Raw genomic sequence first — 72,089 nt, forward strand, 5'->3', positions numbered from 1 at the left:
TATCAAACTGACGGTGATCACTGGAGATAGATGTGGCTAAGCAAGTGTGGGGACCGTTGTACCTCTTAACCTCCCAAGTGCCCTTTCGTGCACGGAGCGAAATCCAAATCAACCAACTACAACTTTTGCCGAAATCCTTGCACTTTCCATGATACTTCAGATGGTCTGATTCCAACACACGGTACTCAACACTTCGACGGATGCTATAGTCCTTCACACTCAGAACAGCTTCATCTTTACTCTAGAAGGATTGCCCAATCTGAAATTCTGTAGATGAACCCCCAACTATAGCAACTCCCACTGGGTGTTCACCCAGAGCCTCCAAGTTTAGAGTGGAGAAGTGTGGAGGGTACTGCTGTGTGCCAGAACTTGAAGGCGCTTGTTGTGCATGTGGATTAGCACCGGTGTCATCATCGCTGTCTCCAAAGATATTTACAGGCTCCTGGTCAGAGTCATCATCCCGCATTGCATTCTCTACTCGATCAGGTTCCCCGAAGCCTTGAACTTCATCAACTATGGCACGACCTGACTCCCCCTCAAATGGCTGCTGCCGAACCCCTTGAGTAGGGAAAGGTACAGAATGAATTGCCTCCGTTCGTACCAAATCAGCCCCGAAGGAAGGTGATGCAACCTGCGGAACAGATGGCCGGATCGTAGGCACCGAACATGACGCACCGCCTGCGGCAGTCGAGCTATGAACAGGAGCCGATGCCCCAGAACTATCGACAGCAACCTCCAACTTTGCATACAGCTCGTGTATTCTGACCTCCGGAAAACTCCTTACGCAATGAAACAGAACCCTAATATCTTCGTCAGCCGCTAACACAAACGTATCATACTGAACACCGCTCGAGACTACATCGATGGGAATCTTGTAGAAAATTTCTTCACCAACTTGCTCCCAAATACCCCAAGCTTCTGCAAGATGCTGTTCTTCACATCCGACAAAGTGCTTGATGAACTAACGAATACACTCAATGGTTCCCTGCCAGTGAACTTCACACCATATTTTTTGCTTTTTTTTTTTATTTTCCCATAGCAATGCACTAAGACAAGAACACTCTCTTCCTCACTTGACATTGTGATAATGATCTCTTCACCAGCTTGAATCTCACTCACCATATATATAGATTTTCCATCTGCATAAACCATGATAGATTACAAGGGTTTATGCCCATTGGAGGTCCTTCATAAACCATTGCTACCAGCCACGGTTCATGCATTTCTTTCTTCATAAACCGTGGCTACTTCCAACGGTTTCTATCTTTCACCCATAAAGTGTAAACCGTGGCTACCTACCACGGTTTACGTTGAGCTTTTCTTCAATGTAAAACCTGCCTGCCAGCCACGGTTTATGTGTAGCTAAAAACCGTGGTTGGCTCCCACGGTTTATATAGATAATGAAACAAGACATTCAGGTATCAACTTTTCCATTGTTGTAATCTGGTAACGTTTCTGTTATTTATTTTAATTTGGTCATTTGCCCATAAAAAAATATTTTATCCTGGAAAAGATAGGGTAATTCACACAAATAAATTAAGTGGCCCTCAATATTACACCAATGTCTGAGATTGCTTACGTGCATGTCCGAAATGGTTTTTATGTAAATCGAATGAATGAAACTCGATTTAAACCAACTCTATGTATATCGAATTCAATTTAACTGGAGCAGTAGTAAATCGAAATTAGCAAATTCGATTAACTAAAGGAGAATCATACACCACGTCATTCGAAATAAGCTATTTCGATTTACTGAATGTATTGCCCCCTAATTCGTTCATTGATTTTGTATTCATATATTGTTATAATTTTTAATTATACAAATAAAATAACACGATTTAGTTAATATGTTCTTAATTACTCGCATTATTTGATAGAAAATGAGTCTATAAAAAATACATTGCATTTTTATAAAGTTTAAAAAATTTTCATAGTTTAAATGAGTTTATAAAAAAATTTTGTTACGTATCTATTACATAATAAAATTTTTAAACTTTATAAAAATGCAATGTATTTTTTATAGACTCATATTTTCCAACAAATGATGCAAGTCATTAAGAACATAGGTTAATTAAATCATGTTTTTTAATTGTATAATTAAAAATTATAACAATATATGAATACAAAATGAATGAATGAATTAGGTAAATCGAATCATACACCTGATTTATATAGGGGCAAATCCTTTTTTTATTTCTCACGGTATCTCCCAACCCGACAAGTCAAAGACTAATCCGTCGCGATATTGAACTCCATTTAAAGGTTTGCCGTTAGCCAATGAATTGCTGCATGCACAAGATGTGATTCAAACTCCCGACACTTACTTAAGCGGACTAGTGAGTTAACTACTAGACCAATTCAATTTGGTCTAGGAGACAAATCTTCTCTTTTTTTTTTGTCAGATGAATTAGACGGCCCCTAATCCTAGGCATTGCTCATGTATTACACACTCACACACACTACATGAGTTCATTTAAGGGTTCATTTTTCCTCTCAGGACTTCTTGTGAGGCAGCAGATTAGATTCTGCTACTAGCTCCAAGCCTCTTATTTCAAGACATTGGTGTAATATTTGAAGGTTATTTAATTTGTTTGTGTTACTTACCCAAAAAGATATGGTAATTACTATGGTGCCTACAAATATTTGCCTAACTTTCTAAAAGGGTTAAAAATTAATATTTAATTTTAAAAGTATAAAAATAAAAAATTATTAAATATTCAAAACTTACCATATCAAGTAAATTAAGCAAAAGTTAAGCACCATACTATAAGCATAATAGAATTCATCAAAAGATATACCAAAAATTTGACACACCAAAAAAAGGAACTGCTCGGCAAACACTATGCAAAGGAAGAGAAAAACAAAATACCAACTTGTAGACCAAATATTCAATGAAACAAGGACAATATCAAATATACTGAAACATCTAGAATTGAATCACCCATTAAAGTACATATCAATACAAAAAGTATGTGAAACAACAATAGTTTCATTTATATTGAATATAACAAATTAGTGTTTTCCATTCAGATAAAGCAAGGGCTCAAGAAAATTCCCTCACATTCAAGGCCTTCCGTGGACAAAAGAATTAAGAACTAAAATACAGAGAGATTATGGTTATTATAAAACAATCATTTTTTCCCCTATAATAGTTATTTTGTCTTTGAACTACAATAGTGAGATGCTAATCTTCTGTGTTGCCACTACTACTTCCTCACTCTCGGAAACATCTACACATCGGTAGTAGCTTCATATGGAGTAGGCAGATTCGAGGAAGAACAACACAATCAAAAGATTCACATTCGCCGCATGTCCTCAAATTCATCGGACCACTCGTTATGTTGGTCAAGTTGGATTAGTCATTCTGGTTGCCGAATTCCAAATCTAATTTTCTTTTTAAATGCGATCTGTCAGCGCTGCGTAGCAAAATCAAGAACTAAATTAACATGATTTACAAACAGAATTAATATTAGGTAAGGTTATCAACATGCAAACTTGTATATTTTATTGTCAAATCGGCCATCATTGGAAACTGTGGCTATATGAAAAGATGAGTTAGTTCAATATCCTCATTTTACCTTGTAATTGTAGGTCTATTAGGAGGTTTTAATCCGAAGAGAGAAAAATCTAGTGACATCGGTGCTGGCCCATTCTTTCCTGTATTATCAGCTACTGTTTGCCGGAAATTACCGGCATTGTCATCAAACTTATCTTCCTGCAAAGAATTTCCTTCAAATCCATCACGCCCCGGCATAATTCTCCTCGACTTTCTTGGAGGTGATAACACAGTAGGACCATCCTGTGAATCGACATCTGAAGCTTTAGATTCCTTCTTAGGGGCAGGTCTTGGAAGCTTCTCTGGAACTGTAGGCAGAGGTGCGGAAGAGAAATACCTGAAGAGGAATAGCAGAGATTCAATGCGGGAGAAAGGAATAACAAATAGCATCCCCCCCTTCTGAATGGAATGCCGAAGCAACATACCTATGTTCTAATGCCTGCTGAGCTGAAATTCTAGCATTCGGATCATATGTAAACATCTTTGACAACAAATCTAAAGCATCATCACTTGCCATTGGAAATAAAGAACGCAAAGGTGGAGCAGGAACATGTTGGTATTCAACATAGTCAGGAAGATATACCATATCAGGCCACTGAGCAGGTGATGGGGTTCCAAATGCTGCAAAAATCTTCCCTAATTGATCAATATCACTTGAACCCTACAAAATGTGAACAACAGTCAATAAAACACCAGAAGAATAAAGTCTCAGCACTCAAACAAATGAATAACCAATGCAATAGATAGCATCTAAACTGCTAGAAATTATAAAACAAATACAGCTACACAAAAACATATCAGGGCCAGGGCAGGTTTAATATGGAAGAGGAAAAAAAAATCGATGGCTAATAATGTCAACACCTCTTAAGTGTTCATCTGGCTCTATAAACAGATTTGAAGGGTGGATTAGATAAATGAAATAAATGGTTTCATTCACAAAGTCAACAAAGAAAAGGAGTTTGGGGGGATTAAATGGTTTATATCCATGTGTAACTTAGTCACCATGACAATCTTGATTACCTGGAGGAAGGGACGACGAAGAAGTAGTTCAGCAAAAATACAAGCTGCAGCCCAAACATCTACCCCTGCCCCGTACTGCTTGGTACCAAATAATAACTCAGGTGCTCTGTACCACCGAGCAAATACCTACTCATGTATTAGCAAGTGTCAACGGTGTAGATCAACTAACAGTGCAAAATGCAAAACACAAAGATTAAACATTCGTGTTCAGTAATATGCAGAAGCCAACTTCTAGAAGAGACTATTCAACTGAAAGGGAGGAAAGACTTCTAAGTCCTAAGTAAGCTGCAAGTGGTTCAACAGATTGTAATATACTCCCGAGTCATTATAATACGTGGTTATCATAGAGAGCCACAGTCCACACACACTCAAGCTCGGCGAAGTTCTATTTCAATCTCAAGTATGTACTACAAAATTTTCTTTTCTTCCTTGTTCTCATTAGGTTTGGCACAAGATCAGGAAACAACAACAAATATTTGAAGCTAAAACCTAGTAAGTCAACAAAAACCACCAAGCCTTGTACCAAGTGTGTGGCTTAGGCAATACCATAATATCCTCTTGTAAGCCATGTCTACATGGAACCATTAAAATTTAATTCTTTATAATGGTTTTCCAGCATTTCCCTCTGCCTCTAACTATTAGGCTACCATTCACCTGATCTAGTTTCCTTACTGGGAGTTTTATAGACCTTCTTTACACATTAGACATTACCAAACCATTTAATGCAAGATACATTACGCTTTCCACAATAGGGAGTAGGGACATTTACAATTTTCTCACAATGTTTTCATTCCTAATCATATCTTGTCTAATGTGTCCACTTATCCGATGCAACATCATCATTATCCGCAACATTGAGCTAACATTTTTATTGGCCTTTTATCACTACCATCTGGTCTTTAGACAAATTGTTGGTCTTACAGCCATGCAATAAAGATTTCTCTTAAGCTTAAATGGTATTCTTTTAGCACAAATAACACCGGAGGCACTCTCCATTTCATCCACTTAGTTTGTTAGACATCCATTGTGTGAGAAAAACTGACAATTAAAGAATTTAGGATACCATGGTACATCCATGGTTGGTCTTTCAGACTGGAATCCAACAATCAAACTTGTAGGAAAGTTTGCTCACTTTATTGGAAAGGAACCTAATGAGCACTCGCAGCCTAATCCGAATGCTTATCAAAATAAATGAGTTCATTTCTGGACGCCCTCTAAATCAAAGCGCTAGCTCCCACATACCTAGAAGAATTCTACAGAACAAAGCAAACCTGATGTGTGAACCTGCGATCTGGGCTTCCAAATATCCGTGCTAAACCAAAATCTGCAAGTTTTAGCTGTCCATTAGACCCTATCAACAAGTTATTTGGTTTCATATCCCTGAAAGCATAGAAGTAAACTTACTCAGCAGTCAGAACATAATGCAAATAACAAAGGGATATTGATAATTTCAGCAACTCTACCTATGCAAAACCCATTTCTTGTGGCAAACTGCAAGACCTTTTAGTGTCATCTGAAGGTAAGATTTTATATCCCCCGGCGAAAGAAAAATATTTCTGTCCCGTATCACAGCTTCAAGGTCAGTCTCCATGAACTCAAACACAAGATGCAAGTTCCCTTTGTGTGGGAATGCATCAATCAACTCAATAATATTTGGATCTTTGAGCTCTTTGAGCAATTTTATTTCTCGAAGTGCTGTAAAATTCACCCCTTCTTTCTGCTTACCAAGCCGAATCTTCTTAATCGCAACCGTCTGTCCCGTCTGTCCAAGCAAAGAACACATCTTTATTACAACCACTAGAGCAATATCATCAAGGCATATACTCAAGCATGAAAATTATGAAGCTAAATTTATATCCTATAACTTACTTTCTTTAACATTGAAACTAGTCTTCCAAGTTTCATATTTTAGTTACAGACTCAATTCTCAAAAACCCAGAAAATATACCCAAAAAAAGAAGAAGCATTTTTTCACAAGATTCTGTTGACAATTGAAATACACACATGTAGAAACCAGAACAAATATACAGTATTATCAGAAAAAGTTGGGGGCACCTACCTGTGTATCAATGGCTTTGTAAACGACTCCATAGGTACCTTCACCAAGAACCTCACGCTTGAGATACCTATCAGCTACTTTCTTGGATGGATCCAGCTCTGCCATTTTCTTCCGAAATTTTGATCCTGTGATGTTACCAATCAAATATTAACTGCTGAAATTCAGCTCAAAGAATTGGGAAATTTACCATTTTTTCATGTGAAAAAAAATGGTTAGGGTTTAGTCTTTCAACAGAAAGATTGAGACTTCACGCAAGTGGAGTATTACGGAACCAATTAGGGTTTATAAAAGGGGTTGGGATTTGGAATGCTTAATCGAAAAAGAGAGATTTGTGCTCTAATCTAAGTGTGAGGGTAGAGAGAGAAAGCGGAACAGGGAGCGTATGTTCCTATGAGAGAGAGAGAGAGAGAGAGAGAGAGAGAGAGAGAGAGAGAAACGCAACGGCTAGAACCATAGAAGCCCACAACCTTAATAACACTGTTTTTCTCTTTTCCTTTTTCTGGGTTCACAAAATTGTTTTTGGTGTTATTATTTTTTGTATTTTTTATTACAAATTTAAGTAGGTCTAACACTAATCACAGTATCAAGGTTGGAGTATGTTTATTATTCACAATATGAGTCAAACTTAATTAGTCAATTAAGTCTCAATGTAATTAAGAATTTAAGATTTTTGAAAAGGAAGATTGAAAAACTAAATAATAATGGTGAATAATTGTAGAGTATGGATATTTGATTTGGGTGTTTATTCTAAGAATCTAATCCTCCATATTCTATTAGTATTAGATTAAATGTTGTTTGATCAATAATGTTAATGTTGACCACTGAAAATTGTGGTCCATGGCATGAGTTACTTTTTTGTTATCATGAGGTTGGGTTCGGTCCTTTTATTATTAGCCATTAATTGATGTGATCCACTTGGGTTTTCCACATGCATTATTTTGGTTTCGGCTTTTTGTTATTAATTACAGACTTTTATTTTCCCCGAAAATCATCAAATTTGCCTTCACTTCTCAGCTTTCGTGATGTTCGCCATAACCATCGATATGCATGTGGTGAATAAAATAATTTTATAGTAAACACCCCACACTATGGCATATAACTTTGCTATGTGTGGATGATACAGGTTGTATAAATTTTCAAAAGAATCACGCTAATTTTAGAAAAGTAATATCTAATATTTAATTAATTAAGAATATAATCTTATCCGTTAATAGGGCATATATGTTTAAACTTTAAAACAATTCACTTTTCAAGTAAGCTCCTCTTCCACTTTAACAACGCTCCGCGGCTTGAATCTACGTTTTTTTTTTTTCTTGAATCTACGTTTTATATTTGATTGATGCAACTCAAAGCCCAATTTTTAATTTGTACCAGGCCCACTAAAGGGGTATTAATCCATTCGTTAGGATTTAAAATTATAACGAGAATATGAAGGGTTGTAAATTGTAATACAAGCAATACCTTCCTTTGTTATGACATTATAAAATTGGAATTGTGAAGAAAATTATGTGCTCAAATGGTTAAATTTTGGTGGGACTCACCAAGGAGAGATAATAGGATACTTTAGGGGAAAAAAAAGAAAGTTCTTATATAAAAGTAAAATGATGGAAGAGTTGGACTTTAAGAATTTGTATTATTAAAACATAACACATCTGACTGAAGAGGCGTTGAGAATTTATGCAATGCACAAATTCAATGGATAAACTATATAGGATATTCACTTTTCAAACAATTCATTTTAGAATAAAGAATAAAAAAAATCATTGACATAATTTTTTTTTAGGTCAAATTACGTTAGGAAATACTTAAATTCAAAATCTTTTATTCAAAAAGAGGAATATATGATATTTGAATTATAATTTATTAGTAAGTATAACTAAGTTTGGTCTAGAAAAAGAAATTTTTAAGGAGGAATAGGTCATAGAGCATAAACAGTAAAAGAAAATTAAGGTATGACAAGATAATTAGTTTGCTAGAGAAGTCAACGTAAGCAATTAGAATGTATATCAAGGTCCGAGAGTTCCTAAAATCATGAATGAGGATAAATCTTAGAATTTAAACAAATTGAGATGCTATTTTATTCTCAATAATTTATAAAAGTTTTGCAAACACAAACTAAAAGGTCAGACGAGAGTATTTTAATATGGCAACATAGATGGTAAAGACACAATCAAGATATACTATCATCCAGAAAGGATTTTAGGACGAGAATTTAGGAATTGGTAGCTCCACAATAAATTAAAATATTCCTTTGGAAAACTATACATAATATAGTTTCATCAAGAGCGAATTTGTATAAAAGAAATGTGATTTATTTATACAACTAAAATCAAAATTTGCTCTCCCTTTTATTATTTTATTTTTATAATATTTCTTACTTCCTATTAATGAAAATATATATTTTATGCATAATTATCATAATCAAATTGATAATCGAATAGATCAGGCTATTGGATCACTAGGTTATTAGTTCAACTGATAAATTATGGGTTAAATTGATTGACTCGATCTCATATAAATAAACAATTCATAGTTTATCCAACCATTGTATATTCCAATCAAGTAAGATATAAATTAATATCTCTAAAAAAAAAATCAATCAATAGTCAACAATTTTACAAGGCCACAAAACAGCAACTACTTAAAATAAATCAACCCTAAACAACATCAATCAACCCTAAACAATAACAATAAAAAAAAATCAAAATCATGAGATAACAAACTGAAATAGATAAAAAAATATTACAATTAGTAGCAATCTGATCACAAATAAATGAACAAATTAAGCTTTCAAACCCTAAAATAATTTATTCTCCAGTCTCAAATGGTTCTATTTATGATGATTTCTTTATAACATAGCAATCAGAAGCATGCCTCAAACTTCAATTGAATAAAGAAGGGAAACTGACTTGAAAAACAGAAGTCAAGGCCATCGACTTCATGCTCCTCCTTTTCGTTTTTGCTTGCTTGGCCATCTTCTTATTCCATCTTGAATCGCTTCTAGATATGGTTGCAGTGAAGGCACGAGAGCTGGCAGACGTAGTGAAGGCACAAGAACAATGCGACGCAAATAGAGGTACAGACGATGCGATATCAGTAAAGCTGAAGGCGCGGGAGCTGGCTGAAACAAACGAGTCGACGACGAGACGGCAACTGTGCGGTGAGAGGGAGAAGGTTGAGGTGCCGCATTTTCCCCTTTACCCATTTCGAGGGTTGGCAGTGGGGTCGGTAAGGCGATTTTTTGCCCAACCCGACCCCTGCTTCGCCCTCATTCATCTTCTTTACTACCCACCCCACTCCTGCCCTCGAGTAGTAGAATACTCTATCCCTACCCTCCCATATTAAATTAAATAACTCATTTTGCATATTGATACATAAATTAAGATAAACATGTAAAATTCATATATAATTTAAGATACAAACATAAAATCCATACAATGTCAAATAACATGAAATTACAATAAAAATTAATGTCTCATCACTAGAAATTTAACACCATAATAAAAAAATACAACATCAGATATAAATAAGTCTTCAATCCTTGTTCTTAGCTTTCCAACTCTTAGTCATCACTAAAAGTTAAAGAGTCAAAATTTAAACTTGAAAATCAAAAGAAATAACAATTTAAAATATTGTGTAAAAAGTTAACATAAATGAAGATGAAATAATATATCCGTTGCTTGTGGAAATTCTGAAGTTGGATTAGCATTACTCTCAATTTCAATTCCATTATCATTAGGAGCAACATTGTTGTTTTGTGCGTCTTCTCTAACATTACTAGTCATGAAATAATCTTAAAGGATCTATATTGAAAAAATTGAGAAGACTAAGCATACTATATATAAATCACCTATTAAAAAAACTGAGCAAACCATTGCAACATCAACAAGCAATTAGACCCACAACACGTATTAACATATATAAACCAAACAAAATCACAAAGACCCTGATTCTCAATCAACACGTATAAACTATCATAAATTCCCAACATCAGCACTATACATATTAATTAACATATATAAACCAAGCAAAATCACAAAGACCCTTATTCTTAATCAACACATATAAACTACTACAAATTCCCAACATCAACACTGCACATATTAACATATATAAACCAAGAAAAATAATAAAGGATTCTTAATCAATATATATATATATATATATATATATATATATATATATATATATATATATATATATAAACTATTGCAAACTCCCAACATTAGGAATTATATAAACGAAGCAAAATCACAAAGTGCAAATTCAGTGAAGTGTCATTCATAATGTAAGAGAGAGGGGGAACTTACTTACCTACGGACAGAGAGATAGAGGAGGAAGACAATGATGTGCTCAGAGGAAATGAGCTTCGGTGATGGTGACACAAGAAGCTGCAACAACACAGCCACGACGGCTCTCTAGAAGAAGAAGAGAAAAGGGGAGATACAGACTCATGGAGAGAGAGAGAGAGAGAGAGAGAGAGAGAGAGAGAGAGAGAGAGAGAGAGAGAGAGAGAGAGAGAGAGAGAGAGAGAGAGACGCAGAGGGGGGGACTTACAGATGATGATGGCGAGGGGCTCAGCAGCAACGGCGATAGGGATCGGCGACGAGCTCAGTAGCGAAGTCAAGGGGATCAGCCACGGAGGAAGACATAGACATAGTTAGAGGAAATGGGCTCACTACAGCAACAGCGAGGGGCTGAACAACGATTGGCAAGGGGCTGAGCGATGGTGACCAGACTGGGCTGCGGAGAAGAAGGAGACTTTGGTTTCAGGGACTGAGGGGAGGCTATAATCTGCAACGGAGGCACAAATAAGTCAAACCCTAGAGGCAAGTACACCATAAACCCGACCCTGTGCCGTCTCGCTCGAACACCTGTCCCGAACAAAACCCATCCCGCACTGAGTAAGGCGGGTTGGGTACCCACAAATTTGGGCGCTCCTGCCAACCTTACCCGTCAAACTTTCAGAGTGAGAGTGGGTGGGGAGGGGGATCTTAGGCTGGGATTAGGGGGTGTTTTAGTTTTGAGTAATTACCCAAATTAGTCCTTGAGATTTTCAGTATCGGACATTTTAGTCTCCTAGTTTTTGAAATACACAAAAAGCTCCCTCACTTTTAACTCCGGTAGACAAATTAGTCCCTAACCTTTTTTCTCCGTCGATGACAAACGAAAAATACTAACATGGAGGCTTGGATTAGCACTCGTGGCAGTCAGTTATCCACTTGTGCCAAGAGGACAAATTAGTCTCTTTGCCCTAAAACCCTCAAAACGCAGCGTTTTAAGAATGCTCTGTATATATGCATTGCCCTCCATGTATACGAAATCCCGTTCTGTCTTCTTCATTTTACAGACTTCTCTAACAACTTGCAATGTTAAACCCCCACTTTATTAACCACATCATCACCATCACCCACTTTCATATGTGTCACCTTCAACCCCCCGTCACTCACATTCAACCTTGACACCTTCGATGTCACCCACATTCAACTCAATTATATCACGCCCTTTCAGTTCCACACAATCACTCTTTCTATATACACTTTTTGAGAGTCTCTGAGTACGTGAATCTCAGAGTTTCTGACAACGTCACGATCGAATCCAAAAGATTTGTTGGCACTTAAGCTGGCCTTCGAGAAAACATCCTCCTTATCGATCTACTCGGTCTCAACAAATCCATGTCTCCTCTTCCTCTTCCTTCTCCTCATTCTTCTTCCTTTTTAGAAATGAGCTTTTTGCTGAGCACGAGTTACATGAGCATCACAACTCCGACGGCAGTGGCCATTGTTCCAGTGGTTATAGATTCACCTCTGAATAGAAATTGGAGAAGCTACTACATAATGCGAATGGAATATCTAGGCTTCAAAAAATTAGGGACTTGGGATTGAAAATTGGAATTGGCGAGGATTGAGTGTGAACGGAAAAAATTGAAACATAAGTGAAAGGGCGAAGAACTAGATTGTGCATTTTTAGGAGGGAGATACTTGGTACACTGTGACCATAATATCCTCGCTATATTTTAGAATTAACTAGAAATCATGGTGGGTAAACAATAGTGTTTTGGAGACATGCGAAGAGGGAATCTATCTTTTACGTTCACCTGCGATTTGAGGGTTGTAAGGTACATGGACTAATTTGTCCTCTTGGTACACGTGGACAATTGACAGCCACGTGTGCTAATCCAAACTTCTATGTCAATTTTTTCTGTTTGTTATGATGGAAAAACAAAGTTAGGGACTGATTTATCTACTAGAATTAAAAGTGGGGGAATTTTTTTCTGTATTTCAAAAGTTGGAAGACTAAAGTGTCTGATTCTAAAAATCTCAGAAACTGATTTAGGTAATTATTCTTTGTTTTTTAAATTCAAAACGATGTCGTTTTGAAGGGAGTTTTAAAAAGAAATTAAATCGGTTTAAATTTTTCAACCCGTCGGTTCACTGATTTTTATCAAAATTGGTTGGATCAAACCAATAAATCGGTTCTTCTCTTTATCCAATTTTATACTCTACTTGAACTGATTTTATGATTAGTTTTAGGGGTGTTCGTGGTGCGGTTTGAATTGATTTTGAATAAAAAACTCATCCGATCCGAATACTAATTTCACTTACGGTGTGATTTGGATTGGGTGTTTTTTTAAAGAAATCCGATCCAATTTTCAAGCAATTTGGATTAGATTGGATTTGATTTGCTGTTTTGTAAATTAAAAAAGTTAAATATATATAACACGTCTCAACATTAAATTTTAAATAACCAACAATAATAATGAGTTAAGTCTCAAAATAGTCCCTAAAGTTGCACTCGAACCTAAAAATGGTCCTTGAAGTTAATAGTTACTCAATTTTGTCCTCGAACTTGCACTTTGGGACTCATACTAGTCCCTAATGTGCTTTCCATTCATCGGAACACTGAAACGACGTCGTTTTATATTTATATAAAAAAAACCCTGAGCCTCCCCTTTTCCTTCACCAACCCGAGCCCCTTCCCCTTCCTTCCCCTTTCTCTCTATTACCGCTTCTCGCGGGCTCCGTCACGACATCGTGCCGCATGCCCCCTTCCTCAACCTAGTCTCTTACACTCTTATCTCCTCTCTATCTCTTTCTGCCTCTCCCTCTTCTCTTTTCTCCTCTCTGTCTCCCTCTGCCTCCCTAATTCCAAAATTAATTTCTCCATTACCTCATTTTATTTTTCTTCATACATAACCAACTATCAATTTTCACAGATGAATTAACTAAACATTTTCATTATTCATCAATACACACCATTTCAACAAACTCAATTCAAAGTCATTTTCCACTAAAACCACAAAATTCATTTATCAAATTCAAAATTTTATGCAACCAGTGATAGAATAAACTCTATTGCAGTAAAAAAATTGAAAAAAAAAAGAATCCATACAAAATAAAAGACAGAGAAGAGAGACTAGGTTGGAAAATGGGGCGAGTAGCGAGGCACTGTGACGGAAGCCAATGAGAGGCAATGGCAGAGGCCTCAAGTTAGGGAAGGAGAAGGGAAAGAGAAAGGGAGAGGGAAAGGAAAAGGGCCTCAGATTAGAGAAGGAAAAGGGGAAGAGGAAGAGGACGGCGCTTTTTCTTTTTTCTTTTTAATAAATACAAAACGACGTTGTTTTTAGTGTTTTCATGAACGATAAGCATTTTAGGGATTAATATGAGTCTCAGAGTGCGAATTTGAGGACGAAATTAAGTAATTATTAACTTCAAGGACCACTTTAAGGTTCGAATGTAATTTCAAAGACCACTTTGAGGCTTAACTCAACAATAACATAATAAGTCTCAACAATATCTTAAAAAATCAATAATAATATAACAATAAAAATAAAAGTATAGATTAATTAAAATAAATAAATAAATAATATTTTGAATATAAAATAGTTATTAAATAATAATAATATATGAATAATATAAAAATGTATAACAAATTTAATATATTATAAATAAAATTGTAAATATAATAATAAAATAATAATATTATAGCACATTATGCGGTTTTAAAATAATAATATTATAGCATATTATAGATTAAATTGAATTTCGAATTTATTGTAAAAATATAATACAATCAAATCTAAACTAATACCATTTTAATCAGTTTTAAATTTAAATTAAATTGGATAAACAATCTAATTTAAATTGATTTAAATTTATACATTTCTAATTAATTCACTAATTTTTTAATCTGACTAACTAAATCGATCTAGATTTTTACAACTACGATTTTATGTATTATCTAGAAGTTAGCGGAAAACTTCAAAGATATTTTATCATTGATTATTTCATTTGAGTATGCAAATAGAGAACATATCAAAGACCAACTTTGGTTGGAAATTGGAATTAATTAGCTAGCTTGATTTTAATATATATATCTACTCTCTCGTCCAAGAGAAAAGTTTAAGTACAGCAAATTTAATTTATATTAATCAATATTTTTAATTAATAATTTAATATTTTTAGTTTAATAATTTAATATTATATTTTTAGCTAATACATTTTAATATTATTAACTAACTATTAATCAAAAATAATAAATATATATTATTGCAACCATGAATACTTTTATAATTGCAATGATGGCATTGCATCTATTTATCATTTAAATCGATTAAATAACTTATATTTTTATTTTTATTTTTATTTTATATTTAAATTAATACTAGTCAATTTTCTTTTTTTCAAAAAACGAAATCTAGCCACTTATCCTCTTCATTTGCTTCATTTGAGGGTATATATAAAAAAATAATATTTAATTATGTTAATAATAAATTTTTAAAAATTTTATTTATATAGTTTTAGTTTTAAATTTTAAATATACGTATACTAAACAAAATTATCTTTATATACTTTTGCTATATAACCAAAATTATTTAGATTCATAAATATAATTATTTACTTAAAATTTTTCTTATTGAAAATCATTAAAATTTAAAAAGATAAATACCATCCGTTAAAAAAAACACATTTAATCTAGAGTATATACTTAAATAGGTCCCTACAATATTTTGGCATCGAATGTTTTCCTTCTAAAAAAAATTATTACATTAAGATCTTTGAATTTTATAAAAATAAGACTTATTTTTTATAGATAAAAATATCAATATAATAATTCTTTTAAAAAACAAAAGTCGAAAACATCCAATAAAAAATTTTTTAGAGACTTATTTAGTATAAACTCAAATTTACGTCAATAAATAGATTCTAAATCACCTTGCTAACAAAATAATTATATATTTATAATAAAAAAATGATTCTAATCTTACTATCTTTGACTGCTTCTCAATGAACAACTAATCCCCAAGAGAAATAATCCCTATAAAAAGTCAACGGACAAGTGAATGACAAAGGTACATGCATCTGAAACACAATAATGGGAGAAGTGAAGCTGATTGGCACACACCAAAGCTTCCCATGTGCAAGAATAGAATGGGGTCTGAAGATAAAGGGCGTAGAATATGAGTACTTAAAAGAGGATCTGTCTAATAAGAGTGATTTGCTTATTGAGTCAAATCCTGTTCACAAGAAAGTCCCTGTTCTTATTCACAAGGGAAAGCCAATTGCTGAATCACTTGTCATTCTTGAGTACATAGATGAAACATGGAAGGACAACAACAGCCACTCTTTGCTACCACAGGACCCTTATGAGAGAGCACTCGCACGCTTCTGGGCTAAGTTTATTGATGAAAAGGTAATTTCTCACACACACATGAATTGTTAATTACCTATTGTGTTATTCAAAAATAATTATTTATTAAATTAGTCTTTATATATTTGTGTATAAATACATATATTGTTTTATTTATTTTTAATATATATTTTATATTTTAACATATATTCTGTACTAATAATTGATTTACTGATAAATATATATATTTGATGTTATCTATTGTAAAAGAATTATTTATTTTGTTTATTATGACATATATAATAGTTGATTTTATAGATGATTTTCATTTATCATAGAATATTTCTTATATATGGATTTGCTTTTTCAATGATTTTTTCTCTAATTAATAAAAAAAGAAAGAAGTTTTTACTTGAGCGAAATTTGATTGCTTGCTTCTTGAATAAAAATATATAATTAATTAATTATAGAATACTGAAGTAATTAAATCATAAATCAGTTGATGTTTATAATGTTTTACTTCCAGTTTTTCATTTAGAGCAAACCAGAGACGTCCCCCAAAGACATAAGCTCTGAAGAAATCAATAACTAGTCATTTTCTTTCCCCTTCTGTATATAATGGCAAACCAAATAATTTAATTTCAAATTTTGAAATTACAATATATATGGATTTGCCATAAGAAATCATAGAACTTCCCTTATTTCTACTTCTATAATACATAAATGTCTGTTAGCAATTTAATTTTATTTTGATAAAAACTCTCGTGCATTTTAACGTGGAATTGATAATTTAGAACTATTGGATAATAATTTAGTCAAACATATTAAATTATCTAACAATTTTTAATTATTAATTTCACATCAAATAACTGTATGTAAATTTTTATCTTTTAATTTTATTTGATTGTTTGGTCACAACGTCATGATAAATTAAGTTTAATTATTTTAATAGTCTTTATAATTTTACTAATTTTTTAATTAGACTTTTATTGTTTAAAGTTTGTAATTGAATCTTTATATAGATAAAACTTTTTATTAATTAGCTTTTTGTTAACAGTTTTGAGTAATTTCCAAATCAGTCCTAAGGATTTTAAAATCGGACATTTTAATCCCAAAGAAAAATTAATACATAGATCAATCTCCAAAATTTTACTCTGACAGACAAATCAGTTCCAGTTCATTTTAGTCCCAAAAAAAATTGATGTACAAATCAATCCCCAACATTTTTCTCTCTGTTAGACATAACAATTCTCCGTCCAAAAATAAAATAAAATTATTATTATTATTATTATTATTATTATTATTATTATTATTATTAATTGTACAATAATACTGTACTATATTTTTTTATTTTTTGAACAAAAACAATGATAAATTTATTCATTAGATTCTTATATATATATATATATATATATATATATATATATATATATATATATATATATATATATATATATATAGTCATTCAATATTAATAATAATAACAATAATAATAATAATAATAATAAGATAATTAGAGATAATTTTACAAAAAATTCAAAGTTAAAATTATTTGATATTTTTGTATTTAATATAATTAAAAGATGTGCTATGTAAAAAAAATATGTTTATATTAAAAAATATGCATTAAAAAATATTTTAATTAGAATTTATATTAAATACATATTTTTTTAATACAAACATATTTTTTAAAATAGTACATTTTTATTATATTAAATATAAAAATATCAAATGATTTTAACCTAGAATTTTTTATAAAATAATATCTAATAATTTTATTGATTATTATTATTATTTATTATTATTATTATTATTATTATTATTATTATTATTATTATTATTGATATTGAGTGACTATATATATATATATATATATATATGTAATGAATAAATTTATTTTATTTTATTTTTGAACGGAAGGCTATTATGTCTAACAGAGAGAAATGTTGGAGATTGATTTCTACATTAGTTTTTTTGGGACTAAAATGTCCATTTTTAAAATCTTTGAGGACTGATCTGGTTAATTACTCTGTCAAAAAATGAATTGGGGACTAATTTGTCTACCAGAGTAAAACTTTAGGGATTGATCTGTGTATTAATTTTTTTTAGACTAGAATGTCCGATTTTAAAATCTTTGGAGACTGATTTGAATAATTACTCAATGGTTTTTGTATTTGATGTAATAGATCGTAAAATATTTTAGAAGTGAATACTCTAAGATTTTTTTGCGTTTTTTTTTTCGCAAAGATAATTACTGATAAGTACTTAATTAATAAATAATTCAGTGAAATTATTAAAAAGAAGAGAATAATTAAACAAAAAATTATTAAGAATTTTGTTATATAAACTATATGATGCATGCATGACCTTAGTTTATTATGTGAAATTAATATTTAGTGTTTGTTATGATGTCTAAAAATATAGTGCTTAATTTATTAAAAAAGGTTAAATAGTAATGCTTAATTCAAAAATACAAAACTAATAAATTTTAAATATTTAATATTTATTTTAAAAGATAAGTTGGACAATAATAAGACACAAGAGAATTGGCCTTAATATATAATGTTGTTATTATTTTGCTTAAAAACAGTGTGTGATAAGTGTATGGGGAGCATGTGTGGCCCAAGAAGGAGAAGAGAAAGAGAAAGCTGTAGAAGGTGCCATTGAGACACTTTCACATCTTGAGAAGCAAATCAAAGGGAAGAAGTTCTTTGGTGGAGAGAAGATAGGGTACCTTGATATTGTAGCTGGTTGGTTATCCTATTGGCTAAGTGTTCTTGAAGAGCTTGGAGAGATTGAACTTGTTAATGCTGAGAGGTTCCCATGTCTTCATGAATGGGGAAAGAATTTCATTAACACTTCACCTATCAAAGATTGCATTCCACCCAGAGAAGATGTGCTTGCTTATTTCAGCTTTGGCATCAATTATGTGCGTTCCATGGCACCCAATAAAGCATGATGCTATAAAACTTTTGAAGAAATAATGCATTGATTTGATCAATAATAATAGCTCGTATGGTTTTGTTGATATTATGTATTGTAATAGTAGTAAAAGTTGTATGCTATGATGATGGGTAGATTATTGTTCAATTCCACCAAGGTGTGATTCAGTGTTATATATAAAATTTGAGAGTTGGATGGAGTATGATTTTAGAAGAAATTGAAATTAAATCACGCATCTGACTTGTTCTTATATGTAAAAAATGAGTGTGGATATCTGTAAAAAAAATTGATACTCAAATTTGTTTAAGTTAAAATGATATCAGTAATTTTAATATTTAATTTCAACATACCTCATTGTCCTGTCAAAAAATTCTTTTATACATTCAAGATCGTTGTCCAAAATAATTGTTTACATGATGAATAATTAGTCATGATGAGATGATTCATTCCATAAAGCCGGAAATGAAAAATATTGTTTAAAAATAATAATTATCGAAATATAAGTCGATTGTTATAACCGAACTATAAGATCATTAGTATTATGTTTTCATTCATGTCCTACGAATAAGAATTGGATACATGTTAAAAATAAATTTATAAAATCATCAAATTAATAATAACTAAAAATTTAAATAGACTCATGTCCAATTCTTATTAGTGAACCAGTGAATAAAAACATAATAGTGAGACATGTAATTTCGAAGTATTGATGATAGAGCTGAAATTAAAAAGTTAAAAATTTGTTACACTTAATTGGTGTATGTGCAGAGTTGGTTTTGAAAGTTTGATATAATTTTTTGACTGCCAGTACTATATATTTGATAGCATAGTGTGGTTACTTGATATGTGAGTCATTGTAAAATTCTTTTTCTAATATTGATATCAGTATTATCTGCTACTCTTCTAAATTCTCAGTGCATTCTATATATGGCCATTCTATATTTTGTCTCTATTGATGATTTTGTTTAATCAACCTCCATATTATAATTATTTGAAGGTCTTTGGTAGTTTCTGTAATCCACACTTGAGATCATATAACAACAATAAGTTCAATTACAGATCACATCAATGCATTTTTATCGATTATGGGCAAAATTACAAGGGATATAAGTGCTTATCCCCTTTTGATAAATTTTATATATCTATAAATGTGGTTTTTGATGAACATTTTTTCTTCTTTACTACTTTATTTTCTTTACTTAATACATCTTCTAATGGTGATTTATCAATTGTTGTTTTTTTATCAGAATGTTCCTAAACTTTGCACCAATGCTAACTCTCAAATATCTCAACAAAATGTTCATGAATATGTCACCTACCCCTCTTTTTCTAACTCTATGCCTTTTATTAATAGAAGTTCAGTCTCAAATAGCCCTCACCCTACAATTAATTTTAATGAAGCCTCACACACTGCCTCATACCTTCATTCCAATACTAACACTACTAACATATCTTCTGAGGCCACATCTAGCTCAGTGTCTCCAAATTATAGAATTGAAACACAACTCCCCCTCCCCCCACTTCTACTAATCCCTTACCAAAAAATTAACATCTTATGGTTATTAGAGCAAAGCCTGGCATAATTAAGCCAAAAGCTCTAGTTACAACTAAGTCAGACAACAAAATTGAGCTAGAATTATCTAACACAGTAGTTGTAGCTCTTACTGTCCCTCATTGAAAATAGGCAATGGAGGAAGAATATAGGGCTTTGATGAGGAATCAGATTTGACCATTGGTGCAACCACCAAAAGATGTTAAAATCATAGGTTGCAAGTGAGTGTTTGCTGTCAAGAAATTGCCAAATGGTGAGATTCAGAAGTTCAAAGCAAGATTGGTGGAACAAGGCTTTTATCAAAGTGTAGGTTTTGATTTTGATTAGGTATTTAGTCCTGTGATTAGGCCAGCTACTGTGAGGTTAATACTTAGCATTTCTCTCTAGAGATTGGGTGGTAAGGCAATTCGACTTTAACAACGCTTTTCTCAATGGAGATTTGCATGTGACTATCTTTATAGCACAGCCTATTGAATTTGAAACTAACTCAGATGGTTAAACTTGCATGTTGAACAAGTCTCTTTATGGACTTAAACAAGTCCCAAGAGAGTGGTTTCTCAAATTGGGCACCACTCTTCAATCTTTTTAGTTTTCAAAGTTCCAAATCTAGCATGTCTCTCTGTATTAAGTGTGGTGTTAAATCTGTTATTTTTATCCTATGCTATGTTGATGATATAATAATTACAGGGAATGATTCCATTGAGATTGATATGATGATAAAAAAGTTTGATAAAATTTTTTCATTGAAAGACTTAAGTGAATTGTGATATTTTCTTGGAATTGAAGTGTTGAGAACAAGTAGTGGTCATCTACATTTAACACAAACTAAATACATTAATTATCTTCTCTCAAAAGTAGGCATGCAAGATGTTGCACCAATGCTAACACCTATGCTCTCATCACTTCAACTAACTAGTAGTGGCTCAGAATCTTTTGAAGATCCCAAGTTATATAGATCTGTTGTTGGATCTCTTCAATATACAACTATAACTCACCTTGATTTAGCTTTTGCACTGTGTAAAATGAGTCATGTCACATTGGAAGGCAATGAAACGAATTTTGCGATATCTTCAAGGGACAAAAGAATATGGATTAATCTTGACTGGTCTTCGGGTCTTGAGGATCGAAGGTCTGTGTCTGGCTTTTGCATTTTTCTTGGAACTAATATTCTTTCTTGGTCTTATAGGAAACAAACCACCATTAGTAGATCCTTACCGAAAGCTGAATTCAGGAGCTTAGCATTGTGAAGCTGAAATTGTTTGGTTTAGCAATATGATGACAGAATTGAAAGTAGCTTTGGCAACCTCCCCTACAATATTTTATGACAATCTTAGCACCATTCATCTAACAGAAAATCCAGTCTTGCATGACAAGACCGAGCATTTTCAAAGTGATATTCAATCCATCAGGGACAAAGTCAAGTAGCAAGAACTTCAAGTGGTGCATATCGTTGGGAATGAGCAAATTGCTGATGCTTTGACTAAGCCATTTTCAGCTGTGCTTTCGAAAGATTGAGGTGCAAACTGAGAGTTGTCCATAGACAAAATCTCATTTTGAGGGAGGATATTGATGATAGAGCTGAAATTAAGAAGTCTGAGTCCTAGTTTAATTTTTGAAAGTTTGTTACACTTAATTGGTGTGTGTGCAAAGTTAGTTTTCGAAGTTTGGTAGCATAGTGTAGTTACTTGATATGTGAGTCATTGTAAAATTCTTTCTCTAATATTGATATCAGTGTTCTCTTCTTCTCTTAGTATTCTCTGCTACTCTTCTAAATTCTCACTGCATTGTTATGGTTCATAACATTCTTGGTTCACGCAGTTCAAAAATCAGGTTCACTTTTGACACACCATGTGGAAAGACAAAGGTGCCCATCCAATTATTTTCCTTTTTTGATGTTCCAACTCATTGGAATCATATCAATAAATAAAGAAAGTTGCCTAAATCCTTTTGAGCAAGGATAGAGTGAGGTGTATGCTCTCTCATGCAAAATTGCCTAAATCCTTTTGGGTGAAACAATGAAGACTAGGGTAGATTTGATCAACCTTCCAAGAGATAAAAGGTTTAAACTTGATGGAAAGTCAAAGCAGTGTATCTTCATGGGTTATGGTCATAAAGACTTTGGTTACAGATTATGAGATCCGGTGAGCAAGAAGATAATTAGAAGTCAAGATGTAATTTTTCTTGAAGACCAAACTATTGAAGACCTTGGGAAGAGATAAATCAACAATCACTGTTAGACGTTCTGCTGTAATGAATCTGGTCCTTCAACTAGACCTGTTGATGGGGAAGATGTACAAGTTGATCATTATGGTGATGATTTATATGATGAACATACACCTCAACCTGAGGTGCCAGATGTAGAAATTTCACCAGATGTTGAAGTCTCACCTGAACCACCAGTTGAGCTTGAATTGAGAAGATTTACTAGAGAGCGTCATCCTTCTCAAAAATACTCTTCTCATGAGTATGTGATGAACAACGAGATTGAGGAGCTAGAGAGCTACCAAGAAGCTATGTCTGATGAGCATAAAGAAGATTGGTTGAAGGTCATGTAAGAAGAAATGAAATCCTTGCATGAGAATCATATGTTTGAATTGGTGATGCTACCGAAGGGTAAGAGAGCATTTAAAAATAAATGGGTGTTCAAACTAAAAGCGGATGAAAATGTCTCACGGCCAAGGTACAAAGCTCGATTGGTTGTGAAAGGCTTTGAGCAAAAGAAAGGTATTAATTTTGAGGAGATTTTTTCTCCAGTTGTGAAGATGTCCTCTATTCGAGTTATGCTTGGATTGGCGGCTAGCTTGAATTTAGAGGTTGAGCATCTTGATGTGAAGACTGCATTCCTTCATAGTGATATAGATAAAGAAATTTATATGGAGAGGTTAAAGGAAAGGAGCATCTTAGATGCAAGTTGAAGAAGAGCTTATATGGGCTGAAGCGCCAAGATAGTGGTACATGGAGTTTGATTCCTTCATGAAAGGTCATGGGTATAGTAAGACTTCTTCTGATAATTGTGTGTATGTTAAGAAATTCTCTGATAGTGATTTTATAATTCTCTTGCTTTATGTTAATGACATGTTGATTGTTGGTCATGACACTAAGAGGTTTGAAAGTCTTAAGAAAGACTTGAACAGATCCTTTGCATGAAGGATTTGGGTCTTGCAAAAAAAATTCTTGGCATGAGTATCACTCGTGATAGAAAGAATGGAAAACTGTGGTTGTCACAGCAGAAGTACATTGAGAAGATTTTAGAGAGGTTTAGCATGAGTAATTTCAAACCTATTAGTACTCCACTTGCTAGTCATTTCAAGCTGAGTTCACGGCAATGTCCTACAAGTGAGGAAGAAAAAGCAAAAATGAAGAAGATTCCATATGCATTTGCAGTTGGCAGTTTGATTTTGATGTATGCTTTGGTTTGCACCAAGTCGGATATTGTTCATGCCGTTGGAGTTGTTAGTCGGTTTCTCTCTAATCTTGACAAGGAACACTAACAAGCAGTGAAGTGGATTCTTAAATACCTTAATGGTACTTCCATAGTTTGTTTATGTTTTAGGAGTGACCAACTTGTGTTGGATGGTTACACAAATGCGGATATGATTGGAGATCTTGATTCAAGAAAGTCTACTTCTAGTTATATGATGACTTTTGTAGGAAAAGCTGTGTTGTGGCAATCCTGACATAAAAAATGTGTTGCTTTATCTACTACAGAGGTAGAATACATTACTGTTGTTGAAACTTCTAAGGAACTCTTGTGGATGAAGAAGTTTCTATAAGAGTTGGGTATCAATCAAGAGAAGTTTGTGTTATTCTATGACAGTCAGAGTGCTATCCATCTCATCAAGAATCTAATGTTTCATTCCAGATCGAAACACAGAGGTGAGGTATAATTGGTACGTCAAGCGCTTGAGATGAAGTCATATGCACTTGAGAAGATTCATAGTGATGATAATAGTTCATATATGATGACTAATAATTTACCTACAATAAAGTTTGATTCCTGTAAAGAGAAAGCGGACTTAGTGGAATAGTCTACTCCCACTTGAATTGATGAGGAAAAGATTTGTTGGTGGGTTCCCAATCTTAAGTGAAATCCACACAACTTAAAACAAAATAAATAATAAGTAAATAAAGAAAGTGGCAAAAGCCACCAAAGAGAAAGAAATTTCTCTTTCTGAATGAAAAGAAATACGAAGCGCTGCTTCGGCGTCGAGAGAGAAGAAGAAAATTTGGGGGAAAAGAGCAAGCCATTTTGTATGCGATTGAACCCGTAAACTTACTCAATTTTTTATGAAATTTTAGTATATTATTTTTTATGTAAAGATGAACATTAGGATATAATTTGCTAGTTGTATTGTCTTCTCTTTTGTCTGATATGAAATATCCACTTTGTGAAGGGTTTATGTTGATTCTATCAATTTTGATAATGTATTTTGTTGATTGTTGAGATATCCTAATACTACTAGAAAAATTGTTTGTGTACCCATTATTTTGATAGTGAAAATTTTTACTAAACTATGTTCTGTGGATTTTTTGTCCCTCTTTTTTTGGGGGGAGGGATTTCCACGTTAAAATTTTGATGTCTGATTATTTAAATTATGTCATTATATTTATTGTTTAGAGTATATTTGATATTGCCTATTTAATTGTACATGTTGTAAAAAAATTATTTTTAGTGCTTCTACTGTTAAACATATTCTTATTTAAATCTTTGTTGAGTTTTTCCAATATTTATTGAGTAAAACCTCTTTTCGCCTTCTATTCTTTTTCAATTTAGACTACTCACGTCTTATCGATTAGAGAATGACAATTTACTCCTTATTCTTCTTTTTCATTAAACACACCAGCCCTTTTATAAAAATAATTAGGAGACAGATTGTCATTTTTATTATAATCACATTTGAACAGAAAAATATTGAAGAATAAACTGAACTTAATGCACATACATGGGTAGCATTTTGAGTTCATGAGGTAATGAAAAGTGATTGGTAAACTGCTTGAACTTGAAGTCGAAAGTACATAATCTACCCACAAGCGTAGTTGACGTAAAGATAATTAGAGTTTGACTTTGTCTAAATTAATTTCAAATTTAAACACGAAACTAAAGAATAAAATGTATAAAGATAGAATAATGGCCTTGACACGCTCTTCCAAACCTTAATGTTGATTTTTTTATTAAATTGCAATAATTAGATTGTACACTTCATCAATTAAATTGCATTCTATTAAAAATGTTGATTTTTTATTAAGAAGCACATAAATTATCATATGAACTAAGCCTCAGCCGTACCAGATGCGCAATTTGAATTGAGTTTGAATTAGTCGGGCCAAAGCTCCAAATACTACGCGCGCAAAAAAAAAAAAAAGGTAAGCCAGAATAACAAAGGAAAAAGACTTCATACTTTTCCAATCTTCATCCTCATTTATTACCTCTTTAAGGTCCAGAAAACACACTATGCATACTCTTGTGAGGCCAACATTTAATTGTACACGTTAATACATTATGGGCCACACTACACTCTTGGTTCCTAATTGTGAAAGAATTTCTCTTTAAAAACATCCTATGATGACTTCTTTGGTAACAAATGGTTACTTGCTTATATACATGGTTGCACCGTGACCATGCAAATCACTTGTAGCAATTTAATTAATCCAACCATTATGTTAGCAACTCTCCATGAAACTTGACATTGATGGAAGAAGATTTTTAGCTGCAGCTGTAACCTAAATCTAGCTTAAATCTAAACACTTTGTCCTAGATTATATATATTTCTAGGCTACTCATTGAGAAAACTAAAAGATCAAAGAGAAATAATGAGCACAGTTATGTGCATAATTTGAACATAATTAACTTTGAATTATATAACTACTCTACATAATTAAGTTAATCATTTCAACAGCCATATTTGCCTATAAGTATGGAACAAGTATAGGGTGGCAGCCTCCTCTATTTGTGCCACGTCACCCAGTCATTTCCAACTTTCAGATTCAGGTTATTTTTTTTTTTTCATGGAAGTGAGATGAATCATATACTCAAACATTATAATTGTTTGTGTTTTTTAAAATTGTAGAAGGATCCAATTTTTGTACCTCAAATTTTTTAATTTTTTTAAAAACAAAAATCAGATGATCTTATTTCAAAAAATCAGAGTTCAATTTTTGTATTGCTGTATCTCCCAGAAATGAGAGGGCCTGATCTCTTAACATTTCAACAGTCCATAATTTAAAAAAACACCATTTTCTATCTAATATCAAAAATAAAAAGTGTTAAATTCAATGACTAGACAAGAAATGTTTATATGACTCATTTTTTTTAATACTCGTTATATACTCATCATTCCATTCTCACAAGTCATGTTATGATTAAGAGAATAAGAAATACATAATGAATACAAGAAAAATAAGTCATTCTATGAGTGTTCTTTATTCTAAATGGCGCAGAATGGTACATTAAGAAGCCTTTTTCATATTGATATCTTTGAATGTTGTTTGTCATTACACGTTTCCCCCACCTAGGTAGTATAAGATTGTCACATATGGCAGTTAACATTTACTTCTAACAAAGGGAAAAGCAATCAGCATTCAATTTGTTGGGACCACTTACACAGTTACACCTAATTTTCAATTTTTGTATGTTCTTGCTCCACAAGGTACAATGCAATGCCATCGTTCATGTTTAATCCACCACAAACATATTCCATCAGAATTTTCTTGGTTCAGAAAGAACCAGCAACTTGAGTATTTTCCTCTGCATTAAATAGCTTAGTCTTTTCCCACCTCAATTTAACTAACTGCTTTCTTCCTCTTCCAGTTCCAAACACTTTTGTCATTCATCATATCAAGATTTTGTTGCAACAACAAACAACTTCTTCTTGTTCTTCATTCACTAGCGATATGGAAACTGGTAATTATTCTTACTCTCCCAAAAGAAATTCCAATGCTAGGCTTCTTGAAGAGTTAGAGGCTCTAAGCAAATCCCTTTACCAATCACACACAGCTAGAAGAACAGCTTCCCTTGCTTTGCCAAGAGATTCAGCTCCTCCTCCTGTCAAATCTGTTGAAGATGACAATGCCAGTGCTAAAATTGATATCCAAAGCAGTAACAAACCTCGCACACGCAGGTTGTCCTTGTCGCCGTGGAGATCAAGGCCGAAGCGAGAGGATAACAAGCCACCCCCTCAAAGCCACAACAAACAGAGAATTTGGCTGAGAAGAGAGGGATTTGGAGCTGGAAGCCTATGAGGGCCCTTTCTCACATTACAATGCAGAAACTAAGTTGTTTGTTTTCTGTTGAAGTTGTAACTGCTCAAAACCTTCCTTCATCAATGAATGGACTAAGGCTTTCTGTTTGTGTTAGAAAGAAGGAAACAAAAGATGGTGCTGTCCAAACAATGCCATCAAGGGTTGTTCAAGGAGCTGCAGATTTTGAAGAGACTCTTTTCATCAGGTGCCATGTTTATTGCAACCATGGCAGTGGAAAGCAGCTTAAGTTCGAGCCGAGGCCATTTTATATATACCTTGTTGCGGTTGATGCTAAAGAGCTTAACTTTGGAAGAACCTCGGTGGACTTGAGCCGGTTGGTTCAAGAATCCATTGAGAAAAGCTGGCAAGGCACCCGGGTTCGGCAATGGGAGACAAGCTTTTCCTTGTGTGGCAAGGCAAAAGGAGGTGAGCTGGTTCTGAAATTCGGTTTCCAAATCATGGAGAAAGATGGTGCAGGGATTGCAATTTACAATCAGGACGAGAACTTGAATTCCAAGTCCAGCAGGTTCATAAGCCTGGCATCTTCGTTTCGCAAACAATCCAAGAGATCCTTCAGTGTTCCTAGTGCAAGAATAACAAGCAGAGATGATGCTTGGACTCCTTCAGATATAAGGTCAATAGGGGATTTTCATGGATTGCATGATTTGAGTCTTGATGACACAATTTCGGTCCAGGATTCCTCAGCTTCTGTCCAAAAACTTGATGATGGCAAGGAGAAGGTAGAGGATTTCCATCTTCTGGATTTTGATGTCGTTGATAAAGGTGTTGAGGTTCAAAAGCAGAAAAAAGGTGATGGAGAAGAATCTGAGAGGTCTGTGGAAGGGAAATCAGCTTCAAGTGAGGTGGTCAAGGAGATAGTACATGACCAATTGCACCTCACTAGATTAACCGAGCTTGATTCGATTGCACAGCAGTTAAAGGCTCTTGAGACCATGATAGGGGAGGATATCAACTTGATAAAAGCAAGGGATACAGACTCACAAAGATTGGATTCTGATGAAGAAACAGTGACAAGAGAGTTTCTTCAGATTCTTGAGGATAAAGTGACCAGAAGATACAAAATAAACCAATCTGAAATTCCACCTTTACAACTTGAAGGGCATGCACATGAACATGGAAATGAAGATTCTTCTGAAAAGGAAGAATCCAAAGTTTATCTTCCTCATCTTGGCAAGGGCTTGGGTTGTGTGATTCAAACAAAAGATGGGGGGTACTTGGCATCCATGAATCCTTTGGATAGTGTTGTGGCCAAAAATGATACTCCAAAGCTAGCAATGCAGATGTCAAAACCTTTTGTGTTGCAATCACATCAATTCTCAATGGGGTTAGAGTTGTTTCAGAAACTGGTTGCCAATGGTATTGAAGATTTCAGCTCTGAAGTTCTCTCCTTGATGCCAGTAGATGAAATGATAGGCAAAAGTGCAGAACAGGTTGCTTTTGAAGGCATTGCTTCTGCCATCATACAAGGTAGGAACAAGGAAGGAGCAAGTTCAAGTGCTGCACGCATAGTTTCTGCCCTGAATAGTATGGCGAATGCTATGAGTTCAGGAAGGAAGGAAAGGATTTCAACAGGGCTTTGGAATGTAGATGAAAATCCACTCACTGCAGAGCAAATCCTTGCATTCACAATGCAGAAGATTGAGTCCATGGCGATTGAGGCGCTGAAAATTCAAGCCGATATGGCCGAGGAAGATGCTCCATTTGATGTTTCTGTGACCACCTCAAAGGAAGGAAACAATGACAAAGATCTGTTGAGTTCTGCTATTTCACTTGAGGACTGGGTCAAAGATCAAAGCTACAATGAAACCAGTGCAAGTTCTTACAAAGAAGCATCACATATCACACTGATATTTGTTGTCCAATTGAGGGATCCGAAAAGGCGCTATGAGGCGGTTGGGGGTCCTATGATGGTACTAGTTCATGCAACTGCAGACACAAAGAAGAATGAATATAATTATGATCATGAAGATGGTGAGGAGCAAAAGTTTAAGGTAACTAACATGGATGTTGGGGGCTTCAAGGTTAGGAGTGGTGTAAAGAATTGTGCATGGGACGGACAGAAGCAAAGACTAACTGCAATGCAATGGCTGGTGGAATATGGATTGGGAAAGGCAGGGAAGAAAATCAAGAATAATGCATTGATCAAAGGACAAGATTCTCTGTGGAGCATTTCATCAAACATCATGGGTGACATGTGGCTCAACACCATGAGGAACCCAGATATCAAACTTGTGGTGAACCAATAAGCATGTCAAATCAAATCTCTTTGTCCGAAAGTTTTGCAGATCTTCCAAGAGGAGTGGCTTGAGCTTGCAGATAAAGGAATACTAGAACTATGCAAGTTTCATTCGTCCTTATGATAAACCCTTTTATTAGGCCTATCAATGTGTTAGTTATTTGGTTAGATTTCTGTTGATTCAAAAGCATGCACTAATTTATGTATTATTTAGATGGATTAAGGCAACTAAGAATCTCGATGTAAAATTTGTTGTATATGGTTTTTGATAACCACTGTTAGTAGAATCTAATTCACAGTTTACAATTTAGAAAATTACAAGGACTTTTTTTTTAAATAATAATCGTAGAAAGTTACAATGGAAACACCAAACAGGACGAGAAAAAAAAAAGAACAAAATTGGAAAAGATATGGGGAAAAAAATAGTTAAATATTGTTCGAGTTTTTCACTTTTTCAATAGACAATTATTTTTTGAAAATATCATTTCAAAATATTTATTTATAGGATCAAATTTTATAACAATAGACACTTCTGCATGTAACATGGCCTGAAAGGAGGTGTTAGTGTTACTTAAGTCCTGAGAAGTGGGAACACAAACTTGCGTCATAAGTCATAAACTCGTAAGCTGCGATCATTAAAAGATACTCTGCAAATTTTAGTTGAAACAACCTTATTATTATCAGCTTAAAGTTTATTCATTTATTAGTGCTCAAAATTTTAATTTTAATTTTAATAATTAATTACATGATTGTAGTCACTTCAAAGAAATTTGGTGATTTAAATGTTAAAGATCTTAAATGTGCTAATATATCTTTACTTAGTAAATTAGTGTGACAACTTTTTCATTATCAGAACAAATTTTGGGTTGTTCTATTGAGGACAAAGTATTTGAGAAATGAGGAAAATTTTAGATGGCCTTATTCTTTGCAATGCTTCTCATGTTTGGAAGAGTATTTCAAAGCTTTTGGTACTCTTAAGGATGCCTTTTTTTGGTGTGTTGGATCACTTGATCAATCTTTTTTGTTTGACAAGTAGGTATTGAGGGTCCAATAGTGCGGAATTTATAACCACAAACTAACCGGCAAGTGTACCGAGTCGTACCAAATAGTACCTCAAGTGAATGAGGGTCGATCCCACGAGAATTGATGAACCAAGCAACAATCGTTAATTGATTTACTTAGTTAGACAAATAGAAAATGATGTTCAGAGAGTTCAAAAACATTAACAGTAATTTCAGAGAATTAAAAGCAAACAGTAAATTGAAGTGAATAATATATGAAAAAATAGTTCAGATTTCAGAGTTATCTATTTTTCGGATTGACTTTTCTTACTAACTATTTTAATCATGCAAGATTTAATTCATGACAAACTATATGTGACTAAACCTTAATTCCTTAGACCTTTTTAGTCTCCCCTAAAATTCATCAACTGCCAATTCCTTGGTCACTTAATTCCAATTAGAGGGTGAAGTTCAATTCTAGTTTAGATGCCACAAAAATCCTAATTACCCAAATATAAGAGGATTATATGTCACATATCCCGTTAAGTCCAGATAATTAGAATTTAGGAGAAATTGTTTTCAAGCTGTTGTTCAAGTAAAGAATTTTTTCAAGTTATACAAGAACTCAATTAGAACAAGGGTCATACTTCCGTTCCACCCAAATTCATAAGATAAAGAACGAAAAACAATTCTTGAAATATAAGTCAAGACATGAATTAAAATAGAAAAATAATAGTATCAATTCATATAATAGACAGAGCTCTTAACCTTAACAGTGGAGGTTTAGTTGCTCATGGTTCAAAGAGAAAAACTATGATTCAGGTAAATTGCGGAATGAGGTAGAAGAGAAGAGAGAATATCTTTTCCCTTTTATATCTAATCTTAATTAATGTAAAATATATATTTCCTAAAACTAAATAATATCTTTTCCTATTTTTAAATAAAATAAAGTTTAAATCAGAATTAATAGGAGATTGTGTGCTTGTTTCTTGAAGAGTTGGGGACCACTTGATTCCTTAATAGTCCACGCCTAACTTGAAAAATCTCAAGTTAGGCGCAGCCTTGGTAGAATTGATGGAGAAGAAGTATGGACTGTTATACATCGTTGGAAAGCTCTGAAAGTTAGCTTTCCAGTGCCACTAGAATCACGTCAATTGGATCTCTGTAACTCGAGTTATTCAGGTTTGAGTGCAGAGAGGTCAGGGTTGACAGCATCATTCGCCTTCTTCTCTTTTTCTGCGGAAACTCCATCAAATCCATCCGAATGCTACCTAAAATAAACAGAATTGCACACGACTCAAAGTAACATCCATAGTGGCTAAAAGATAATTAATTCTTGATTAAACTCTACAAATTAAATACAAATTCACTAGAAAAAGGTAGGAAAGATGCTCACGCATCATCCAATTGCTCAAGATGTCCATTTTGTTCATATATCTTACTCAGATTTAACTATTAGAGACGTTTGGAAAGATTGCTAATAGAATCTCCATGATGTTTTCTCTAACATTCCAGAAGATGTTAAACAGCGTTTGAATGCTTATAATCCAGATTTGAATGTTGGGGAGAGTTCGGGTTGGTCATGGGGTGTGGCATCTTCTAGACTCTACTCAGCTAGTTGTGGATACAAATGGCTAGCCAAAAGAAAGTTTGATTGAAATGAGCATGATAATTGGTTGTGGGTATGGTGACTGCATATTCCTGAGAAGTACAAATTCTTGATTTGGTTCAATCTTCATAACGCTTCCTACGGCAGAGTTTCGATTGGATCATGGCTTAGCTTTATCTAGCACTTGTCATCCGTGTCAAAGTGGTTCTGAATCCATGCTTCATTGTCTTCGAAAGTGTCGCAGTGTCAAGGAGGTCTGGAACCTTTTAGGCCTATATTCTGATAACTCAAATTTACGTGATTGGCTCTATAGACGTGCAAAGATGCAAATGTTTTTCTTTTCTTCTCGACCATCCGGTGGATTTGAAGGAGTAGGAATCATGACTTATTTAATACAGGTGACTCTTTGAGTGCTAGTAAAGTGTCGAGTTTGGTTCGTAGTTCAGTAAGGGAGTTCCAAACCATTTTTGCTATGCATCAATCTTTCTCTCCTCATTCACTTTGTTTGCATTGGGTTCCACCTTCTATTCATTCTGTTAAATTGAATTGTGATGCTAGTTATTTTGCTCCTTTTGGCTATGTTGGTTTTGGTTGTATCGTTCACAATTCTGATGGATGTTGGTTGAAGGTTGCACTAGAAAAGTCAAAGTGTACAGTGTTCTTTTTGCTGAATTGTCTGCGATTTAGAGAGGTTTACTTCTAGTTTTGGATAGTGAATTTCGTGAAGTTATTTGTAAAATAAATTGTTTAGAAACCCTTTTCTTGGTAAATCAAGGAATACTTGTAATGATATTTTGGAATGGGATTTGACAAAATATATACGGGATATTATAAATTGAAATTGTAGTTGGAGAATCCCTATTCTTTTAATTCAGAGGAATGCGAATATTGTTACAAATTGTATCGCTAAAGTAGCTGCTTCTGACTTGGACATTCGCTCGAATTAGAGTCAACTATAGAGTGAACTTCAACATCTAATAGATTTAGATATAAACCTAGCACATTAATTTGATTTTGTCTCTATTTTCTTTTTCTTTTTTTCTTTCTTTTCTGTCTAGTCACGAAAAAACCAAAACTACCCTCTATTTAAGTAATTTCTAGCCTTTATTTTTTTTTAGCTTATTTAAATCAAAAAACAATTTAAGGTTTATAGTGATGGAATATTCTTAGAACAACATATGTGAAATGTGTTGTGAAGTACATCTAATCGTTGAGTGAAGAAACAGTTGGAATTTATAACAACACATACAAAAATCTAATAGTAATTAGTATGGAAATTGTTTCACAAAAAAGGCTCAAGTAAAATTCATGGTTCTAAAAACCAAATCAAATTGGCTAATTCAATCTGGTTAATAAAAAGGCAACCACTAAATTGGTCTAATTTATAGTAAAAACTGGTTGTCAACAAACCAGAAAAAATAATAAACCAATTATTCTAAAATAAAACAACTAATTTTTAAAAAAAATACATATATTTTATATAAATATATTATTTTATTATTTGCGTTCAACTTTAGTTAAACTTTTAAACTATTAAACTCCTAATTTACTGATTCGATAACCAATTTGGTTTTCAAAATGTTCGTAAAAACTCCAAATTACTCAATATTTCACATCTCGTGTTCCACCAAGCAAGGGATGGCTGGTAAAACCAACTTTTAGGCTAAATGTGTGTAAATTTTACTTATTTTAGATCCACCAATTTATAATCGTAAGTTCCCCAGCACATCTAAAGAAAAAACAACTATATCTCAATAATGTTTTCAAAAACATGTCTCTAAAATATACAGGTCATAACATAGAGAATTGATAATATCAGATTTCCACAGCTAATCGGTGGATCAATTTCAAAATAACAAAGCAGCTAAAGGCCTTGCAAGGCCATATAAGAAGAATACACAAGCAAAACAGCACCAACATATAACTCTTCTAGAACTCAGTATCCAAATAAATCAAAAGAAATACCCAAATGAGTATTATATTTCAAACTTGATGCCTCACTGCTGCCACAGCATTTGTCTTTGCATAAATCATGTCCTGCTCACACAAAGTGACAAAGATCTGTTGGAAACATGGAATGCAAGTGTCAAACTAAATTAAGAAAATAATTAGGATAAAGTATACTTTGTCCCTAACGTTTACAATTTTCTTCAAAAATACCCCTAATGTTTAATTTCATTCAATTTTGTTTTACCGTTTTCGACTTGTGTCAAAGCTATCCTTCGATGTTTTCAATTTTGTCAACATTTTAGATGGAGTTAGCCAAGAGTAATTTTTGACACGTATCAAAAATATTAGGGGCAAAATTGAATGAAACTAAATGTTAGGAGCATTTTTGAAAAAAATCACAAACGTTAGAAGTAGCATATTTTACCCAAAAGAATTAGCGCGCACACACGATAGTGAAACACAACACCTAAAATCAACAACGTTGACCATTAAAATCAAAAGAAGCTTGACAAGAGAAACAAAAATAATAAAGCAGTATGCAGTTAAAATATTTTTTACCTTGAGTCAAAATTGTCACAAACTTACAGAGCAGTAACCTTCCCCACTGCAACAGTTTTCCCTGCACGATAAACGAAAGGGGTTTCAACATATGTTGATACCAGTTTGCTACACAAGACAGCATTCTTAAATATTACCTTCACTGCGAAGAGTAAATCTCCCAAGCTGTGGAAAATCAGAGAACTTCTCAATGCATATCATGCTATTAACCTGTAAAAAAGAAAAAAGAAAAACTATCAAAATCAGACTAAGATTAAAATAGATTGAAAATGTAATGCAATTAGACTAAAATTAACAAATTAATCCCTCTCTATTAATACTCAACAATCATAACCCAAGATTGTTGGGCAGTTTACCTTCAATGTCCTTGGAAGCGCAAGTATAAATATGATAATACTACAAATATCTATCCAATTTTACAAAGGCATAAATGCACCTGAATTCGGCACACAACATTAGCCCCGTTCTTCACGAAGAGGACCTTTTTTTTCATAGGCTTCCTTGTTTTTGGATCAATTTGATGTAAGAGCTCAATAATCTCACATTCTTCAACAACAGAGTGGATATGCAAAACAGCCTTATACCCCGCAGTAAAAATAGCCTGGACATTATATAACATACATAAGCTCTTGGAAACTTTGCTAGTATTCAAATGCAAAGACAGAGAGAAAGCGAATAAATACATTGTCCAGCAATTCAAGGATTGCCAATTGAGCAACAAACTCAGTAACAGCTGGTATTGAATTTGCTGAAAGAAAGAGAAAAACCACAGAGACATGCTAATTAGCAAACCTTTGCACATATACTCAAACTATTAGTAGAATTACATTTCCTAGATCAGCTTTTTTTTCCCACTAAAATTTCTTGTCAAATGTATTCTGAAGCAACACATCTTTCAGAGTTTACAAAAGCTTACCAACACTTGATAGGACAAACCCACTTGATATGTCGTCTTCTTCAACACCAGATAATCTAATCCTTAAATTTTCACCAGGTCCAGCACGTTTTACCTTATCCTCATCAATAAATATAGCAACAACTTTTACTTGAGCCTACAAAATTATATGCAGTAGTCCATAAAAGGGGACAAGACAATGAAAAAGAAAAAAAAAGAGAGAGAAGAGCAGAAGACGACGATGAAAAAGGACAAAGGCTCAGAGTAACCTAAAAAACTATCACAAATACAAATCCAAAATATAAACTACCTTATTTGGCATAACCAACAAGGAATCTCCCTCACGAACGGTACCAGATTCCACTTTTCCCATAACAACAGTTCCCATGTCTTTGAATTTGTCAATTATAGGCATCCTGTGCCAATAAGAAATTTTCCCTTATTAGAACAAACTAAGTAAAATTATTATATTTGACATTTGAGAGAGAAAGTGAAGCAATACAACACAATGTTAGGCCACAGATTACCTAAAGGGGCCTTTGGGGTCTCGCTCAGGAACTTCAACAGCGTCAAGTGCTTCAAATAAGCATGGGCCATTCCACCATGGGCAGATTTTTTTATCCACTCTTGTCTTCATATTTGTACCGACCAACCCAGATATTGGTAGAAAAATGACATCTGGTAAAAGATACAGATTTAGTAGAGGAATTTCACTTATGCCACCCATCAAACAAGATAAAATGAGAAAATATATAGGAATTGTTTGTAAAGAGGCTTTTAGCACTTCCACTTTCATATATGAAACTTCCCCAAACCTACTCCAAAGAAATGGCCTACGGAACAGGTGAAATAAAAAACTATGCAGCACAAACTGAACACCCACAAAACATGATCCTCCTTCTTAATACAAAACATGCTACCTTCCACTTCCAACTTTAACATCATCCTGAACGTATCTAACATGTCAAACCATGTCCAACCTGTCAACATTTTTTCCCAAAAAAGCTACTAACACTTCAACCATCTTCGATACACCTCCATTAGCATGCAGCGAGACATGAGCAGTCACCACTCTAAATGAGAACCAGAATTTCTTAGTGAACCATAACAAACATGTTCTAAATATTTGCAATCATGTTCATCGTTGTATAAAGCTGTTAAGCAACATAATTCACACACTTTAAACTTTATATTGTAGCAGCATCCCAGAATCGAACACAGGCCCAATACGAGGAAAAACTAAGTACCAGCATACCTTTTTTCACATTGTATCCTGATTGTCTTAGAAATGGTGTCATTTTGGACTCAATTTCATCATACCTAGTGTCAAACCAGTGTGATGAGTCTCATTAAAATTGTAGACAGAAGTTCAGAATCAAAACACTAGATATGTGCATGTGTGTGCATGTGTGTGTGTGTGTGTGTGTGTGTGAGAGAGAGAGAGAGAGAGAGAGAACCTTTCTTTCGACCATTCCACAGTCGGCTCATCCATTTTATTGACAACAACAAGCAATTTAGCCACCCCCAGCGTTTTTGCGAGCTGGACATGTTCACGAGTTTGTCCACCTCTCTCGTATCCTGTTTCAAATTCTCCCTTTCGAGCTGAAATTACCTGATTGATAAGGCATGGAGAAACACAAAGATATCATCAAATGCTTGTCAAGAAGCACCTATTGCAAGTTAAAAAAGAAAGTTCCATACATCATAGATAAACTCACCAACACTCCAATATCAGCCTGAGATGCACCACTGATCATGTTAGGTACATAACTTTTGTGACCCTGCAGGAACATTGTAATTCATATAAACAATGTACTTCATACTAAATATTACATATTCATTAACAAATTTTTGTTTGCATCGGAAAAAAGGATATGACAAGGTAGATCATGAAAAGATTTGAAGTTAATGGATCATGCAATAACAATACTTACAGGTGCATCCAAAATTGTAAACCTTGTTGTCTCTGTTTCAAAATGTGCTCTTCCAACTTCAACTGTCTTTCCCTACAATCAACAAATATATCCAGATTACCGCATTCACTTAACTATAATTAACATGAAAAAATGAAAGCCAATCATTTGGAATACTCTTAATTTTATCACTTATATATTCATACCTTTACTCTCTCCTCCTCGTTTGTGTCCATAATATAAGCCATATACCTAGCAAATTAGTTTCAGCATTAATCATTAAAAATATATACAAGGACACAGACCTTGGAAGCTGCAAAATTTTCGAAAAGGTATATATGCAGAAAATTGAAAGAATCCAAGCTTTTTTTATAAGTGTTAATTGCAACGCAAACATCAATTTCTCTTTAATGCCAGTCCTTCTCATTGTCAGTTCTTCTCATAATGACTACATATAGCTCTAAACAGATTATAATCTATAAAACTTCAATTCCTTGCAACTAGTAAAAAAGTTACAAACCAACAGAAGACTTGCCAAAAGATCAGTATAGTCAAACTTGATTAGAAGAGTGCAATAACTATGATAGAATAGTCATCCAACAAATTCAGGATGACTTCAAAATTAAATAAATAGCTTGTAACAAATTTCTCTTCTATTTTTAAAAAATTGACCTTAAATTTCACATACATATTTGTAGTTATGCTGTTGAAAAATAAATAAAACCATCATAAGGGAAGATCAAAGAAAGGCTCAAGGTCCACACTTGTCATGGACATAAAACTGACAGAAACATAATATATAAAACTCCTTAGATAATTACAGAAAAAGAAGTGATCAAAGGCAAATGCATTTTAAAAAAATGAAAAAGGTGATCAAACTTTCTGTGTCAGAAGGTGATCAAGCAGCACAATTAATTTCAGCAGGAGACAATTGGACTGGCTGGCATAATTATAGCCCAAATAAGTTTATGCTACCTGACCCAATTTCAACAAAGCGGCAAAAGATATATTTATGACATCTTCCATCAGTAAATTAGTGAAAGTTTACCAGCTTTCTCTACTTTTGTCTTTAGCTTCTTTCTCATATTTTTGGATAGTTCTTTCATCAACCTGGCCACTTAGAAACAATATCTGACCTCCTGTTGTAGACTTACCAGCATCTGGAACAAGAAGCAAGTCAAAACACCTTTCAGATCAAATCAATATCCTATGAAAACAAACTGTATCTTTATTCACTCAACTGTCCAAGCACGAGATGCAATTTTTATTCTATATCACTAATAATCCATAATTCAGCTTGCTTAGACGTTCTAATGTATAAACCATGTGCTATTTGTGCAAATAAGCCAATATTCGCCAAAGAAGTCATTTACCAAAACTGACGCTACACCATTGGTTCAACACCAGATTCCAAACGTGCACTGTACTGTTTAAGAAAATTTCAATTTTCTGCAGATTTAATTGATTTGATTCCAACTATTTGATTCAGTTATTAAGCTTGCCAAACAAACCCGTTAGGGCCTACGAATTCATTCACACTTAACATCACATACCTCAGTCTTCCTTGACCAATTTAACACATGCAGTAATTCATAGCTTTACTTTTCAAGTGTTTAAATTTAAAAAATTTATAGCTACCCAGTTTTACCATCATGAGACCCTCATGATGCAAGATTGTGACAGTAGAGCATATACGCCATTTATTAAAGAGAGTTTGATAGGTGAGACAATTGAACACAAGGTTAATAACTTAATATCTACAAAGCCTATAATTCATACGATACACATGGATGACAATACACTTAAATTATTGATAGCTGACGAATAGATGATACTGTAGAAAACCCAAACATGGGAACTCCCGATTAAAAAATAATGACATAGGAAGGAACCTTTATAATCCATCAACTTACCTACATGACCAATAAACACAACATTTAAGTGCCTTTTTTTCATCATCTCCGCCTCATCATCTTCGTCCTGTGTAGGAGGAATTTCCTTCTCTTTTGCTAAAAATCAAGGTCAAGCAATCAGCCCACAAAAAAGATAAAGAAAAAAAAAAAAGAACACTGCCAATTCTCATCATTATTGGAAATGAGCTGGCTAATTTTGAAAAGGAAATTTAAATTCATATGCAGCTATAAGAAAGAAATTTAAAATTCTCTTTCTACCTTTTGGTTCAACATCGATAGGTTCTGCTTGAACTTCTGGTTTTGGATCTGCAATCACCAAGGAAAACTTCTCTATTATTGCAAAGCTCAATAATCAATATACAGTAATGTAAATAAAAATAACATAGAGCTAATGCAATTGGAATTCCTCCTTGCTTAAGAAGTGAGTATAATTTTATTGTTATAGAATACAAAATTGTTTCAATTTCAATATTATTCTCAAATGTGAGTCTGTTCATTTGTGTCATCTACCGAATGACATTGAATGATTTTCTTCTAATATAATCAAATATTAGGCAGTAGATAAAATAATGTGCAAACTATGTATGCAATCTGCTAATTGGAATTACGAATGAGATCATTCATTCAAAATTGGAATTACTAAATTCTTTACTACCAACCTTCATCCATATGTTCAGATTTATCAACTTCTTCTGGCTTCACATCCTCTGGCGTTACTGATCCATTAGTCTCTTCTGCATGAACCAAAGATTAGTTTTTTTTTTGGTTTTTTTTTTTGTGGGGGGGGGGGGGGGGTGGAGGGGGTGATATAAAAAAGAACTAAAACACTCTTGTATAGTTGAAAACCATTAACAGAAATTGAAAAGATTGCAAGGATATTTAGTTACCCGCAGAATCAAGCTGTAAAGAACGAATGTCCTCCTCGATATCTAGCATTCAAACAAAATTCACATGAGCATTAACATCAACTGTCCGATTTCCTTTAAAGGAAAAAAAATGAAATACTACAATTGCTTTGGCTTAGTTCAGGAAAAACATTCAATTTTTATTACGTCGAAACAAACTACAGACTACTACTTCACCGTCTAAGTCAAAATTACTAAAAGCACAATGCAAGACTACAAATTGGAACCTCACAACCCCAGTCTCAATGTAATCACAAATCAATGTAGGTTTTGTTTTTGCTAACTTTTAAAGCTAAAACTGCCATTTATTTTTATTTTAAATACAAATTAAGCTAAACCAACGCATCTCTAAAGCAATTCTAAAAGAGCACAATGGCAAAAATAATAATAATAAATAAAAAATTAAAACACAAAAAGAAAAAATTGAAGGAATCCATAACTCAAAGTGAGCATATTTCTATTATATGGATTGAACAATGACGCCGCACAGATCATAATTCTCAAATCGAAAAACAGAGAAAAAAAGACGGATTGGAGGATCCGAAGCATAATAAAATGAAGAATTGGAGAGAATGAGAAACATGTATAGGAGGTGAATTGTAAAGACGTACCCATTGATGAAGAAAAGAGAGAGCGAGAAAGTGAAGAGAAACAAGGGTTGGAGAGGGTTTGGGGAAGCTCGCAGGTGAAAGAGGAAGGCGGCGCGTTGTGTGAAAGTGAAAATACAACTGAGTGAGTGTGTGTTTGGATTGGAATAACCTCACTCAGCGTGCATCAATCACTTGTGTTTCAAAGGGGTTCGGCTTGTCCAGAACCCAAAATCGGTCGAACCGATTCAAATTTCTGCTTAGTTTGGTAAAATTTTTATTTTTTAAAAATAGATTATATAAGTTAATTTTTAAAAGATAATTTTTTAAAAATTGTAATATTTATATCTGATAAATTAAACTAAAAATAGAGTGAATATCTCATTCGAAAAAATACCTAATCCAATTTCTAATTTTTATTTTTTGAGACTGATTAGTTTCTGTGTCAAACAAAAATAACATTGACCTTTTTTTTGGCACAGAGACTAATTAATCTCATAAAAGTAATGCTCAGAGTTGGATTGAGTATTTTTTTCAAGAGCCTTGTTATTTTTTGAGGTAATTATCAACAGCTGTTTAGGATTTTTCCCTCTTAAAAATATCTTTAATAAACACACGTAATAATAATTGCGTTTGGCAAAATAGCTTTTAAAATTTAAAAATACTATAATAAAAATAAATGCAAGTATTAAATTTGAAAATCAGTTAACATATGAGGTTATATTAGACTTTTAAATTTTGAAAAACACAAGCTAACTTTAAAAAATTCTATTTTAGTGTTTTCAAAAGTACTTTGATCTTTTAAAAGCTGCAAGTATAAACACATAATCTTTTTAATTTACCAAACATAAAATGAAAAGTTTGAGCTTTTAAAAAGTACAAGCACCTCTTCGAAAAAATTTATCAAGCCTTCATTTATACATTTATTTGGTCATACACAAAAGTGTGATTATGGGAAAAACACTATGAAACAGGAGTGGTAACATACATCTTATTTGCGGGTATTCAATTCAATATAATTCGGTCGGATAAAGTTATCGATCTGATCTGCAGCAAATAGAATAGAGTGTGGGTAGGATTTTCATGCAAGTCGGATAGAATGTGGGTTGAATCTCAATCCTCTCTACCAATATGTACCCATATATATATATGGTTGATTTTATATAAAAATCTCAACTTGCAAGTAAAGTTAGGATTGGATTCAAAACATACTCTATTTATTGTCGTCCCTACTCTAGAGTAGGGATTAAAGGGAGCATTGAATTTATAATTTCTGTTACTTGTAAGAGTTTGTATGGATGAATTTTTAAGAAAAAAATTTTTAAATTATTTTTTTATAAATTTTTCTAAAAAAAAGATATTTTTTGAATTTTTTTAAAGAATTTTTTAAAAAATAAAAATAATTTTATATTTAGATATCTTATTTAAAAAAATTATTTATCTATTATGTTTAAATACAATAATTTAAAAGTATTATTTATTTATTTATTATGTGTAAAATATTTATTTCTTAAAAAATTAAAAAAAAGATGTAAATTGTAATTTTTTAAAAAATATATTTTTGTTTTTATTATTAAAAATTTATTAAATATATTAAAAAATTAAAAAGTATTTTTTTATCAATTTAATAACACCTAAATAAGTATTAAATATAAATATCTTAATTTAAAAATAATTAAATTTTTATATTTTGATCATTTTTTAATATAAAAGATTATCCTACTTTAAAACGTAACTAGATCAAGTTTTTGAAAAGGTTAGTAAAATAAATATGTAAAATCTAATTACTTTTGAAATAAGATTAGTATATACATCCGTATAATATGTGAAAACATATCTACTCCTTTATATTTATATTTCTAATATATTTTTAAAATAACTTTTTATAAACATATTTAATTTATATAAATAATTTCATATATTTTTTGTTATTCATATGAATACCAAATAACAACATAAATCGATAAATTATAATTCAAATAACATCATCTTTTTAGATTGATCATCTAAAAATTATAAATTCAAATTTCATTCTTAACTTTCAAAAAAAAGATAAAATAAAATAAAAATTTACAAAGTACTTTGATTTAATAAAGAAAAAATACAGTATGTAATAAACAAATATTTCAACGTCTATAAGAAAATTTGCATGCACATTATTTGTAAATCGTTAATACTTCAATTTATATTGACCCTAGCACATCTACGAATTGTATTTTTGTCATTGTATTTAAATAGATTTAATATTATTTATATTAAATTTGTTTCCAGCCAACAAAAAATGGAAATTAATAATAGCAATAGACAATAAATGATTAAACCAATACTTAATTATTTCAATTATCAAAGATTTTTCTATATATATAATATTAATTAATTATGCAATTCTTAATTATCCTCTCATATTTTGAATTAAAATATTTATTCTTTGTTTGTTATTAGTGTTTATTTGGGTGTCATTATATTAATAAAAAAATTTCTATAAAAAGATCGAGAAAATATTTTTTTTAATTTTAAGCATATTTGATAAATTTTTAGTAATAAAAATAAAATTACTAAAAAAATTAAAAAATATCTTTTTTGAAAAGTTATAATTTATATTTTTTAAATATCTTTTTTTCTTAAAAAAATATTTTTCACATAATAAATAAAAAAATATTTTTATATTATTATATTCAAATATAATTAATAAATAAAAAGATTTTTTTACGTGAAATATTCAAACATAAAATTACTTTTACTTTTCTATAAGATCTTTGAATAAATTAGAGGTGTTCAAAGATTCATCTTTTTAGATATTGAATAAGAATTGGTATAATTTTTTAATATTGAAAGCTACAGTGTTTTGCAAAATTTTACGAACTGTAGAATTCACAAAGAATGGATTATCAGATCAGATTATTTTTAATTTATAAAGATAATATGCAAATTGCTTATTGTATCATTTTAATATTAAATTACAATATACAAATTACGTATTATAAATATACAGATTGTATATTATCAATGCAATACATATTCTATATATTGTGCTTATATAGAATAGCGCTTTCAAAATATAAAATTCTATTTTTTTATAACATTAACGTAAAATTCTATTTACTCTTTAATATTAAAATAAAAAATTCGTATTCAAAATCCAGACCGACAAGAACCTAATTGCTGGTCAAATTTTTTAGTACTCGAAATATGAAAAATACTTCAAGTAAATTAGCCCGACTCTATTGAACCCAAAAATAAAAAAATATATATAGAGTAAAATATCTTTTCTGTTCTCAACGTTTAGGATAAGTCTCAAAGTTATTCCTAATATTTGAATTATTCTATTAAATCCCTAACATTTTAAAATTGACTTAATGTTGTCCTGTCGTTAAGAATCTGTCAAAAGAATTGACAGCGGGACAAAATTGAGACGATTTTAAAATGTTAGGAACTTAAATAGAACGAAAATGTTGGAGACAAAAATAATACATAGAAATAAATTTTAATTTTATCCTTTACTAATATCAATCTTTTACTGTACATAGTTATTCAATTATTTTTTAATTATATTTAAATAAATTATACTTAATCACATTACTTTGATTCTAAATAAATTTATTTTTTTATAATTTTACTTTTAAAGATTTTTATTCAACATGACATGTTTGTAAAATGACTAGAATCACATTTATTGTATATGTATTATTTTTTCTCCACAAATTTATGTACTAATCATCCTACAAATATTTTATGATGAATAAAAACTTTTAAGAGTAAAATTATAAAAAAAATAAATTTATTTAGAATAAAATTAATGTGATTAAGTGTAATTTATTTAGATGTGATTAAAAAATAATTGAATAACTATGTACCGTAAAAAATTGATATTATTAAAAGATAAAGTTAAAATTTATTTCTATGTATCGTTTTTGTCCCCAACGTGTTCGTCCTATTTTAGTTCCTAATGTTTCAAAATCGTCTCAATTTTGTCCCGCCGTCAATTTTGTTAACAAATTTCTAACGGCAGGACAACATTGAGTCAATTTTGAAACGTTAAAGACTTAAATAGAACGATTCAAACGTTAAGAACAACTTGAGACTTATCCCAAACGTTTGAGATAAAAATGATACTTTACTCAAAATATATATTATAATACCTTTATTCTATTTTTATAAATCAATTCATGTAATAATAATTGACTAATTTTTACATGTTTTATAAATGTCACTTACACCACAAGGAGCAAATTCACAATTTTGACACTAAATTATGAATTAATTGATAAATGAAGTTGTTTGTAACTTAAATATTTTATTGTTGCTTCCTAAATAAATATTGTAAAAATAACAAAATTTTGTTAATTTATTATAGTTTAATAAAAAATTTAAAAATAAATTCGATTAATATTTAGAGAAAGATTTTAGCCAAAATAAATTTTGTTTCGCTCCATTCATGTACATTCTTATTATAAATAATCGTTTATAGTATTATAAATATATATTTGGACATGATGTATTGTTATAATTTATAAAGTGAGAAATGTTAGTGACTATTTCAAAAGATAAAAAAAAATAGTGTTTTCTTTTTAATCTTTATTTTTAATATTACATAAATAAATTATTTTTAATAATTTTAATACAAATAATATTTGATGGAGTGAAAGAAGATATTGAAAGTGAACCAAGAGGACTAGTTAGTTAATCAGGTTTATCTAGCTAATTAAGTTTGTTAGAAAGTTAGTCAAGTCTGCTGAGCTGGCATAAGTAGCCTAACTCTTAAGAAGCTTCTAGTGTATGTTTATATAAGTCTTGTACAGCTATAAATTTTAGAATATGCAATAAAACTCTCCACTGTTCAAAACATTTTTCTCTGAACTTTCTCTTTTCTCACTCATCTTTTTTGCTCTCACTCACCAGTCTCTGATTCCTTCATGGTATAAGAACGGGTCTTCTAATGAAAAATCAAACCAAGGTAATAATTGAAGGCAATGACCTATTGAATCATGTCATTGGAGTTGGAATTCCTCGTCAATTTCTTGAAAATGGTGATATTAATCCAGAATTTCAGAAATGAAAAAGGCAAGATGCTTTACTTAAATCTTGACTTCTAGTGACAATGACGAAACCTTACACTACTCGGATGGTTGGCTGTGTATTCAACTATCAGATCTGGAACAAGTTAGAGACTCACTTTGCCTCTCAAATTAAGGCTAGGATTATGCAATTAAGGAACAAATTGAGCAATACTTGAATAAGATCCTCTGTATATGAGTATGTAAATGAGTATGTGCTGTCAATAAAAGGCACAATTGATGCGTTAGTGTCAGTAGGAGAGATAGTAAGTGAGAGCGACCATGTTAATGTACTTCTTCAAGGCCTAACAGAAGAGTATGCACCTTTGCTCACCTCACTGCTAACAAGATCGCAAGGTATTATAGTCGGAGAGTTTGAGGCTGTGCTTTTTGCCAACGAAAGAATGTTAGAAAGATTTAGAAAAAGTGAGCTGAATCAAGTAGCATATGCACGTATAACCAGTTATGCAAATCAAGAAAGCTTGCAAGAAAGCCCTCAGTATCAAGCGAACTAGACTCAGACAAAAAAATTTCGAGAAAGCTTCCGAGGCAGGGGAAGATTCGACAAAGGAGGAAGGCATCCCTCTAGTTTTAGAAATCAGCAGCAATTTAGTGAAAAATAGCAGCAATATGATGATAGATTGAGAAATTATAATTATGAAAGAACACAGAGTCAAAACTATGAAAGATCAAACTATGAGAGGCCTTAATGTCAGTTATGCAACAAGATTGGCCACACAGCCAAAACTTGCTGGTATAGGTATGAAGAAGACTCACAACCTCATGGAAGAAGCACCAACAAACCACACCAACTTGAACAACCAGGGGCTACTTACAGCATTATGTTAGCAATTCCAGAAACTCTCACAGATTCAGTTTGTTATCCGAACTCAGGTGCAACACCGACCCTCACAATGTAGCTGAAAAAGATAATTATGATGGTGCAAAACAAGTAGTTGTTGGTAATGGAACAAGTTTGAGCATTAATTCTGTTGGAAAAGCCTATTTTAAAACTGAATTGAGCTATAAACATCTTATTATGCAGAAATTGTTGCTAGTACTTGATATAACTAAGAACCTATTAAGTGTGTATCAATTTTGTTGTGACAACAATGTTCTCTTTGAATTTCATTCTCATGGTTACTGTGTCAAATCTCAGGATTCTAAAGAATTGCTTTTGAATGGAACTATTGAAAAAGGCATGTATAAGCTGTTGAATTTTCATCCTATTCAAACACCTGCTGCATTGCTCAGTTTAGTGGAGTCACATTCAAAGTCAAATTCAAATCAATTCATGTTGTGGCATTCTCGTCTTAGATATGCCTCACATAATATAGTCTCCAAAGTTTTACAGCATTTTAATCTTTCTTTTCCTACAAATAAGCCACTTTGTACCTCTTGTAGTATTGGCAAATCTCACTTTTTACCCTTTTCTGACTCTTAAACAGTGTATAATGCTCCTTTAGAGCTTGTGTACTATGACATTTGGAGCTCAGCTCCAACATCTGATTGTAATGGAAACAATTACTTTGTGAACTTTATTGATACATATTCCAGATTTACTTGGCTGTATTTGATCAAGAGTAGAGGTCAATTAAAAACAATTTTTCTGCATTTCCAACACATGGCTGAGCTTCAGCTTAATGCCAAGCTTAAGATTTTTCAGAGTGATAATGATGCAGAATATGACAGTTTGTCCAAATCATTACAGAAAAAGGGTGTTATTCATAGGTTTTCTTGTCCACATGTCTACCAGCAAAATGGCACTGTTGAGAGTAAGCATAGGCATGTTGTGGAAATGGGGCTAACCATGCTCACCGCAGCGTCTATGCCACTTAAGTTCTGGGGGGAGGCCTTCACTACAGCAGTCCAACTGATCAACATCTTGCCAACTCCAGTACTGAAGGGAGTATCCCCAACTAAAAAACTATTTAACAAGAAGCCATCCTATGAAAACATCAAGGTCTTTGGTTGCTTGTGTTTTTCACACCTGAGGTCTTACAATCGAAATAAGCTTGACTTTAGATCCTCACCAAGTGTATTTCTTGGTTATGGCACTTCTCACAAGGGCTACAAATGTCTCACAAACTCTGAAAAAGTGGTCATTACAAGGCATGTTGTGTTTGATGAAGCCACATTCCCTTTCAAAGATCTTTCCTTCGGCTTCCATTCCCTACCCAATCTCGAATCTTCACCTACTATTCCACAGCCACTGCCATGTATTCCTATTATCCCTCACCAGACCAAGCAATTCTCCTCACAACCAACCTTAGCTTCTGTCTTACCTATAACAACAGCCTTACCTACTATACCCTCTTCAGCCCCAACACAAATCCCTCCAATTCCTACTGTATCTTCTTCTCTTCTGCCTTTCAGCCCCTGTAATATATCTCCTATACTGCCTTACCCCTCCTCGTCTCAGCCCTCCCCAACCCCTTCCCACAGGGCCCCGTCAGTTGTCCCGATTCCAATACCAATCTCTGATTTGGAAATAGTTCTACCTTCTGTTCCTATTGCTAACACTCATCCAATGGTGACTAAAAGCAAGGCAGGTATTGTTAAGCCTCGTGTTTTTGTTGCAAGTATGGAGCCAAGGTTTGTCAAGCACGCGTTGGATGACCCAAAGTGAAAAAGTGCCATGGAGTATGAATTTGCAGCTCTCCTGAGGAATAATACCTGGTCCCTAGTTCCTCTCCCAGCTGGCAGGGAAGCTATTGGGAGCAAGTGGGTGTTTCGCCTCAAATACAATGTTGATGGTACTTTACAAAAGCACAAGGCTAGACTTGTTGCTCAGGGTTTCTCCTAGAGACCTGGGTTCGATTTTACAGAGACATATAGCCCTATTGTCAAGCCAACATCCATTCAAGTTATACTGACCATTGCACTGGAAAATTCGTGGACTATTCGTCAATTAGACGTGAATAATGCCTTTCTCCATGGGGAATTGCATGAAGATGTTTATATGAGATAGCCACAGGGATTCACTGTTGGTGATGGTTCATTGGTGTGCAAGCTTACCAAGGCTCTCTATGGATTGAAGCAAGCCCCAAGAGATTGGTATTTCAAGCTCTCCATTGCTCTTCGAGATCTGGGGTTCACAGCCACCAAGTCTAATGTCTCGGTCTTTGTTCGACATACTTCATCCTCTCTTACTTATGTCCTCATTTATGTTGATGATATACTCATCAATGGCAGCTCAGAAAGCGAAATATCTGATGTTATTCAACAGCTGAACTCTGCCTTTGCTCTAAAGGACATGGTCCTTTGCATTACTTCCTGGGAATTCAGGTCACTAAGACCAGTGATGGAGGACTGCTCATGACACAGACTAAATATGTCCTAGACCTGCTGCTCAAAGCAGGGATGTCAGGGTGCAAACCATGGCATACACCCTTACCCTCCACCTTGAAGATTCAGACCACAGGGGGAGTTGAGTTTGCAAACCTTCATATGTATCGCTCAGTGGTAGGGAGTCTGTAATACCTCACCATTACCAGACCTGAACTAGCATACAGTGTGAATAAAGTAGCACAGCTTATGCAGCATCCACTAGAGATACATTGGAAGTTGGTCAAACGAATCCCGAAATATGTTGGTGGCACTGCAACCTATGGCTTGAAGCTTAACAAAGCTTCACCCACTTCCTTCCTGACACTAAAAGCCTATTGTGACTCCGACTGGGCAGGGAATCCCAATGATCGCAAATCAGTTGGAGGGTTCTGTGTCAATTTAGGCAGGAATTTAATATCGTGGCAGTATAAGAAACAAGGGACAGTAGCTAGATCCAGCACAGAGGCTGAGTACAGGGCATTAGCAGATTTAGTTGCTGAACTGATCTGGATAAAAAGCTTGCTAAGTGAGCTAAAGTGGAGTGTTTCCGAAGCCCCCATGGCCTATTGCGACAATAAGAGTGCAGTCTTGCTGGCAGCAAATTCCATTCTCCATTCAAAAATGAAACATTTTGAGATTGACTTGCGTTTCGTGAGGGATTATGTGACAAGGAATGAAATTCAGGTAAGTCATATACCAGACTCAACTCATATTACTGACACTCTCACCAAGGCTCATCCATTAGCAGCGTGCCTTAATCTCAGAGGCAAACTTAAGGTGCAGAATTCTGAAGATTCAGCTCCCTTAAGTTTGGGGGGCATGATGGAGTGAAAGAAGATATTGAAAGCGAACAAAGAGGGTTAGTTAATTAATAAGGTTTATCTAGCTGATTAAGTTTGTTAGGAAGTTAGTTAAGTCTGCTAAATTGGCACAAGTGGCCTTGTTAGGAAATTATTTAATTTCCTAACTTATTTGTAGGCAATACATATATCAATTATAATCACAAATGATGCTATTTCAAATTAAATGACTTATATAATGATGATATCATTTATTGTTATAAATGCTAATTGAATAAGTCATTGTTACTTTTGATTTGGAATTAAATGAGAATAAAACCAGATATTATCTTTTGTTCTTTAGATGATTATCTTTTTGGATTTTAGATATATTATCTTTTGGGCTTTAGATACTATTTTATTTGGGTTTTAGGGTTTAATGGATGCCATGCTCAAATATAAATAGACTTTCAGAATTTCGGTCCCCAATATACCAAAGTCGCCTTTGTTGCTCTTTCCCCATCAAAAAAGTTACAGTTCAGCCGCCTAGGAATACATAAGACTTTAGTTGAGGAAGATCGAAAGAACCACAAGATCCAAATTCTTCCGATTATAATTCATGTTTATGAATTTAGGTACGCTTCCGTATTATAATATTTTTGGTGATTCAATATAGATGATCTGGGTTATTGAAATTAATTTATTTCAACAAGTGGTATTAGAGCCATTCATAATTAGTCATCAAAAATATTTGATTTTTTATTAGATCAATATATATACATATGCACAGTTTACGTTACATATAAAATCACTAAAGGCTTCGTGAAATTGTTTTCATGATGTGCGTCGTCCGTCATATATATATATATATATATATATATATATAAATAAGTATGTTTATTGATGCACATCATGAATTTTCTATATATGAATAAAGACGTGCTAATAGGTATATATGTTGATAGATATATATCATTATTTGATTATACATTAGGACATGTATATATTTTACATGAGACGGTCTTCCTTTTATTAGTTTGGCAGATTTTTTTTTTTTTGGCAAGTAATAAATTGATTTTTTTTAATATTAATAAAGTATTACTAATCTTTGATTGTCTTGGATCTGTTTTTGTAGAGTATTAATTAGAATAAAATTGATTAATGGATTATCTTTTGAGATATAAGGATTATTATACCTACTAATTTTATAAAGATGATTTTTAATCTTAATAGATCAAGAATTTTTTAGCACATGAATTATAATTATATTTTTTTTAAGATCTCAAAAGACATCATTAAGATTTAATTCCTTTTGAGATTTAAGTATTTTGTTGTCTTTACATAAGGAAATTGGTAACAATTTGAATTATTATACCATTTATTATAAAGATTTGGTTTTAGAATAAATTGATTGAACATTGTGCTGTCAAAGTAGCATCTTTTGTAAAAATTGATTTATTCAAAACATTAGGAATATGGTGTTATATAATTCATACGAATATTGGTCAGCCCAAAGGAAGGTCTATATTTAGCCGAATTAAATACACATATTGATCATAAATAAATATTTGGGTAACTAATTAAGAATAAAGTAATGTTTATTATTTATGCGAACAATAATCGCCCAAAGGAAGTTTATTGTTTGGCCAAATAATAAGCATTGCACACTTTTGTTTATTTTTTATTAATTATGCGGTTAATAATCGGCCCAAAGAAAGGTTATTGTTTGGCCAATTAATAGAAAATATATGCGGTAATAAATAGGTTGCAAAGTTTAAATTTCCATGTGCGCATTAAGTCAGTCCAAAGAAAGGCTTAATGTGTGACAGGAATTTTGACAATATTTGATTACTGCGATGAGAGTACAGTTAATTTTTCTATCCAAAGATTGAAAATTAATGTTGTTCTAGATATCTCAATATGGATTTTTCCCATTATTTAACTAATGTTTACTGCATGTTCTTTTTGTTCTAATCCAGAAACTATGGCTTCAGCTTCCAATGTTTCTGCACAAATTAGCAGTATCCCTATGTTGAATGGTTCAAACTTTAAAGTTTGGAAAGATACCGTGAAAATTGTCTTCGGTTGTATGGATCTAGATACAGCTCTTCGAGAGGAGAAACCCACTTCCACTCCGGAAAATCTCAATGAGGTTAAAATAGAGAAGTCGGAGAGATCCAATCGAATGGGCATTATGATCATGAAACGCTCAATTCCTGAGGCGTTTCAGGACTCAATTACTGAGGATAAAGATGCCAAAAAATTTCTAAAGGGTGTTGAAAAATTCTTTACTAAGAATGAAAAGGCGGAGGCAAGTAGTCTTTTGAGCAAACTTGTCTCCATGAGGTATAAAGGTAAAGGGAACATTAGGGAGTACATTATGCAAATGTCTCATCTTGATTCAAAATTGAAACCACTAAAGTTAGAGTTGTCTGAAGATTTACTCGTGCATTTCATTTTGATTTCCCTTCCTGCACACTTTGGGCAATTCAAAGTGAGTTATAACACTCTGAAGGACACTTGGTCCTTAAATGAGCTTATATCTCACTGTGTGCAAGAAGAAGAGAGGCTACAGCAAGATAAGACTGAAAGTGCTCACATGGCTTCATCTTCTCAGAATAAAAGAAAGCGTGATACTACTGCGGATATACCTTCTCAGCAGAAAAAGGCTAAGAAACAGGATCAAGTTTCAACCTATTTCTTCTGTAAGAAAGCGGGACACATGAAGAAAGATTGTACCAAATATGCCACTTGGCGTGTAAAGAAGGGTATAATTCTTACTTTTGTTTGTTCTGAGGCTAGTTTAAGTTATGTACCAGTTGATACTTGGTGGGTAGATTCTGCTACTACTACCCATGTAAGTGTTACTATGCAGGGCTGCATATGGAGCCGACCGCCAAGTGATGCTGAAAGATACATCTACGTGGCAGACGGTAATATAGTTGTAGTCGAAGCTATAGGAACCTTTAGATTATGTTCCACGAGTGGATTTTACTTGGATTTATTAGAGACATTTTATGTACCGTCATTTAGACGAAATTTGGTTTCTGTTTTTCGTTTGGACAAATCAGCTTATTTTTGTTCGTTCGGAGACAATAAAGTCAGTCTCTTTTATAATTCGAATAATATTTGCTCTGGTCATTTGGTGGATAATCTATATAGGCTTGACTTAAATTCCTATAATAATGAAATACTGCAAACGGGTACAAAATGAAAACTAAATGAGAATTCGGCATCATTATGGCATAAACACCTAGATCACATCTCTAAACAGAGAATTCAGAGGCTTGTATCGAATGAAATTCTTTGACCCCTAAATTTGGCGGACTTTGAAGTCTGTATTGAGTGCATAAATGGGAAAACAACAAACGAAAGAAAATTAGGTGCCGAGAGAGCTAAAGATGTTTTAGAACTGATACATACCGATATATGTGGCCCATTCCCTACTATCTCTTGGAATGCACAACGGTACTTTATTACTTTCATAGATAATTACTCTCGTTATGGGTATCTATATTTAATTCATGAAAAGTCCCAAGCCTAGGATGTTTTCAAGTCTTTCAAAGCTGAAGTTGAACTTCAACTTGGAAAGAAAATTAAAGCTGTCAAATATGATCGTGGTGGTGAATACTACGAAAGATATAATGGTTCTGGTGAGCAACGTCCCGGGTCTTTTGCTCTTTTTCTAGAGGAGTGTGGTATTGTTCCGCAATACACCATGCCAGGCAAACCTAGCATGAATGGTGTTGCAGAGCGAAGGAACCGAACTCTTAAGGACATGGTGAGAAGTATGATTAGTCATTCTTCCTTGCCTGAATCACTCTAGGGAGAAGCCTTAAAAAGCACAGTGTACATCCTTAATAGGGTGCCAAGCAAAGCAGTTAACAAAACCCCATATGAAATTTGGACTGGGAAAAGGCCTAGTACAAAGCATTTGCATATTTGGGGATGTCCAGTTGAGGTGCGACCTTATAGGCCGCATGAAAGAAAATTGGACTCAAGGACAATTAGTTGCTACTTTGTTAGTTATGCTGAGCGTTCACGGGGGTACAAGCTTTACAATCCTGCATTAAGGTCTATTTTTGAAATGGAAAATGCGAGATTTCTTGAGGATGTTGAGTTTGGGGCGAAGGAAATGTTAGGAATGTTGCTTTTGATGAGGATTCTGTAACTGACAATGATAAGGTCTTTGTACCTATTATTGTTCAAGACACAATTATAGTACAAGAGTACAATGAGAATCCTACTGTAGATCCAGTTACAGTACAAGAGAATAATGAGAATATCATTGTTGCTCAAGATACTGCTACAGCATAGAAAAATAATGAGAATCCTCTTCAATCCCAATCCATACAGCAAGCTCAACAACCTCAAGAAGTGTCATTAAGGAGATCCAATAGAGAAAAGAGAAAATCCATCTATGATCTCAAACAATCTTTCCGTTAATGGTATCACGAGTTTCATCAAGTTATTACCTCATATGGTTTTGAGGTAAATATTATAGATAAATGTGTATACCGCAAGTTCAGTGGGAGTAAATACATCTTTTTGGTCTTACATGTTAATGACGTTCTACTTGCCAGTAACGATATAGGCTTATTACATGAAACTGAGAATCTTCTATCGAACAAATTCGAAATGAAAGATTTTGGTGATGTCTCTTTTGTATTAGGAATCGAGATACTAAGAGATCGCTCTCAAGGTATTCTTGGATGATCACAAAAGAACTATATCGAAAAGATTTTAAGTAGACATGGCATGGAAAGATGTAGATCAATGGACACACCCTTAACTAAAGGAGACAAGTTCAGTCTCAAGCAATGCCCTAAAAATGATCTTGAGAGGACAGCAATGCATGATAAACCTTAATTTCCTAACTTATTTGTGGGCAATACATATATCAATTATAATCACAAATGATGCTATTTCAAATTAAATGACTTATATAATGATGATCTCATTTATTGTTATAAATGCTAATTGAATAAGTCATTATGACTTTTGATTTGGAATTAAATGAAAATAAAACCGGATATTATCTTTTGTTCTTTAGATGATTATCTTTTTGGATTTTATATATATTATCTTTTGGGCTTTAGATACTATTTTATTTGGGCTTTAGGGTTTAATGGGTGCCATAATCAAATATAAATAAATCTTCGGGGTTTCGGTCCCCAATATACCAAAGCTGCCTTTGTTGTTCTTTCCCCATCAAAGGAGTTACATTTCAGCCGTCTAGGAATACATAAGACTTTGGTTGAGGAAGATCGAAAGAACCACAAGATCCAAATTCTTCCAATCATAATTCATATTTATGAATTCAGGTATGCTTCCGCATTATAATATTTTTAGTAATTTAATATGGATAATCTGGGTTATTAAAATTAATTTATTCCAACAGGCCTAACTCTTTAGAAGTTTCTAGTGTATGTTATATAAGTCTTGTACAACTGTAAGTTGAATATACAATAAAACATTTTACTGTTCAAATCACTCTTTTCTGAACTCTCTCTTCTCTCGCTCATATTCTTTGCTCTCACTCACGAATTTCTAGTATTCCTTCAATACTTTTAATAATTAACTTCTTCTAACAGTCTTTTAGCATAATTCTCTTTATCTCAAAATTACAAATACATTTTATTTTTAAATATTTTTTTTTTCGGTATTAACGCTTTATTTTTAATTATCAAAATGAATTTAATCCTAAAAAAAGAAAAGGTTTAATTATTTTATTAATTCCTATAATTTTGTAAAATTTTTAATTAGATCCTTATATTTTTTTTTTAATTGGGTCTCTGCACTAAATTTTTTTTCAATTAAGTCCCTTTTAATAGTAATTAGCTTAATTTTATTGGGACCTAACTAAAAAAAAGAATTGGTATAGAGACTTAAATAAAAGAAAAAAAGTATAAAAATCTAATTAAAAAAATTTTGGTGCAAAAACTCAATTAAAAAAAATATAAAAGTCTAATTAAAAATTTTACAAAATTATAAGAACCAATAAAGTAATTAAACCAAAAGGAAAAAATCATCAGATTAATTGTTTATAAAATTTTCCTAAAGTTGGGATGGGTCCAACTCTAAGGTAGCGTTTGTTTTCAGGTACTGAGACAGAGACTGAGAGACTGAGACTCAGTATTGTGTTTGTTAGTTCAGAGACTGGTACTAAAATTTCTGTCTCTGTCTCCAAAACTTCAGTATTTCAGTACCTCCAAAAAGTAGGGACACAGGGGACTGAAATTTTTAGAGATGGAAACTGAAACTTTAATAACATTTTATACCTTAAATACTTTCATTTCAATTAATTAATTTCAATTTTACCCTTTGTGCAAATTAAATTAGAGTTTCATTCTTGTTTCAATTCCTGTCTCCCATTTTGCACCAAACAAAATACTGAAATTTGTTTCAATCCCTGTCTCTCAGTCTCTGTCTCTCAGTCTCAATCTTTCCGTCTCTGTCTCTCCACCAAACGCTACCTAAGGGCCTGTAGCTAAGTAACGTTTGGCGCTCCGAAGGGTCCCAGTTCCCAGTGCGTTCTGTTGTGGGTGCCTCGAGTAGTGTGTTGGTGGGCCCCACATACTGTTTCAGATCTAACGTCTAGATTTCATTTGGTCACATGATGACTCACTCCTCCTCTGCTACACTAACTTTTCCCTGCTCCCACCCTGCACCCTCCGATATTTACAATAATAGTATTCATTTTTTGTTTATCATGAAGGTCGTCGAGAGTAATTTTATTATCTTAGCTAATTATTATTATACCATTTACTCCCCAATTGTGTCTATATGAATATATTCTTGTTTTAAAATTTAGTTCTTATTTTTCTAAGATTTTAATTAACATGCTTCCTAAAGTTTTGATAATACATATTAAAATTATTATTAGTAAGAGTTTTCTAAATTTTGTTTTAATAAATATGTTTAAAATTTAAATTTATATATTTTCTATAAATTTTTTTATTAATATCGTTATGGGTATAGTGGAATATGTTAGCCAAATCATTTTTTTTCATTTCTTAAAATCTATCATGACTATGTCATGATTTTAATTTTTGAAAAAAAAATTACTTTTCATATTAAGTAACATGCACAACAATATCATTTCATTAAAAATAAATTTTTTTAATAAAAAATATTATACTTTAAAATTTTTTATGAACTAAATCTAATCAAATTAAATAATAAGATTTAGAATAATATTAGTCATAATTAATTTATATTATATTAAATTAATTTAATTAAACTCGATTAATAAAAAATTTTAATGTGTAGCATTATTTTTTATCAGTTATAAACTTCATATGATCCCATAAGATATAAATCTTATCAATAATTAAATAATCTTATGAAATCTGGCTACATAGAAAATTTTTATTTATTTATAGAAAATCATAGAAAATCCAACTACTTTAGTTTAAAAGTTCAGAGTTAGTAAGATTGATTTTAAGTTTAACTAACTAACTTAATTAGTTTAATTCACTTAGTCATTTTAATATATTATCAAAATTTTGAGAACTAAATTAAATTTACTTTCACCACATGTTAATTAAAAGATTCATAAAATATGACTGTATCATTTATAAAAAATTATATTTATAACATTCTTGGTATATTATTAATATATTATTTTAATGATATACTTTTTTTTCATTTTTTTATTTTAAATTTAAAAAAATTACATAAAAAATTGTGTATATAAGATTAGAGATGATGTTTTTACTTAAATTCGTAAATATATACTTTTCCTTATTCAATCAGGACTAATTTTTTCTATGCAAATTTTGTTGTGGGACTAGACAGATTTGAATTCATGTTGAACATGCCTATTTGTTATAATATTGCAATGGAAAAGTACGAGGAGATAATATACCTGTTATACAATACATATAATGGGAGCTTAATTGAAATTAACGTTAAATTATGGGTAATTAATTAATTTTGATTTCTTTCTAATTTGAATTTTGAAACAAATTAGAATTACCGTCAGTTATAGAATTAGTAAAAGAAACTGCCTCCATCAAGACGGCGTGAATTCAACTTTCTTCACTAATTCTAGGATCTTGCCGCCTCAGCCCTACAAGATCACTGACTGCCGTCTGCCTCTCTTCCCACCGCCCTGTTGTTCGAACTGCGTCTAGGTGGTTTGCGTGGTCTTCGCGCTAGTGCAGCAACCCAGACCTGTAGCAAGGAGTATTTGCAGTCGGAAGATCGTCTTCCCAATGGCCACATCTCAAGACGAACGCGTTTCAAGCGAGTGTCATCCTTCATGCACACCACCGGACAAAGATACATTAATGGAGTGCGATCTCGTTGAACCCCTAGGCTGTGATATGTCTACCGTTGCAGTGGTTTCATCAGACCAACCTCAAAACATATCCGGCGATGTCGTCGTCGACGTTGAGAAGTCGAACCAGGTGAGCAATTTTCATAAACAAATTCTGCCATGGATGTTTAGTTTTCGAAAATTTCAGATTTAGGTGGAAAACTTTCATAAACAAATTCTGCCATGGATGTTTAGTTTTCGAAAAATTCAGATTTTATGTCACATTATAAATGAGGTGTTTGTTTTTATCATAAGGGCAGTATCCATATGTGATGAATGAGTTGTTATTGAACTAAATGTGTGATTGTTTTATATTGAATGGTATGATTATATCCATGCAGAATTTGAAAGAATTAATTAATCATTTCATGCGTATGTGATTGTTTTTAAAGGAATGGTATACTTATGTGCAGCAAGCATATTTTATACTTATTTTTTTTGTATATGAATGTATGCTACCTGCATATTATATGGCATGTTTTATATACTAACCATCCTATTATATTTGCATCCGTCATCCAAATGGCGATATATTTTATATGGATGTTGGAATAGCCTAAATTAGTTAGTTGGTATGCATTGTAATGTATGGTATGTGTATATTATTGCTACATGATGGTCATTCAATGAATTAAAAAAAAGTAAATATAAGGTGATGCAAGGGTTGACAAACAGGACTAAATTAAATGTATGGTACTTAGGTTTCCTGCATGTTAATCATGACATGCTTATTTTATATACTCACATGCTCTCTGCATATTACGTGGTTTATATGGATATGGGGTTTGTGTGATTTATATGGTTGTGTGTTTTATATGGCATGGTATCCTTATATGAGTGTTTTGTACATATATGATACCTGCACATTATGCTTGCTGGCATGTTTTGTATTTATATATTTTATTTATATTTTTTTATATGTAGAGAAGATGTTTTGTAGCTAATTCTACATGATTGTCATTGAATAAAAAAAAAAACAACTAAAAGGGTGGAAATTAGTTAAATAATACATGAAATGAAATAAATAATTCTCTTGGCTTGAATTGTAGTTGTTGCTGTATTTTTGGTGATTGTTTTTGAGATTTTATTTAAATGAGTTTTGATAAGGATCTTTAACCTTTTGGTTACTCTATTTGTTTTGGAATTATAGGCCGCACAGTTGTCAGATGTTACGGATGTTGGAAGTGAAGAGATGGAGCTTGGTAATGAGGTTTTCGAATCTAGTTTACTTTTGTGTAGTCATAATGTGCATGTTTGATTTGATAACTAATGATAATTAATTTTTATTTCGGATTAATATAAAATATAGTTACCAGATCATGGTTGTCTACAAGAAGACGAGATACCAAAAGTTGGAATGCGGTTTGCTCAGTTACAAATGGCTCATGACTTTTATGTTACCTATGCAAAGAAAGTTGGATTTGCAATTAAGATAAGGACGACAACATTTGACAATATCACAAAAGCACCCATTAACCAAGCTATACACTGTAATCGCCACGGGTACTGCGAGTCTTGTGTTAAAGTACCAACGCGGAAGACGATTTCAGCTGCTGGGTGCAAGGCAAGGATATATGTAAAGTTTGATAAAGACGTGCAAGACTAGAGGGGGGTTATCCCTTGTGCAATGAGCTCGCCTATTGAGAAACAGTTTCAGCAAGAGTATACCACGAGCATGTTTAGGGATGTTCAAACTGAGTTTGTGAAGAAGGTTGACTGCAGAGTTTCTACAGTTGATGAACAGGGTCCATTGGTCTGCGTGAAGGTGGAAGAGGAAAAACTAGTCAACGATACTATTCTATGCGTTCCGTACGATGTTCACTTTGACCGTTCCACACAAGAGGTTCGTTGTGAGTGCAATCTTTTTGAGAGTTCAGGTGTGTTGTGCTGTCACTGTCTTGAAATTTTCCATTCGTATAAAGTGTACAAAGTACCTTCCTGTTATGTTCTCCCTCGATGGAGCAAGAAGATGAAGCGCAAGCATACGTATGTCAAGAATAGCCATGATGTCAGTTGGTCGGATGAGAGTCATGTTGCATCCAGGGGACTGTGTTCACACTTCTATAATGTTGCTCAAGAGCTTGTCGGTGACGATGACGAAACAGCATTGCTGCATGTTGCTTTGGAAAAAACAAGGGCCAAGTTGGCTGCGCACCGTGCCAAGAGGTACGAGAGCGTGTCAGAGACCCAGACCAACATTGGCTCACAGAGTTCGAACGATATCGGTGTTGATGACATCCAAGGCCCATCGAAGGTCACCATAAAGGGCAGGCCAAAGAGTAAGCGGCTTGGCGCTGCCCTTGAGAAGTCATTCAAGAATTCAACTCGGAGAAAACAAAAGAATTCATCCTCATTAGATGTTTAGCTTAATCTCAACTTTGTATGTTTATTTGGGATAGTACTATCCAAGAACATAACTGTTGGACATTTTCTTTTTTTTAGCAGGTGGTTCGTCCGCATGCATCTCAAGATGTAAACTATGGTGCTGTTGCTGGCCTGAATGTTCCTGAACAAGCCGGTGGTTTCATGTCTTTGTTAAGCTCCTTCAACAAAAAGTAGGATTAGTTGGACAAGGTTGTGATAGTGTATATTTTCTCATCTCTGTGTTTAAAGGGTTCATGTTAGTTTCATTGTTCTAAGGCATCTGTTGCAAAAATCCATATGTTATTAATTACAAGAACCCTTTTTCCATTTGTTAGAACGAACCATTTTACTATTTTTATTTCGTTTAGACTTAATGCATAACGAGTATATTTGATGGTTATTCTGTAATTTACGAGATAGTTTAATAAAGTTTTACCTGATTTCTACATGCTTTACTATATAGTTTTCCGGTACGTAGCTGTTCGTTATAGACATTGTTTTCACGTATTGTGAACTAAAGTGGATGTTCATTTCTATAAGTGATCAGATGTTCGTTTTCACTATAAGCATGGATGGTTAGCCGTTAGTATTCATGTGTGTAGCACTTGGTTGTTATGTTTTAATTTTGACCAAGTTACACTGGATGTTCATTATAGTAAAGTATTGGATGTTCAATTTAGCTATATTGGTGGATGGTTATTGGTCACCTATTTCAATATGCACAAATATGGCAACTTTACCAAACAACTTTGATAAATCCGAGATTTCCAACCTCTAAAAAAACATAGATAATTTTAAGGTAACATAACCAATAAATCATTGTACTGTAGAAAAACAAAATATGTCCTGGAATCAAGTCTTTCTAATGTGACATAAACAAATCCCTAAGCATGTCAGCAGTAAGTAAACTAATTATAATCTAGTAGTTCAATTCATTGTAACTAATCATAAGTAAGCAACTTCTTCCTCCCTTTGCGCATAGCCCCCTTCGATAATCCTTCTGCATGTTCAATCAATGACCGTGTGCTAGGTGCAGTGTATGGTGAACTAACTTCCTTCTTCTTATTCCGTGGTGCATTGCGCCGAACAGGTTTAACCTTATCATTCAATAATGAAATAAGCTAGTGAACCAATGCATTGTTAGGGCCACAAATTATGTCTAGCATTAACTCCATCCTGTAAGATCTGAGTGAATCCTGTGAGTAGATTTATCAAGCGATTTAGTGTTAAGAATCATCACAGTGATATTTTTACATCACGAATAATGAGAAGTGCGAAAATGTTTATTTAACAAATCTCGTCCCATTCGTAAAGTTCACGGTCTTCTATCCAACTTTCCATAAACTTAATAACGCACATACCACAATCAAAGCTACAAAAAAATAAATTACTTTTGCAATTAGGATGACAAAAACTTTTAACATGCTACACCCAATTATTGAAAGAAATCTAAAGAAGCCTTAAATTTGGGTAATAATTTCATCTCACTTGTTTGGTTACTTTGAAACCCTAGCGTAGGAACGAGCTGGGCCGTACGGAGTCCAAACGAATGTAGGAATAGCAATGCTTGCCATATCCTCACACAGTCTCTCCTGAAAACCATGGAACGAACATAGTGGAACAACATGCTATCGAATTAGATAATATAGTTGTATATTGAATAAAATAAGTATAGTATCTTACCATATATGCATCGAGTTTATCTCGTTTGTCATCTTCTGGTGCAGAATGCAAACTGTCGAGTATAACTATGCGCTTCACATTCACCTCTAATGCATATACCCACCAATGGCCCCTCCAACAATAAGGAAATAACCATTGCAGCAAATAGTACATATGAATGAGTTTGTCTCGTGAGCAAACAAAAAGAAAACCCCAAAAAACCTATTGATCTCCCTCGAGCATTCAATAACCAAACATCCTCGAATTATATGACAACCTATTTCCAACAGCATAGTATGGTAAAGTCAATCAACGTAATAACATAGGAAAATCTAATACCAAAATATGCAAATAAAAATACCCATAAGAAAAATTGGTCACAGTGACCCCCCGTTCCAGATTTAACCATGTATTTATTAGTTGAATCAAAAGCCCAGATTAGGTCACGTATACAAATCGTGGTAAAATAATAAACAACTCACATAAACCAATACCGGGTTCAAGGAGGATATAAACAGTTCAAAACAAAACAGCAACTCATCCAGTTTCTCTTTGCTGCTACTGCCTTGTCAAAGAACCTAGTATCCTCACCAAAGCTTGGACTAAGACCAGCATAAATTGGTCTCACACCATCAATAAATGAAGCAAGACTATCATTTTGTGTTACTGATTCCTGCAAACCCACACACATAGTAAGAATCCCGACAAAATCTTTTCCAAATCGTAATGAGAAGAATGTAAGTACCAATATGCCTGGACACATGCAATAGAAATCTCGCTTGAATCTAGATGACTCAGTGTCGTTTAAAGAGTAGCACATTCATTGAATTACCTACACAATTTATTTAGGTAGTGTAAGCTAAACCCCGATATAAAGATAGTGAAAAAAATGCATGATTAAGTTCATATACTTACACAGTTGTTGACCCAACTGCGGGGTTTCAAGGTCCAGAAGTCCTTCTTTTGTAATACCATGTAGTCCCGCCCTTCATACTTAGCTAGATCTTGATCTTCGTCCAAGGACGAGCTAACAATCCATGTTCTGATTTGTTCCTCCTTAGTCTCCCCCAACTTTATATTTCTTAGGGTTGGATGAATTGAATGTATCGGGGAAGGGGTTGGAGTCTTTTCAACTGAGTTAAACCGAGTGAAAAGCTCGGTCTCCCTGGACTCGGTGTATGGTAGCTTGATTTGTTTGGCAACACCGTTTGCAGGGGCTGCATGATGATGGCATTTATTTCACACCCCTGTTCAACATTATTGAGTACTTGCTCAAATTCAGAATACTGAATGTTCGAGATGTCGAATTCGTTGCAAACAAATGCGACATGAAGTTAGCTAAAATAAAAAGTTATGCCTAGCTAGACGGGTAATCACATGGCATGGGTATGAAAAATAAAGAAGATAAACATACATCAAGGTAATCCAAAAACCACTAACCAGTCAAAATCATAGTCATTGAGCTGTACAAGTGCTGCTTGCGGTGTGTGTGGAGATCCACTTTTGAGGTCAGTGTTTTCTTCTTAAGGACTATTAAGATTGCCCTTGACCACGGGATCTGCTTGTTTTACAACATGTGGCGGAGGCTGCTGTTGAAATAACCGTATCCTTCTAGCAAGCGGCACGTCGTCATCATCATCAGAATCTGGGACTACCAATGGTGCAGCATTGCTTCCTGGTAAATTTTCTCTTGGAATTGCTTTTTTGTTGCCGCGTCTAGATCAGATTTTGCGGACATGCAACTTTCTCCTCTACCAGTCTTGGATTCCTGTGGTGTAAATTCATGCATATCGTCATTTGCATAAAAAATAAGGAAACTCTTCATTATAGATATTGTCATTTGAATGAAAAAATAAACACACATGATAATAACACAATTAATTCTAATTAACCAAAATAGTTAACAACTACATGCACATCACAATATGTTGCACACCAGCCAATGAAGGAATAGAGATTAAGAAGGATGCATGAAAATACTAACAAAAATGAATCACAACTTAGCAATCCAGTTCAAAGCATAAACCCCTTTTAGCATCTTAACTGCATTTGTCCACATAACAAAGACAGTCCAAATTAAGAATCAAAATCGACCATTGCAAACAACTCTCCCAATTTTCGTTCCCAAACATCATCTATCAAAACCGAACATTTGAATCCATAGTAAAGTTACCTTCCAATTATACAAACCGAAGATCTATAAATAAAAACAACCATCCAATCATATACTCGAGTAACGATCCAACAGGAAAAACTCTCTATCTATCATAAAAAACAACCATCCAAAACCCTACTAAAGTGAACAACCAAAATCCAACTAAAGTGAACATCCAATTCAAATTAGCGCATGAGCTATCATGAAGAAAACAGATCACCTTATCCGCTTCCTTATAGCTTTGCTGAGATGTAGTCTTGGCTTGGGTAGACGGAGATTTGTCAGTTTTCTTGCGAGGTCGTTTACACCCTCCTTTGTCGTTAACTGCTTTACTCGAGGACTGTTCCTTCTGTTTTTTCTCTTTCATTGCATTGTTGACTAGGCAACCCTGTGTGTTTAACATGGGGCAACAAATAGATGGAAAAAAACTAATATGAACCTTATGGCGCAAGGCAAACAGAACAAAGTCGCAATCTATCATCACAACCAACCATCTAAAGCCCTACTATAGTGAACATCCAAAACCCTACTACATGCAAACATCCTCAATTATAACCACACCAATCATCAATGAAATCTATTTTCACAGAATCAATCAACTTGGCAGCCCCATAAAGCAATTCTTTCATACATAAAAAGCCATCCAAATAAAGATATCATACGTTATCTATCGAGTTCAAATAAGAACTTAATTAGAGCATCTTAAATCCATCTGTTTACTTAACAAACTTGACCCAAATAAAAACTTAATAAAAATAAGGCACAACTAATGTAATCAAAGAAGCCTTCAACATAAAAACATGTAAATATCGTTCATGGTAATTGGAGTCAGCTCTTCCAAACGTTCATTAATAAACACCATATATCAAAACAAGCCATGCAGCCACATAATGAATAAACTTTACAATTTTGTTATGGCAAATTCTATGATAAGGATCAACCATCCTATCAAATAAGTAAGGATCCAATTAAATGAGCTCGCGAGCTAACGTAAGGAAAGCAAATCACCTTTTGCGCCTCCTTATAGCTTGGATGAGCTAACGTAAGGAAAGTAAATTTAACTCATATGAAAACACGATCCCAAACTTTTTCGACATTCCCCGCGCTAAAATAAAATCATCATGAACTGCAACAACCTAAACTAACTACAAAAATGGCTCCTACTGCTATTTCACCATGATTAATCACGCATTTCATCAACAAAATCTATCTACAATCAAACATGCAACCGCGATTACCAATCAAAAAATGAACAACCTCACCCACTTACCTTGGATGGTTAGGATTCTTCCAATCATGATGTTCGTTGTGTTTCCGGTGAACCGTTGACTAGCAGGCGGCTATTTCTTCAAGGTCGGCTGCTCCCCTGCTCAGATACAACGGGGCCCGCTCGTGGAGTACTCTGAAGATGCTCGGTTTGGCGGTAAGATCTCCCTGGCGGCAGTTCTGGTCGGCGGCGTCTCGCCCAGCGGGTCGGTTGCAGCGAAGGCCGGATGTTCAACAACGGCGCCATGCTTGAGGGCAACGAACAGGTCGTTTGCGTTCACCTGTGACCTTCCTTGGTTGTAGGTTGCGAGGGTCAGGGTTCTAGCGCTATCACGGGTCTCTGCAACGAATTGGAAGAGTTTTGGTGGAGGGAGGAGAAATAGTGAAACAAAAGGGATTGGGGATTTGGGGGAAAAGTGGAAATAGCAGAAATCTGGTGGTGTGTTAAAGTAAACAACCATAACAGAATTAGGGTTAATTTTCTCCTTTAATTTCAATTGGGCCTAATAAAGAGCTCATTATAGACATTGTATACATATTTCATTGTCTCCCCAGCGGAACTCGCTTGCAACTACTTGAGTATTGTGTTAATTTTTTAGTGATTAGACATTATTTTTTAAGCATGTTGTTTGAATATTAGATTTTATAAATTTTGAACTTTACTTTTATATGTTTGATTTTAGAAGTTATAAAGACAGGTGGAGGCGATAAAGATTCCTACAAAAATGAGTTAGGGTGCAAATGTTTATTACTTACGGATAGTATCAGAACAAATTTTGTATCAATTTAAATAGGACGTGGTGGGTCGAGTAGGGTAAAAAATTTGTCCCTATCCATCCTGTTGTCATTCCTATATCACTCCTTGTAATATATATTAATAAAAGTATATTATCTTGATCAATACAGTAACAAAGTTAACACAATGCAATTTTTTATGAGTAAATAATAACGTGAAATGCATACATGTGATTTAGAGAGAATGTATATCACACTAATGTGGCCACTCTATAAATTGGATGGTTCGTTGATGTTAAAGCATTACAAAATTTGAAAACATTGAGATCAGATCTTTCAATTTTTATTTTTAAAAAACTAAAGTATATTTAAATTGAAATCGAACCCTCTAATTTTATTTTTCACACAATTTTAAAACTTAAAATATTGATATCAGATTTTCTAATATTTTATGTAAAAAATTTAACAATTTAAAATTGAAATTAGATTCTCTATTTTTTGTTTCTAAACAAATAAAAAATAAAAAAATCAGACTCTCCAATTTTATTTTTTTTGTTAACCTCTGATACTTATTTAAAAGAAGTAACGAGGTAACCACTAGATTAACCCCTGTTACTTAGAGCAACTCCAATAAAATCAATTTCTGGTATCATTTTTTATCGTTATAGTAATTGAAATGATATAGATTTAAAATTTGCGTTGGATATCATCTTTAAAATGATATTGATATCAGTAAAGAGAGATAGTATCATTTTAAAGATAGATAAGTGAAATACTACCACTTGTATAATACATTAAATGCAATTAAATGAACATTATAACGTTGTTATTGTAATGTTGTAATAAAAAATCAATCAAGATATACTCAAATAAATTATATACTCAATTGAACTTGTATACTTCTACATTTTTTTTACTCTATTTCTTTGGTATCTTTTATCAATTTGGTAAAAAAATGGATCAAAATCAATTTAATTTAAGTTCTTTTCTCAACTATTTACAAAAATTATTTGAAATAAAAAATAATTTAAGTTTAAATTAATATAAAATTAAACATTGGAGTGACAAATCTTACATTAAGTTTTAAATCAAATTTTATAATATATGATCCTACAAATACTCATATGACACTTTATAGTTAGGACCTAAAATGAAATGAAACTAAAACTAAATATTAGAGATGCTCTTATGGTGTTTTTAACATGAGAAATTATGTGATTTAACAATTATCTACACAATATAAAATTGTCACATTAGATGTTAACTTACTAGTATATTATTACTTTTATTTTTAAACATTTAAAACTTTGATAAATCTATAGAAAAGAATAAAATTAATTTTGTATCCAAAAGAGATTGTTTTCATGTAATTAAAATTCTAGACACAATTTATTTTGAATAGATTTGTCAATATTTTAAATTTTTATAATTTATTTATTTTTCATAGATACAAAACTAATTTTGTTTATTTATAAATAAATTTATCAAATATTGAAATCTATCTATTTTAGTCAAATATTGAATTCTATCTATCTTAGTCAAATATTTAATGTACCATTTACTCCCCAAATTGTGTGCATATGAATATATTCTTGTTTTAAAATTTAGTTCTTATTTTTCTAAGATTTTAATTAACATGTTCCCTAAAGTTTCAATAATACATGTTAAAATTATTATTACTAAGAGTTTCTTAAATTTTTTGTTTTATATGTCTAAAATTTAAATTTATATATTTTCTATAAAAAATTTTTGATTAATATCGTAATGGGCATACGTGAGCCAAATCATTTTTTTCATTTCTTATAATCTATCGTGCCGTAGTCATGATTTTAATTTTTGAAAAAAAATTATTTTTCATATTAAGTAACATGCACAGCAATATCATTTCATTGAAAATAAAATTTTTCAATGGACAATAATACTATACGTTCAAGTCTTTTTATGAACCAAACTTAATCACTACAAAAAAAAAATGTTGAGTACCGTCAGATTTACCATTATAGAGTATAGCTGCGGATTTATCAACGGTAAAAGCATGGAATTCGTCAGATTAACACTACAGCAGAGGCAGAGCTTAGCGGTGCTTTTTTCTCCCTTTAGTGGCGGTTTTAGATTACCGCAAAATAAGTTACCGGCGGCTATGGAGACCGCCCTGGTTATGAGCGCTGGCAGTGAGTTCAACGGCGGTTTCCAGCAACCGCTGGTATAACCGCCGTTAAATACGTATTTCGCAGCATGCGTTAAAAAAACCGTCGCAAAATTTGAGTTTTACGATTGTCATCTTGTTTAGCGGCGGTTTTAAAACCGCCGCTAATCAATTCAGTTTTTGGAAGTTTGGATGAATTTTGCAGCTATGTTACAACCGCCGTAGTATAGGACTGGTTTGTGTACATTTTACAGGCGGTTCCGAACCGCCGCAATTCCTGATCCAAGTGTCCTCTTTTTTAGTCTTTTTGGCGGTTTAAAACCGCCGCCAAATGTTAAGAAAAAAAAAAGAAACGCAGAATTTGGGTTTTTATTTATGAAATCACATAAAATTTTCTTAAATATTATCAAGTTTTGTTCCTTGGATTTCTAATTATTTTAGGAGTGATTGTATTCACGGATAGAATCTAAACTTGTGACAAAACCAGAAAAATATCTGTAAACCAAAATGTATTTATCAAAAATATCAACAAAATATATCTCTTGCTTAGAGTTGCATAGTCTACTTCAAAAACGTATGCATCAATCCAAAAGAATTTCAATCCTAAAGTACTATTTTCTACTGTATCATTCCATTGAACACATCCCTGCAGTAATCCCTGGTGGCAGCTCCTCACCCTGCCGTTGAAAAAGATAAATCAAAGTACTCTCCATTACCTTTATGCTTTTCTTGTCTGCTGCTGCTTCATCTTCCATCGCCTTCCTTTTCAACTTCTCGGCTTCCAATTCTGTTTGTAGTTCATTCAGCTTCCTTTGCGTCTCCTCTACTTGGACTCAATTTACTGACGGTGCAAATTTGTACCAAAGAGTTTACTAGGAGTCGGTCTAAAACCCACTCCACGTACTCTACCCAGTTTCTCTCTTCCAAAAACCTGAGCAATGGAATCATTTTGGGACAAGACTCTAGAAAACTCATCATGTTGCTCAATCTCCAGAAGTCTTTCCTACAGACATAAAACAACAAAATGGATCCGATTCAAGTACATTCAACTTAATTAAAACTTAAACTGAGTTTATATTTGAGGCACACGATAAGCATAAGCATGCATAGGGATATACATCTGAAGTGAGAGTAGAGAATACTTTTGAATGGATTGGATTCCAGTTCTGTCACAAAATCAATTTGAGCAACCACAAGACACCCCAGTATGCTATAGTTTTCATCATTCAGAACTCCCTGGATTCCAAAACTTATACTGTTCTTCCTCTATTACTAAACTTGGATTCCAAACTTGTATTGTTCTCACTCTATTACTAAACTTAATACCTATTACACGTTCTCAGAATATCACTCATTTAAGTAAATGTATAAATACATAAATAAATAAATAAAATGGGCAAAGAAATAATTCAATACTAGTATTCTAGTAATTTTGACTAATTACTCATAATTATGTGTTACATATATTTTTTGAAACAAATAATTAGAGCTGTTAAAACATCATTATTCATAAAGCAATTAACAAAATTTCTGCCCAAATAAAGAACCTTTTTGGTCATACAGATATTTTGTAAATTAATTGAATCCTTCACACCTAACAACTTTATATCATAGTATAAGCGTTGGAACCATAAACTTATTTGTAGACATTGAATCAAAAGAAACCCACAACTTATTTTCAGCTCAGCACACAAGGAATGGGCAACTAAAAAGCAGTAATGAACTATGGATGCATTAGATATAATAATTTTGATGACTAATCATATTAAGTTGTACTTACGCCAATTTCTCTTGCCTTATCATTAATATAAGAGCCATCCCTTCTTTTGTGAATCTTGATCCATAACTCTTCTCTACCAACTATCCTTCCTTCTTGTTCTGACTGAAATAACAAAGTTTAATCCATCACCGAAATCCACGTAATCAGGGAGAATGTAGACACAGAGATAGTCCAAGGATTGATATGCAGAGTAGTACAAAACCGAAGAGTGAATAAAAAAGTACACTACCTCTTCTTCCCTTTGCCGAGCCAGGCTTTTCGAACCTCCAGTGTGGATATACAGCTGTTTTGATCGATTTATCGCATTTTTTCTGCACTTCTCCTATTGGTCCATCAGAGATAAACAGGGATTAGAAACTGTTTTAAAAAAGACACAATGCAAAGGTGATTGTACTATATTATACCAATATAAATACTATTTTTACCTTCGTCTCAGGTTTGGCGCGATAGTCAAGGTACCATCTCTAGTGATCTCGATCAATTCCCGGCAGACGGTTCTCGATAATTTCTTCAATCAACAATGTTGGCTCGTAGCAATCATCATACAACCTCAGCCTTGTATCTTTCCAGGACTTCCCCATACTTTTCAAAATATTTTTTCTTATAATTCCTTCACTATCTTCATCAAACTGAAAGATTTACTACATAAATGACACGATTTGTTAAAAATATTTGCTGGAATACTCCCTGGTCAAGGAGCTGGTCAAAGGTAGCCATCCATTACAAAAACATCTTTTAGCAATAAAGAATAAATCGAAGAAGCTGCACCAACCGACGTGAACCCAAAAATATGGAGTAAAAGATGCTTATTGACTCAAATATAATATTGATTAAAAAAACACACAAAGGATTGAAAATTGTATAATGTCATTAACAGCAATCCATAAGCCAACAAATTAAAAAGAAAA

At 33.0% G+C, this 72,089-nt stretch overlaps 3 protein-coding genes and 1 pseudogene across 7 annotated transcripts; 2 read left to right on the forward strand and 2 right to left on the reverse strand.

Annotated features, from left to right (window-relative positions):
• Positions 1 to 2,973: 2,973 nt before the first annotated feature.
• LOC112802291 (cyclin-dependent kinase D-3) lies at positions 2,974 to 7,384 on the reverse strand. 2 transcript variants are annotated; one of them, XM_025845433.3, is made up of 7 exons: positions 6,636 to 7,384; positions 6,040 to 6,338; positions 5,848 to 5,956; positions 4,577 to 4,702; positions 3,982 to 4,217; positions 3,579 to 3,893; positions 2,974 to 3,416 (listed from the first exon to the last, which is right to left on the reverse strand). In XM_025845433.3, exons 1-7 carry the CDS (start codon positions 6,738 to 6,740, stop codon positions 3,356 to 3,358), a joined length of 1,251 nt encoding a protein of 416 aa, XP_025701218.1. In that variant the 5' UTR covers positions 6,741 to 7,384; the 3' UTR covers positions 2,974 to 3,355. The 2 variants fall into 2 exon arrangements, with proteins under 2 accessions (XP_025701218.1, XP_029154311.1); XM_029298478.2 differs by lacking the exon at positions 4,577 to 4,702.
• Positions 7,385 to 15,864: 8,480 nt separating this feature from the next.
• LOC112802292 (probable glutathione S-transferase) lies at positions 15,865 to 19,410 on the forward strand. Its single transcript, XM_025845435.3, has 2 exons — positions 15,865 to 16,328; positions 18,856 to 19,410. Exons 1-2 carry the CDS (start codon positions 16,011 to 16,013, stop codon positions 19,222 to 19,224), a joined length of 687 nt encoding a protein of 228 aa, XP_025701220.1. The 5' UTR covers positions 15,865 to 16,010; the 3' UTR covers positions 19,225 to 19,410.
• A 7,914-nt stretch (positions 19,411 to 27,324) lies between these two features.
• LOC112802293 (protein PLASTID MOVEMENT IMPAIRED 1-like) lies at positions 27,325 to 30,571 on the forward strand (annotated as a pseudogene).
• A 4,025-nt stretch (positions 30,572 to 34,596) lies between these two features.
• LOC112802294 (uncharacterized) lies at positions 34,597 to 41,810 on the reverse strand. 4 transcript variants are annotated; one of them, XR_003202299.3, is made up of 20 exons: positions 41,612 to 41,810; positions 40,983 to 41,024; positions 40,755 to 40,829; positions 40,354 to 40,401; positions 40,096 to 40,191; positions 39,231 to 39,342; positions 38,389 to 38,434; positions 38,204 to 38,275; positions 37,988 to 38,050; positions 37,727 to 37,881; positions 37,525 to 37,589; positions 36,797 to 36,947; positions 36,580 to 36,685; positions 36,291 to 36,426; positions 36,058 to 36,122; positions 35,811 to 35,975; positions 35,512 to 35,584; positions 35,375 to 35,435; positions 35,241 to 35,282; positions 34,597 to 34,903 (listed from the first exon to the last, which is right to left on the reverse strand). XR_003202299.3 is itself a non-coding variant. In XM_025845438.3 (19 exons), the coding sequence occupies exons 1-18, from the start codon at positions 41,613 to 41,615 to the stop codon at positions 35,398 to 35,400; spliced, it is 1,512 nt and encodes a 503-aa protein (XP_025701223.1). In that variant the 5' UTR covers positions 41,616 to 41,810; the 3' UTR covers positions 34,597 to 34,903; positions 35,375 to 35,397. The 4 variants fall into 4 exon arrangements, 2 of the variants coding, with proteins under 2 accessions (XP_025701223.1, XP_025701221.1); XR_003202298.3 differs by having other exon boundaries at positions 34,597 to 34,927; XM_025845438.3 differs by lacking the exon at positions 35,241 to 35,282.
• Positions 41,811 to 72,089: the final 30,279 nt, after the last annotated feature.

Source organism: Arachis hypogaea, chromosome 5 (genome assembly GCF_003086295.3).
Source record: "Arachis hypogaea cultivar Tifrunner chromosome 5, arahy.Tifrunner.gnm2.J5K5, whole genome shotgun sequence".
Taxonomy (NCBI): Eukaryota; Viridiplantae; Streptophyta; class Magnoliopsida; order Fabales; family Fabaceae; genus Arachis; species Arachis hypogaea.

What these genes read in the sequence shown, in the direction of transcription:
- LOC112802291 (XM_025845433.3), bottom strand. Translation starts at nt 6,740, where the DNA reads ATGGCAGAGCTGGATCCATCCAAGAAAGTAGCTGATAGGTATCTCAAG. An exon ending in ATCGCAGGTTCACACATCAG is followed by an intron (nt 4,703 to 5,847) that starts GTTTGCTTTGTT and finishes ATACATGAGTAG; the next exon opens with GTATTTGCTCGGTGGTACAG. An exon ending in TTCGTCGTCCCTTCCTCCAG is followed by an intron (nt 4,218 to 4,576) that starts GTAATCAAGATT and finishes CACATTTTGTAG; the next exon opens with GGTTCAAGTGATATTGATCA.
- LOC112802292 (XM_025845435.3), top strand. Translation starts at nt 16,011, where the DNA reads ATGGGAGAAGTGAAGCTGATTGGCACACACCAAAGCTTCCCATGTGCA. An exon ending in CTAAGTTTATTGATGAAAAG is followed by an intron (nt 16,329 to 18,855) that starts GTAATTTCTCAC and finishes GCTTAAAAACAG; the next exon opens with TGTGTGATAAGTGTATGGGG.
- LOC112802294 (XM_025845438.3), bottom strand. An exon ending in TTACAATTTTGGATGCACCT is followed by an intron (nt 38,051 to 38,203) that starts GTAAGTATTGTT and finishes ATGTTCCTGCAG; the next exon opens with GGTCACAAAAGTTATGTACC. An exon ending in GACCCCAAAGGCCCCTTTAG is followed by an intron (nt 36,686 to 36,796) that starts GTAATCTGTGGC and finishes TTATTGGCACAG; the next exon opens with GATGCCTATAATTGACAAAT.